At 35.2% G+C, this 72,089-nt stretch overlaps 4 protein-coding genes and 1 pseudogene across 6 annotated transcripts; 3 read left to right on the forward strand and 2 right to left on the reverse strand.

Moving 5' to 3' along the window:
* Positions 1-2,068: 2,068 nt before the first annotated feature.
* Positions 2,069-4,592, reverse strand: LOC111916979 (uncharacterized). The gene is made up of 11 exons (XM_052767842.1): positions 4,449-4,592; positions 4,092-4,359; positions 3,912-3,972; positions 3,662-3,789; positions 3,494-3,578; positions 3,264-3,399; positions 2,986-3,182; positions 2,777-2,897; positions 2,524-2,703; positions 2,370-2,438; positions 2,069-2,278 (listed from the first exon to the last, which is right to left on the reverse strand). Exons 1-11 carry the CDS (start codon positions 4,590-4,592, stop codon positions 2,069-2,071), a joined length of 1,599 nt encoding a protein of 532 aa, XP_052623802.1.
* A 1,774-nt stretch (positions 4,593-6,366) lies between these two features.
* On the forward strand, positions 6,367-7,250 carry LOC111917009 (uncharacterized). Of its 3 annotated transcripts, none has more exons than XR_008226317.1 (3): positions 6,367-6,742; positions 6,809-7,048; positions 7,138-7,250. XR_008226317.1 is itself a non-coding variant. In XM_023912658.3 (2 exons), exons 1-2 carry the CDS (start codon positions 6,497-6,499, stop codon positions 6,986-6,988), a joined length of 426 nt encoding a protein of 141 aa, XP_023768426.1. In that variant the 5' UTR covers positions 6,374-6,496; the 3' UTR covers positions 6,989-7,250. The 3 variants fall into 3 exon arrangements, 1 of the variants encoding a protein (XP_023768426.1); XR_008226318.1 differs by having other exon boundaries at positions 7,173-7,250; XM_023912658.3 differs by having other exon boundaries at positions 6,374-6,742; positions 6,809-7,250.
* A 9,537-nt stretch (positions 7,251-16,787) lies between these two features.
* LOC111916980 (lysophospholipid acyltransferase LPEAT1-like) lies at positions 16,788-22,317 on the forward strand (annotated as a pseudogene).
* A 3,296-nt stretch (positions 22,318-25,613) lies between these two features.
* LOC111916981 (uncharacterized) lies at positions 25,614-28,886 on the reverse strand. The gene is made up of 3 exons (XM_023912624.1): positions 28,544-28,886; positions 27,479-28,449; positions 25,614-25,625 (listed from the first exon to the last, which is right to left on the reverse strand). The coding sequence occupies exons 1-3, from the start codon at positions 28,884-28,886 to the stop codon at positions 25,614-25,616; spliced, it is 1,326 nt and encodes a 441-aa protein (XP_023768392.1).
* Positions 28,887-42,400: 13,514 nt separating this feature from the next.
* LOC111916982 (uncharacterized mitochondrial protein AtMg00810-like) lies at positions 42,401-42,919 on the forward strand. The gene has a single exon (XM_023912625.1). It carries the CDS (start codon positions 42,401-42,403, stop codon positions 42,917-42,919), a length of 519 nt encoding a protein of 172 aa, XP_023768393.1.
* The last annotated feature ends 29,170 nt before the right edge of the window (positions 42,920-72,089 follow it).

The raw sequence follows: 72,089 nt of genomic DNA on the forward strand, positions 1-72,089 counted from the left end.
CAGCCATATATGGACTGATCAAAAACAAAAAAATCTCCAACTCTTTTGTCATCTTATTATCCATGGTCTCTTTAAATCGTTTTCTCTTTTGATGCTATGCTTATGAACAGATGCATGGTTCAGCCTTGTATTCACCTTTAAGAAATATAATCTATCGTTTATGTCTATTTTGTCATTCCATATATAAACCGTAATGCACACACACAATAAACCACATGTGAAGCACGTTTATGAAGTTTTATTCTCCTGGAAATTGTCTATTCCGTTGTCAGGTACTAAACCGTACCTTTTGCTTTTCAACATAAAGTGATAATTTTGTCACATTACCAACTCTCTTCAACATAAATATAGATAAGAAACACCAATTATGTATGTATTCACATTTGCATCTGTTTTATCTCCTCAACATAGAGAAAACAACAAACCAAAAAGGTTTCATCCGACCCCCGCATCGCGGGGGCTCCCCATCTAGTTTATGATATTTAGAGGTTACATAGAAACCAATGAAAGTACATTGTCATTAAAGGAATGTTCCATTAATATTAAACCAAAAAACATTTTAAAGTACAATGGTATAACCATAAGATTTAAATGGTTTAAAATGAAAAAAGTAGGATTCATCAATATGATGAAAAAAAATTATCAAGTAAACAGCCGTTAAAGGGAATGTTACATTCTAAAAAATAACATAATAATGATTTTTACTGGTTAAAGGGAAACCAATGAAAGTAAAATGTTGTAGTATTGACTATTGAGTAGTTTTTTTTAGTTTAAGAGGAATACCAACAAAGTTTTCATTTTTTTTTAATACAAATTAGATAAAGCACAAATTAAGCACCCTCAATCACAATATAATTTTACCTGTAAAAGTATCAAAGTATCAAGCTCGAGATAGCTTTATTAGTTTCTCCAAAAAGGATAAAATACAGGCATGGAAAATAGCCTAAAGTCTTATATGGCAATATGTATATTAATTTAATAGTTCATTTTTTTTGGATTTAGATCGTTCCATTTGTTCCACTAAGATGCATAGGATGATAACAATGTACTTAATTGATATTGAAATGTCATGACTTTCTTTCTGGAGGTATGTTTTCAAATTATTCAACCAATTTATGTACTTATCTTTATCTTTAATGTGTTTAGAATTTAGTGTTATAAAAACAAATAAAATAATTTAAATTAGCTTATTGCATGCTTGATGAATTGAAGTTGATTTTTCTAGGATTCGTCAACACTATTAACATGTTTTATGAAAATGACTTTTGCTGTCTTTTTTGTTGACTCAAAAAAAATTTTGCATTCTTTTTACCTGTACTTATTATAGCATCCTAATTTCATTTATTATTATCACAAAATTGTAGTTTCATATATATACCAAGTTATAACAATATAATCCAAATGTAAAACAATTTTCATTTGTATAATAAGGTAAACTTTTATAAGTATAATAGGGGTAAAATGGGTAAAATAGTAATTTTATCAATAAATAACATATTAGACTTCATTTATTTTACTTTTTAAATAAAAGAACCAATATTTGCTAATTAAGAGTGTAAATAAAAAGTATTTACAAAACAAAAATTCAATATAAAAATAAAACATACTACTACACCAGTAGATACGAATAGCAATACACTTCAAAGGGGAAAATAAACAATAGCATTATGCTTAAAGGAAGAGACAACAAAGGCATTATAGTTTTTAACTAAAAGGGGTAGCCAAAAAATCATAAAAACTTTATACTAATTAACAACCTGGATGAGCTGTAACATTTGAACAATAATAACCCCATATGCAATATCGGCCAAAAATTTAAAATATTAAGAAAAAATTCAAAAAATATTTACAAGCAAATAAACTTCAAAATATATTTTATTTGAGTTATAACCAAAATCAACTAACTTGTCCACTTTAAAACAATAAAAGTATCCAAAAATATTCAAAACCAAAAATATTTCACATCCTAAATACCCTAAAATAAAAATCATACCAAGCAATCAAAATATCTTTATAACCAAAACAAATGATCAAAACATATTAAATGTGTCTTATAACCGATAGAAACTCACTTTTCCATTTTTGGAATCAAGAGTGGAGTTTCCTCTGCGGTTGACTTTCTTTTAGCCTTAGTTGAACTTAAATCATATCCAGAATCAACATCATAAATTTCTTGGAGGTTGCGCTTCAAATCACCTGATATTTTGCTTGGACTTGTTGCGGTTGACTTATCAACTGTTGAGGGTGTAAAACTTTCGTCTGTTTGTGAGATCACATCCTAATTTAAAATAATAATAATAATAATAACTGTTTAATTCCTAAAAAAAATAACTAATATAATTAAAAGTTTATAAAATAAAATGAAAAACCTTTTGAACAGGCTGTACAACATCATCGGATTCCAAAGCAACTTGATTTAAGGAGACAGATTGAATACTCTAAAAAATAAAATGGAAATATGTTAATCGTTATGTACTTTAATAGTAAAGAATTGTAAATTTTCAACAATAAAAGATTACATACCATAAGTTCTATTTTACTTTCCAATTCAGAAACAATAGACATATCTTCTGTAACTTTGAGAACTGTGTAGATGTTATTATAGTTGTTGACATTGTATTCTGTAATATCTACAACAAAACCAAACTTGCGGTTTTTCAACACGTTAAGTTGCATTGGAAATAGGGCATCACTGTCTCCGGGCTGTAAGATATATTTTAATAAATTAAAAAAATAAAGTAAATGTTTTCTGATTTTAAAGGTATGAATAATATACCGTATCATGTATCTTTTTCAACTCGTAGGCACTTATATTTAACAACCTCCTTGCTTCCCTATCAAAAAGAGTCAATCCAATGGTTCCAGTACAATCTTGTACGTTAATTGGAATTATATACCTAAAACAAAAAAATTATGTCATTGTTAGTGTTGTTTTAAGATTGACAAAATTAATAGAAATAAATATGTCTATACTTTATAACTGACTGAAATTCAGATTTTTTGCATTGTGCATTTGTACACTCGACAACCATAGTTTCTGAAATTCCCTCAGGGTTAGTATACGAATGATTGGTTTTGGGAACAGGGATAATTTTTTTTCCACATTTTTTGCATGCTTCATAATACCATGGTAGATTCTGCCTTATATTAACAATGGAAGCAACTAATAAAAACTTCATTTCCTGTATCATATCAAATGTAAAACTTATTAAAATAAATTATGCAAAAATAAAATGTAAAACATATCAAATAATGCAATATACCTTAATTGGTTTGGTGATCTCACAGACTGTTTTTAATGGAAAATTACCCTTAAAGTCATCTGTATATGAAGAAGAGTAGCTTTGAAGTGTAGTTATGCTTTTTTCAGTTATACCGAAATTGTCATGACATTTCAACCTGTAATGTTTAATTTAGATTCATGAATATTAGGTTTTGTGTTTTTTTAAGTTAAAATACATTATAAAAAAATAAAAAACAATTGGAAACTAACTTATTTTTAAACTCATTTATTTCATAAATGTTAGAATTTATGAACAATTTCGTTACTTCAAAATGACTTTTAGCTTCACCAAGACCTGTAAAAAATGTATATCCAATTAATAAAAATTATATAAAAACAGTAATTATAAACATCTATATATAAAGACTGAATACAAACCATTCCAAATGTTTAGCTTCAAAAATTGCATCACGATAACAACAAAATTAACCGTCGGGTTATTTTTTAGGTATTCTGAAATTTGATATGCTTGACTTCCAAAAATAGTAACCTTCAGATGTACATAACTAAATAAACCATAAAATAGTATATTAATATTAATTTGTGATTAATTAAAGATAATAAATAATAAATAAATAATAAAATATAATCTCACTCTAGGTTGCTAAGAGTGAGTTTTATATAATACTTGGATGGTACTGGATTTGAAGTTTCAAGAGGCCTAAATGACACGATATGTCCAATAACATCTACACAACAGATAACACAACAAAAAGTTTTGAATTAAATTCGTAATATTTAAATAATAAAATGTATAACCAAAAAAACAAATGATAAAAAATGATTTTATTAATATTTTATGACTAACCAAAGAATGTGTCTCTTGGGCATGTTTGTTCTATGATATAATTAAAGTCAACAAACATAAATCCATTGACCGGACCCGAGAAATCATCACATTTTTTTAGGATGCTTTTCCAATCCAAAGTTAAGGTCTGTTTATGACCTGTATAACTAAAACCATTAGTAACAGCAACCATATTGGGTTTTATAACTATATAACTTTCATCTTCCTTTAAAAGATGACGAAATCTGGAGAAATTCTGATTGAAGACACGAGCTTGGTATTGTGTACCCTGTTTAAAAAAAAAATTAAAAATTATTATGTTCATGAAACATGTCTAATATTGAATGATGAATAAAAAATATATCAAATACAACAAACCTCCTCGTCCATGATGATCATTTCAATCGAACAAACTTTATTATTTCTGACAAAGTTCCAAATTTTAAGCACCCGAACCTTGATATGCGATTTTTCATCTATCTGGTCAATGTTATTTAGGTAAACCTTATTTCCTATTTCCATTTTCTGCAAGAAATTTAATCATTATAGAATTGTAAGGAAAATTAGCAACCTTTTAGAATGTACAGAACATCCTAACCAATAAGTAAAACAGAAAAATTAAAAATCAACACATGACAATAACAACTGACTTAATGTACTCATAAATTTTTAAATTCAATAATTCATTTTATAATAAAATGGAATACAAACAAAAACAAATAATTCATATGAAATAATGTTTTAGATTGAATAAAAGTTTATATAATAAGATGGAACACAAATATAAAATAAACATGAAAACGACAATTATACCGAAAATGTCTCTGCAACATACTAACACTAACAGATAACATAACAATGAGTAAAACAGAAAAATTAAAAATCAACACATGACAATAACAACTGACTTAATATACTCATAAATTTTTAAATTCAATATTTTTTTGAGATTGTATTTAGATAAATACAAACAAATTTTAAAATTTCATACCATCAAAACAAAAGTTACTATGCACATCTGAAAAAGACTATTTTTAATTTTTTTTTAAAGAAAATGAACTTGTAATGTTCATTAGTTTTTCGTCTTTTAAACTGAAAAGGTAGAAGAAGTAGACGATTAAGAAGAATTACAAAAAAGAAGAAGAAGAATAGAAATCATACAATGAAAACGTGATAGATACAGATAAATAAGAACATGGAGGGAATAGAAATATTTGTAATTATGATTTTTGAATACACTAACCTGATATTTAATTCTTGAAGCGTTGCAGAATCACAAAGAATGAAGAAGAATACGTTTGCTGTGGTTTCTATGGAGCAGAATTGTTATGGAGCAGAATGGTAAAAACAAAATAACCGTATAAATGATATTTACGTTTGCTGAAAAATACTGCAGATTTTTAGGGATTTAATGATTGCAATATATTGAATTTGCAATCAAAATAAACAAACTTTCAAATTTAATCGTGATTTTCGAATCTGATTATTGATTAACATATTTTTTCAAATTATTTCCATAATCTTTATTCATTTAAAATTAATGCTTGAATATTTTGAATGCAGTTGACAGCTAAAATTTCCTGATTTAGTTTGAACTTTGATTCAATTTCTGGATTCAATGACATTTACGTAAATATAGAAGAAAAAATGAGCGGGAAAACTCGATTTTGAGGGTCCTTAGAGAGTGACACGTGGGAGAGTTCTATTTATTTATTAGAACTAATTGTGAGACCCGTATATTATACGGGTTGATTAAAACAAAATGTTAAGTACGAACGATTAAATAGAAATTTTATTTGAATTTTAAATTGAAATAAGTGAAAATTATGAGAAAAAAACATGCAAAAAATAAAGAAATAAAAATTATGTATTTATTGTGTAGTACACAGGTTAATTATAACAAAATGTTAAACATAAAGGTTTAAACCGTAAATTTATTTGAAATTTAAAATTTAAAATTTGAAATTAATGGTAGGTTTAATTTATGAAAACCAAATTAATGATATATTGAAAATGAAAATTAAAGTAATGACAAGTGGAAAATAAATATATTTAAAATTATGACAAATGACATGTGGCTAATTTTATGAGGGAATGACATGTGGCAAAGTCATTTTCATTTATTAGGGTAGATTAGGATATATATATATATATATATATATATATATATATATATATATATATATATATATATATATATATATATATATATATATATATATATATATCACGGAAATGCATTCTTCCCAACCGTACAACCAGTCAAAGTTCCAATCTTCGTGTTCCAACAACTCCTCCTTTCTCTCTCTCTTTCGCTTTCACAAGCATACAAATACACAAACTGCCGACTTGTTTTCATCAAATTCTCTTTCATTGACTCCATTTAAGTTCAACTCTGTTTCTCTCTCCCTCTCTCCGTGGAATTAATGGAGAAAACCGGAGGTGACTGGAAAGAGAAACAGGTAATACAATATCACTCTTTATCGGAACGGAAAACTCCACCGGAAGACGTCAAGCTCGCTGCAATCGCCGTTAGCCTGAATATACGTTTGAGATCAGCCGACATGGCTATCCCTATGCAAGAGCGTGCCCTTTGTCTCACCAGATCGCTCATCGATTCTTCCTCTTCGCGTCGTCCTAATCTCACTCTTCTCGCTCGTTCTCTCAAAAAGGTAATCTCTCTCTCTCTCTCTATAATTCGATGAAGTATTTCGTGAACTGAATGTGAAAAACGATAGGAGTTTGATCGGTGGTACGGACCGGCATGGCACTGTGTAGCGGGGAAGAGTTTCGGGTCGTTTGTGACGCACTCGCCGGGAGGATTTTTGTATTTCTCTGTGGATTCCTACTCTTTTCTTCTATTCAAAACAGAGGTTCATTTGATTTGCAACGATCTTCCGCCGCCTTGCCGTCGGTGAATTTCTCCGTTTTACATTCGGAACACTTGAAAATCGTATCAAGTTAACCGATAGTTTCAGGTGAACTTTTTTTGAAAATTGACAAAACATTTGCCGCTTTGAGTTCGATTACTTTATAAATCTCCTTTCCACTTCCATTATTACGCCAGATTCTGCTTGTAATTAATGATCATACACGCTACAGTTGTGATTCATGTAAATGGAAAAAAAAAACACAATTGCTATTTTCTAATGGAGATGTTAGGGTTTGAATTTGAACTTCCGTCGATGATCCTTGGTACGATGTCACCTGAGCGCTTGCGCAAAATCGTTGCCGGTGTCGGTGTAGGCCACCGGCCACCCGTAGTTTCTGTGGAAGTTGACTTTTTGTTTGTTGCTGGTCGGTGACCCTTGCTTTGATTTTCGAATATTTAATTTGGCATTTATTTTTTTGATACGTTTTAATTTAATTATTATTCATTGTTGGTGTGTTTTAAATCGATTATTATGTATAAAAATTACCTTAAAAAAACGTGGGTTTATTCGAAGCCACAACGTGTGGATTATTTTAATATAAAAATTAGACAAACTATAGAAATTTAGTTAATTAAATTTTGTACAAAATGTGATCTCTATAATTTCGATTAAATATTTTTTTATTAGATATAATTTTGCTCATAATTTTTTTGGATAGATTTTAATCAGCAGACTTGAGCATTCAATTCTCACTTTATGTATTCCTTATCAATCTAGTATAAACCTTTTTAGTAATAATCCCATTATTACTAATATAATTATTTTTGTAAGATACAAATGCAAACGAAAATTATGATCATACAGAAAACCCCAAATAAGATAAATATTTAAATTTACGTTCGTAGATATGTTAGAACGACCCTAATTTTAACAAATATTTTGTAACATTCAACTGTTTGTTTTTTTAGAAATGACGATGTTATAAATAACGAGCACCCCGTCAAAGAGAAAAAGGTGGGGAAAAAAAATTAAACAAAAAACTTACAATATATCAAAAGGACAACATGCTCAATCTTTCCAATTACAAAAACGTAAATTACCCCTTATATTAACCTAATTGAACACTGAAGTGATGATCTGATCCGTTGTTTTGGAAGGGGGGCGAACATGTTAAAAACTATCATTTCTTGCTCTCCACATGCTCCAAAAAAGACCATATATGATTGTGACAAGATTCATTCTCTTTTTAGGGCAACGACCCCAATTGGCAGCAAACTCAATGGCCTCTTTAACCGATATGAAGCTTTAAATGTGAATGTTACACCATTTAAAGATCCAAAAAATAACCTCATGGTCATAAGGACAGCCAACAAGAATATGATCGCAAGAGTCGGTGCTAGAGAGCAAATGTGACAAGAAGAAGAGGAGATAAAGACACCTCTACGGGTAAGAGCAGTGACAGACAGAATACGATCCAAACAAGCACTCAAAGTGAAATATGTATCTTTGAGGGGCAACACATTCAACCAAATAGTTGGGTTATTGACTCCGCAGATAAGCTTGGAATCAATGACATATCTGAGATTATTAACATAAAATTTTCCATCAGAATGGAAGTCCACCTACTCACAACGTTAGAGAGCTTAACATTATCAAGGATGATGCATATTTGATCCAGCTCCAAAAGTTCAATCGGTTGACAGGGATTCTTGTCCAGCTCCAAGAGAAATCCGAACACGAAGCAAGCTTTTATGGGATCAAGGATATAGAGATGGGGAAATATGGAAGCGAAGTGGTTCCCCAAACTAGTCGTCAAGCCAGAAAAAAGTTTTAGACCCACACCCAACCTTGAATTTAATAACATGCCCGAGTTTAATATCAATTTTGCCAAGGTCATGGACGGTCTTGATAATGTTGCCCCAAGTTCCAGGGATCAAGAGTTTAGCAAGCTTATCAACTGGTTTTCTCGCAAGATTGTGGATACTGCTAATCACATGGATCCAAAAATATGGTTGTTCAGATTTAAGCTGTCAAATCCACTTAAATAAGAGAGCGAGGTTTAAGCTTCTTAAGGAACCAACCCCTAAGCCACATTTTTCCTTACTCGCCATTACAGTATCCCAATTGACCCAACAAATTTTATTTTTCTCATCGGTACCACCCCATAAAAAGCACCTATAGATTTTTTCCATAACAGAAGTGGGAGCTTTGAAGAGAGAAATAATAAAGTGACATACTCCCCAAAATAGATTTAACTAGAGTGAGGTGACCCTCGAAGGAGAGGGTCTTTGATTTCCAAGTTGAAAGCCTCATACCCGACCGATTATGGGTTTTCGATTTCATTTTAGGGACATATTTGCACCAACAGGAACCCTAAGATAGGTGAATGGGAAGGAGGCAGTTGCACAACCCAAGATTGACGCGCAACTGTTAACTTTGTTGTCGGGCACCCCAATTTCGAACACACGCGACTTTTGAAAATTCACCTTTAACCCTGAAACAACTTGAAAACAACGAAGAATGTAGGATAAATTTGTAAAATTGTCATTGGACAAGTCCCTGACGAAGATAGCATCGTCGACATAAAAAAGGTAAGAAATATATGGACCATTGCTAGTTGTTTGAATGCCCCACAAGATAAAGAGGAAGGGGTACAGAGGGTCTTCTTGGTGAAATCCCCTATAGATGGAGAATTCGATAGTCGGTGATCCATTGATTAAAACTAAATCTCGCAAAGAGGTTAGACAACCTCTAACCCAAAACCGCCAACGATTCCCAAAATCGGTTTGCTCGAGGATGGAGTCAAAGAAATGTGTAACACTCCCAAAAAACACAATAAATTTAAATTTTTTAAAACCAACCAAGCATTAAAATAGTTTACAAACAACTCATTGTTTCAAAGTATTATTTCAAATAAGAGTTTTTCTCAAGACTCGGAGACATAAAACTGGAAGTTGTGTACACTCATGCCTTTGCCTTTCCTCAATCATCAGAAGTACTTGAAACCACAAACTAAAAATGTAAGCTAAAGCTTAGTGAGTTCCCCTAAAGTACCAACACACCACATAACAAGCAAGCATGCAAACACAAGCAACCGGTTTGATTGGATCGCCTTGCAGGTCTTACAGCCTATCTGGACCGCTCCACGAGCAGTCGACATGATTGGACCCCCTCACAGGGCCTACACCCTATGCGAACTGCTCTATGGGCCGCCGTCCTGAGTGGACCGCCTCATAGGGCCTACAGCCTATCCCATCGTCCCTGGTGTCTTGGCCTAGAGCACAAAGCAGAACCACCTCAACCCATACCAACATGTCGACATATGCAAAAAAGCAAACATAAACATCGAGCCAACAAATACAAATAATCATACGGTTCTAACAAATCACTACAACATAACAACATTTTATAATACCAGGATACATATCTAATAGATCACTACAACATAACAACATACAGTAAACCAGTATATCAATACAGTGAGGAAAAACTCACCTTATGCAACAAACCCAATATAGAATCACCGATGTAACTAAACTAGATTCATATTTCTCTACATACTTATAAACATATTAATAATCTTTATTTAGCTTTCCTTTCAAGCATATGCATATAATATTCCTTAGTATACATTTTATTCACTTTTATTATTACGTCGGTAACGATTACTCTTGATATCATTCAAGTTAAGGTATTATACTTCAAATGTGACCTTATACATAAAATACTATCTCGCCAAATAAATTATATGTAAATGTTATTTCTAATATTACCCAACTGGTATACTATAATTAAGATCTTAACCCATACAACATAAATAATTCATTAATTTATTGTTACTAAAATTGTTATGTAAACGATTAAAGCAAACCATCCTTACACTCATATTTACTATCCCGGAGAAACCTTGATTAATCATATGTCAAATTTATTAGCTTGCCTCAACATATTAACTTGCATTTTACTTCAAATGAACCCAAATCTTAAACCCAATACCTAAAATGACCCAGTAAGGATTAATCAGCATAAGAGGTCCAATAATAAAATCAGGTGGGTCGTGATATTGGACTGACTTCTATTTAGCTCAATTAATCCAAGTCCACAAACCACATAACTTAAAAGCCCAAACTGATTAAATGAAAGTCAAAAGGTCAAAGGGGAATCACCTCTTCCACATTGCACATCATCCACAAGGAGGATGGCATCCCTTCTTCTCCGTTAAGCTTCCTGACTCCGGTGATGCACAACTCTCTTCCCAACGATGCCCCTCTCCCTTGCAACACCTTCTTGTTGGAAACATACACGGTTGTTGGGCATTCCATTTCCACCAAGAACACGAACTCATATATGAAAATGGTGGTTGTAACTCCTTCAAAACAGCTTGACTTTAAATCCATTCAAGCATGTCGAAAATGGTGTCACCGAGTGACCGAACCTAGACCTACCCCCCAATTGGAACTTCACTGATGTGCCTCTCCTTCTCGGTCTAATATTGTTGGGTTAAGCCTCCATGGAATCACTCTATATCTCTTTTTTATCTTTCTCGACACATCTAGTCACCGGAGATGGTGGCTGAGGCTGCTCTTACTTTTTTTTTTATCTCACTCAAATCTCCCTCTCAATCTCCTTTACAGCCGAAAAGAACAAGCAGTAGAGAAAAAGCTTGAGGTTGGTTTTGGTTCTTCCATAAACGAGAGGCTTGGTTGTTTATAATATGGATTTAGTTGCAGGTTCAAACAAAGTGGGTGAAGATCGGTTTAATTGTTAGAACTTTATATATAAAGGAATTGCAAGTTGGCAATTTCCTTTGTATCCCACATTGGTGGGGGGAAGAAACTTTCGAGGGTTTATAAGCCTATTCCCTTGGTAAGCCTTCAAAGGCTTTAGTGGATCAAAGGAATGGGCCAAGCCCACGCGCGCCTAGCCTAGCCTAGCACTAGCCGACGCCGCGAGTGCGCGAAATGGCGCGATTTAGCCTAGCACATCGGTCGCTGGGAGCTGAGGAGCTTTTATTTTTGACGAGTTCAGGTCAAGCCGGTTTGACCGATCCGGTCAAATGGTTGACCTCCGTTGACTTCGTGGAGGCCAAGTCAGGGTATTCTAAAAGGATCAGGAAACGACTTGCTTGGAGAGCAAGCTGTCGCCCTAGGGTTTCTGGGGCCGGCCTATGGGGGCCCGGTTGATGCCTTCTAGGGTTATAATACCTATAAATACAACTCCCTAGGAGCCGCATTCACTCTCAAGAAAATCTAAAAGCTCTCTCCCTCTCTCTGCGTTTTTTCTTCTAGTTTCCGAGTAGTCGCTTTGTGTTAGTCGATTTTCAGTGCTGTTGGAATATCGATCAAGCTGCATTAAATCCTATGGTTTTACTCATTTGCGTACAGCTAGTAGAAGCGAAATAAAAACCTTTAAGGACAGGAGTCTGATCCGTACAGTTGCTTCAAGATCAAGATTAGCAATTAACAGATCAGTTTTACTTTTCTGTCTTGTGTTTAATTCGTCCAATAACAGGACGGTCTTCTTCTACCTTTCTTATAATCAGATCTAATCGTGAAGGATAGATCTGGTTTCTGGACGAAACTTAGTAAATATAATATTAATAAGTGGATCTATTATTCGCAACTAAGCGACATATAATTCATAATATTATTTGTCGGTTTCCTTGCGGTTGTTTTAGTTTGAATCACAACAATCTTAAAGGTTTTTATATTTTCTGATAAATCAACAGACTAATGGACACTACTGCTAGCCTCCACTTCATGAACCAAGAGTTTGCTAAACTTGACCAATTCGATGGTCAGAACTACACTCGTTGGGCTGAAAAGGTCAAGTTCATGCATCATGTCTTGAAGCTCTCCTTTGTGTTGGACCCAACTGGACCCAACTGCATTAATTGCCAACCGTAGGTTTCTTATGAACCTACGGTTTTCGTAATTATTTTTTTGTAGCTCGTATACAATGTAATATAACTATAATGTGGTAATTTTGTTACAAAAAAACATAGGTATTTCGATGAAATAATAGACCATTTTAGATCTATTATTTGAGATACAGTTGACCATTTTAAGATCTATAGTTTCGTATTGAATTATAAAAAAAATCTTTATGTACTAAAGTCGATAGATTATTTTAATTACCTACGATTTTGATGATTATTTTAGGCTAAGTCCTAATTTTTGGTTAAAAAAATAAAAGTTATTAAGGAATTTGACTATATTAAAAATTACCTCCACAAAAAAGCACATAATGTTAAAGTATTTAAAATCTACATCACACTAACTGATCCAATGTTAATTAGGTGAAAGGAATTTTTTTATTAACACTAATGTATCTCACACACCAATCTAATCTTTTCTGTTAACCTAAAATTTGAATGTAGGGGTGCAAACGAGCCGTGTCGAGCCTGTGCCTGGCCAGGCTCGGCTCGGGCTCGTTTAAGTTATATGAGGTTCGAGCTCGAGCTCGGCTCGATTCGAGTTTTCTTTTACTGAGCTCGGCTTCAGCTCGTAAAGAGTTATACAAGCTCGGCTCGGGCTGGGGCTCGGCTCGTTTTTATTGAGCGTGCCTAAATAAGCTTAAGCTCGGCTCGAGCTCGTTAAAAAACTCGTTTACTAATACCCAAAATTCATAATTCCCCTAATATGTTTTTGTTTTAATATATATAAATAATATTATATAAAGGCTCGTTTAGGCTTGCGAGCCTAATCGAGCTTTGTGAAATAGGCTTGAGCTCGAGCTCATTTAATATACGAGCTTAATATTAAGCTCGAACTCGTTTAAAATCGGTTTCGAGTCGAACTTTTAACAATCCGATCTCGAGTTGCTCGCGAGTAGCTTGGCTCGTTTACACCCCTATTTGAATGGTAGCCTATTTTGTCTTTGTGTTTCTAAGACAATCTTTTTCTAAAAAAAATAAAAAAATTATAAAATATATTTGCCGTCAAAGTTTAGATTTCCAAAAAACAAATATAAAAAACTATAAAATATATTAGTATAAATATACATGTCAAATTACATAAAAAAAAAATAAAAACACATTCACAAAAAAAAGACTCAAAATTAAATACATCAATATCACCAAAAATACTCAATACACTAATTTCTTTCTCTTTCTCTCTTAACTTGCACTATATATTTATCATACACCAAATACACACATCACAAACACTTATCTGAAATGGTAAAGATACATAATTTGAAATGAAAAGAGGAAGAGGGAGAGAGAGGTGGTGGGTCGTTAGCTAGGATGGTCATCCGATGGCGGCGAAAACTTGGTGGCTTCAGTGAGACACACCTCTAGAGGCTGCCGAGAGAGAATGAGGGAAGAGAGGTGGTGATTCGGTAGTTAGGGTGGTCCGACGGCGAGGCCTTGGTGGTTGTGGTGATCCAGCGACCTGGCAGCCATCCTAACAAGAGTGAGAGACACCTTTTTTGGATTGTAGGATGTCAAAAGAAAATTAGGGTTTTATGTATTTATATAAGGAAATGGGCTGTAATTGGTTTTGGGGCTAAATCAATAGGCTACTTAATTTTGCTGGACATATTTGATTTAAAAAGAAAAGCTATGTTGATAATGAAAAAGGTAATAAGCAAAATCAATCTACATAATAATCTCCCTATCTTTCTATTCTAATAAATAAATATGTTTTTTTTCTATTGACAAGTGTCATAATATTAGAATTTCTCATTAATATTATATGTCACCTATTATACCACTTGTCAACTTATTAATTATCCATTTCAAAATTTAAATTTCTCACTCTAATTATATTAAATTAATAATTGATTCTCCATTTTAAATTTTTTTCACTTTAATTATATTAAATTAATAATATTAGATTAAAAAATAAAATAAAACCAATGCAGATTACAATGTGATATAACTTCACGTATTTATTTAACTCAATGATTATAATTTTATATAACTAAAAAAAATATCTCTTAAGTAATAATTTATTTAAAATAATTGATTAATAATTTTAACTTTTTAATATGAAAGTTTAATTAATTTCATAGTTGTGGTTCTCACAGGTTATAAACTAGCGAGATAGATATATACGTGCTAATTATACATTATATACTTAATGGACGACACATCAATGAGAAATAAACTAGTTCAATTTTTTAAAATAATTTATACTTGAAAGAAAACCTTATTTTTTTTATTTTTATTTCATTAGCTTTCTATTTCTTAATTAAATAAAAATCTTATATATAACATGATAAATAGATCATTGTTATTAAATGATAAATGCAATACAAAGGACAACTAATTTCGTCACTATTGTTCAAAATAGTTGAAGACGCTAAGGTGGTGTTTGTTTTTTATTAAAAACCTCTTCAAACCACTTTGTGTTGTGCGACACAGCACACGCGCAACACTTTCTTTCCCATAGCTGTTTTTTTTCGCAAACTTCGAAATTAAAAACCTCTTCCCATCCTCTGCTTGGGACAACACTTGAAAAATGCTTCTACCCTCTTCTAACATAAACCTAAAAAAAGGGACCGACCTCCCATTCATTCCAGGAAATCGATCGCAAGAGAGGCTCTCGTCTCCTACCTCCCGTCGACCACACTACTGCTCTCAGCCCAGCCCCCACCGGCGCCTCTCCTTCCGGCAGTCCCTCATCGCAGGTATGTTGTTGTTCTTCTTTTTATTCGTTTTTTGCTGCTGAAGGCAGCGATTCTGCTTAGGTATTTTCAATATTTCGATTTTGTTGGTGGGTTTACTTCATCGTGCATGCTTCATATTAATTGTTTGCTTTTTGTTGTTGAATCTTTGTTCTTGCTTAATCTTGATGCTAACTTTATCAAATAGTTAATGATGTTGTTTCTATCTTGATTAATGATAAGTTTTTGCTGCAATGTCTTTGGTTTGTGCTTAAAGTGTCACATATTGTTGCTTAGTTATCATGAAATATCGTAAAATTGTTGCTGAATTATCACTAATTATTGCTTAAATGTCACAAATTGTTTCTGAATTGTCACAAATTGTTGCTATAATTTCATAAATTATTGCTGAAATGTCATGAAATACTGTCCAAATGTCATAAAATGTTGCTGAAGTGTCATAATTGTTGCTGAAATATGAATAATCTTTGTTGAAATTGGTTATTTTCATCAATACAAGTTGTACTTATGCTGAAAGTTGTTGGCATAAGGTTATGTATGCTAAAGTAAGTATTCCATATGTTTTTTTATTAGCAATAGCAGATAAACATACATGGACCAACGAGCAAACAAAATTCTTATTGAACACTTGTATTGAAGAAGTACAAACTATGGATAGAAAAAGTTTGAGTTTGCACAAACACTCATGGAACAAATTAGGAAAAACCATTAAGGAAAAGTTTGGTGTGGATTTGAGTCAAAGACAATTGAAAAACGCTTATGACAACCTTAAAACAAATACACGGGATGGTTATATTTGAAAAACAAAACTGACAACCTTTACAATCCTCAAACAAACACTTTTAGCTTAACAAATGAGGAGTGGGAGGACTTTAAAAAGGTGTATATATATATATATATATATATATATATATATATATATATATATATATATATATATATATATATATATCCTCTAATCTAATAAATAAGTAGATTTTTGCCACGTGTCATTCTCCAAGCCCCTTCTCAATCGATTTTTCCCGCTCAAAATACCAAAGTGATTTTCCTAAATTCCCTTTGCTTCAACTATAATATATTGACGTTTGAATTGATATACAAAATTATTGGAAATCACTTTCGAATTCGATAGCAAGATATCAGGAATTTCATAGCAACAAATAAGGATTCTTAATCACCAATTCTTAAAGGTAGATTTTCTCTTAAACCCTAATTCTTTTTCTCGCTGTTTTCTTTCAATCAATTCAAATTTTCAAATCAACAGCCTGAGATGGATGATTTTATCGACTTTAGGACTGGATGTTTAGGAATCATTAATGCGGCAATAACCCTAGCTTCAATGGATTATTCCGGCAAGCTCAATCATCGTAGAGATAGAATTGTCGAGCGATTTAACAACAATGGAAGAAAAAAATAGGACTGGATGTTTAGGAATCAATGGGCAAGCTTCCTCCGGTTGGCCTTATAAGGTTGGTTTTAATCACATACATATAACACTTCAATGGAAGAAAAAAAAATTAAAAGAAAAAACAGGCTCTAATTAAAAATGGTTTCGTTTCGTTCTTTATCCCAGTTTTCATTTCTTATCTATTATAAAATATCCCTTCAATGCTGATTTTTCGTTTGCAATTCTCCTTATTTTTTTTAAAAAAATTGATAAGCAAGGAAAGATTTGAGTATCTAACTTCTTTTAAGAACATTTAACCATTTTTTTTGTGAATGAAGATAAAATTCAGCCAAATCTACTTTCATAGATTAGAAAGACACTTTTGAAGTTGTTTTCTAGCTTCTTGTATTATTCTTATATAGTTTATAAATATGTTATCCATTGCCATATAATTACAATTTTTTGTTTTTTCAGTAAGTGTCTTGGTTGTGTGTCACACCCCAAAATCGGAACGGCGGAAACGTTCTGGGGTGGATGACGTCATGTCAAGTATCACAACACATGCATTATAGTAATCAAAGTACAACAAAACATTGCATTAATAGTAATAGTTTTACATGGTTTACATTTCAGTACAACAAGGTAATATAAGCAAATATAATAAGAACAACATGGTACTAAGCTATCTTCATCAACAGCTCCGGGAATGTACATGTCTAATGCTGACCTGAGAATACAAGTTATTTGAAAAGCGAGTATCAGCATTTTTACAAATGCTGGTGAGTTCATAAGTATTTAATGGCATTTTATTCGAATAACTTTGTAAAAAGTAGTAGTTTAAGAATTTACAGCGTATTAGAGTTCTTTCCAAAAAATCCTATATTTTCTTTAATGAAAGCAGCCTTCTACCAAGACTGAACGGAGTTAATGTGGTAAAAAATAGTTTTCCCTTAAACGCTATGATTATCAAAATACAAAATTTGACTATTAAAGAAAGCAGGAGAAATCAGGGAAAATAACATATGCCTCAACAGGGAACACTGCTGACTAAGGCAAAAGGAATCATAGACTCCAGGAAAGTATCAAATGAACAACACGCCTGGCTCAGTCTAACAAGGGAGACACAGACCCCAGACGATACCAAAGGAAAGGTACATCTAGTAAGGTCTAAAACAGAGAATACAGACTGCAGACAATATCAAATGAAAGATACAACTTGCAAGGTCAAAGACAGTGTGACTCTGAAAACGAGTTTCCAGCATACAGTGTAAATTGCTGGTGAAATACCGTTACCTTAAAGCCATGAATTATAAGTTAACCCGGGATACTCGTAACCATACTGACTAGAGTACCAGACGCCCTACAAGCGTCTATGACATTTGTCACCCGTTGGCTTGGTAGGTCGGGACTGTAGCTAGCAGTCTGGGTGTGGAGGTGTCAATCCCGTGTAGATCTATACATACAATGTCCGCTCTCCCTACAAGAGACTCTAGTTACCAACTAGACGACGGAGAAGGCTGTGTCCCGAAGATGTATCCCAAATAGTGGGTAGCGACTTCCAAATAGTGGGTAGTGAACTAGAGGTAGAGACTCATAACTAAACTGACTAGAGTAAACCTATACGTCTATGCTCGTATACATGATATATAACTAATGAATCAAACGACCTTCGAACGGACATCCGATCCCACCAGACCACATCTCAACGAAGAAAAGGAAATAGGGTGGACAAGCCTTCCTAAGTCCTTCAATCATTATTTATATGCATCTATACAAGCACAGACATACATCTAACTATGTGTGAGTGTTTAACAAGTAGAAGTGATTCTTGAGTGGAAGCGACCATGGTGAAGTAGGAGTGTCTAACGAGTGAAGTAAGAGCGATCACAAGTGAAGTAGGGGTGTCTATCAAGTGAAATAGGAGCGTCAAACAAGTATAAGCGTATCACGAAGTAGAAGTGACAACAAGTGAAGTAGGAGCGTATCGAGTATAAGTGAAGTAGAAGCGGTATCAAGCATAAGTGAAGTAGAAGAGCATCACTAAGTAAGAGTGTAAACAAGTATAAGCGTTTAACTAAGTAGAAGTATCCACTAAGTAAAAGTATAACAAGACGGTGGTATATAACGAGTGGGGTATCAAAACATGGAAGAAAACTTTATACTTAAGAAAATCACGACTGGGTATTCCTTTGTAAAATAAGTTTGAAAACCTTTAGAATTCCTTTGGAAAACCTTTCATAAATCAGTTTTAAATGAAACTTTGATAAAACAATATAAGTAAGAGATTCGAACAAGTGAAAACATTTTAGAAAACCATTTATAGTGTCAAACTAGGTGAGACAGTTAATAGTGTGGTAAATCCTTGTGCATGCGGGTTATCAATCACATATGATTGATATGATAACTGGCATGTTTAACTTGTATTCCCCCCCTATAAAACATGTAAAAACATTTAAAAGGTTCATTCAGGGGTATGAACTCACCTGGTGTAAGTGGATCTGACGAAGGTGCCGGTTGGGTGCTCGGTGTCAAGTAAGGACTTGGACACACTTAGAGACCTATTTAACATATGATAACATATGTTCACATACAATTAGTATATTTAATACTAATCAAATAAGTATACGCACCCTAAAGAGTGGAAAACACTTTGGTTAAGTGTTTGGGGTGTCCCGGGTAACATTTAAGGGCTAGAATGGCTTAGGAATGGAGTTTATTCTCCGAGAGTAAACTCTATACTTAGTGTTTACGGCCCTGGGACAACTCCCATGAGTTTACGGCCGTAAACTCATGGTGAGGGTGTTCTAGGATGCTAAAATGTCTCATATCAATTGTGGGATTTTCCTAGGTCCAAATATAAAAGGTGTGAATGGATTTATGGCATCATTTGGACCATTTGAGGAGTTTACGGCCCTAAGCAAGGGAGCTTACAGCCATAAGCTCCTATACACTCTTTCTTTTGGTGTTTTAAGGGCTTAAGTGGTAGAGGGTAAATTCCTAAGCATTTTTCCAAGTCAAATGGGGAGTTTAGGGCACCAAATAACCCCTTTGTAGGAGTTTACGGCCCAGGTACCCTTCCATGAGGGGTTTATGGCCGTGAACTCCTTATGGAGTTGTTTTAATTGCATTTAAGGTCCCTAGCTTGTTGTTGGTCGTTTCTAGAATTTTATCCAAGACCATAGGTGTGTTTAAGGGCATTTTTAACACACAAATATGAGTTTACTCCCCATGAAGAGGAGTTTACGGCCCAAGGATATTCTTGGGCAGTAAACTCATGTTTACTCTTCAAAATGCTAGTTTAAGGTGTTCTAAGTCCGATTCCATAAGCCTACAAGTCATATCCAAGCCTTAGGGACAATTTGGAGGGGTTTTGGGGCTTAAAAACCTCATTAAATGGTGTTCACGGTCCAAGAGTGTTCTTGGGCCGTAAACACATCCTTTTGTCCCTATTTTATGATTTAAACACGAATTTGCATGCTAAATAGGCTATACAACAAGTTAGGATAGTTTACCTACTCGTTTGGGGCTCGAAACGGACGATTTTTGGCTCAAGAAAAATTGTAGAGAGAGAGTTTAGAGAGAGACTAAAAAGGTTGAAATGGAGTTTACTCTCCCTTATATAGGGGTTGGAGTTGGAGCTTAGCGGAAATCTACTCGATACTGCCGTTATACGGGGCTTTTGGTCGCACCCGATTTAGTGGTCGTAATAATAAAATCTAACTTTTTCCAAATAAATGGAAATGGGTAATACGTGTTTTTATTTATCTTATCACGACTTAACGACATATAAATATAAATAAGTAAAACATTTATTTATTTTACGACCTCGAATTAACGGAACTTTTAAAAAATGGAATATTCCGTTAACGGTAATGGGGTAATGTGACGGAATAAACTTTGGGTTGTCACATTGTGTATACGTTTAGCAGGAGTAAAAATCATCGAATACAAAGGGCGTTTCAGGTATATTTAAATGTTTGATGTTTCTTTATCAACTGTGCTGATTGCTGTATATTTATTGGGATTTCATGATGCCATATAATATTGTAACACATCCATATATATATATATATATATATATATATATATATATATATATATATATATATATATAACAAAACCATCTTTATAATGTGCTCTCTTTTTCTACATTTTCTCTTAAATGTAATTTCTGTTTATTATTTTTTTTTAACTTTGTTACTTGCAGCTATGGTGAACGAGAGAATTCAGGAAGCCCACAAAAATAAATCTGCACCCATGATGATGCTTTTTCCAGGTTATTATTTTATATATGTCATTATTGTTTCTCATTTTCAAATTTATATCAAGTAAAAGGTGTATAATTTCTTCGGTATATCTGAAGAGTGTAGGATTTTTTGATTCGTATATTAGCTGCAAATTATTAATTTTTGATCCCACCCACTTGTATCTAATTTAGTTTATTTATCTTTGTTTTTGTTTATACAGAAGGGACAACTACAAATGGGGATTATATACTTCCATTTAAAATTGGTGCATTTTTGGCAAAAGCTCCTGTTCTTCCTATTATTTTGAAATATCCTTATGAATGATTTAGCCCTGCATGTGATTCCATATCTGGGGTGAGTGTTTAAACTTAAATGCTGATCTGTCTTCTAAAAGGGCGTTTTGGTCCGTAAAATGTTTTGGAAGGAATTGGAATTGGGTGTGTGTTTGGTTTGGGATTGAATTCAAGATTCCATTCCATGGCCTGCTTGTTTGCCAATTGGACAAAATTCAATTCCATCAGAATCCTTCCAATATACCTTTTTTATATATATTAAATTACCAAAATACCCTTGTAAGCAGAAGAAGTTTGCTTTTTCAATTCTAGGGTTAAAATGGTGTATTTGATTAGTTTTAACAATGAGAAAATGCATGGAATGTTGAAATCTATTGATGAAGGGAGTTTGGGATTGGAATGGAATTGAATTCCAATTTATTTGTTGATTCCGTTTTTCAGGTTCGGCATGTGATTTTGCTATTATGTCAATTTGTGAATAAGATCGATGTCAGTAACTCGGTTGCCAGTTTATTACCCCTCACAAGAAGAGAAGGACAATCCTAAATTATATGCCGAAAATGTTCGCAGATTAATGGCTCGTGAGGTATATGTATATTCTTTTATTTTCATTTTCATTTTCAATTTATAATGATAATAATAACAATATTTATTATTATTGTTATGGTTTGGCAGGGTAATTTAATAATGTTAGATATTGGTTTGGCAGAGAAACGAGTATACCATGCGGCTCTCAATGGTAGGCTAACTGTTTTGCTTGAGAAAGACGATTGCTTGATTGATTCAATACAGCCTTCCCTCCAAAACCCACCATAACTTAGTTCGCCTTGTTTAAGTTGTACAGTTTGAAAAAACACTACAATCACTAAGTTAAATTAAAAAACTGTTTACATTTTATTATTGAATTTCCTACCAATGACGGATTACAATTCCTTTGTAATCAAATTTTCTCATATTCAAATTTCCATTCCTCCCGGAAACATTTTGCGATTCATTCCAGCAAATGGATTTGAATATTGTTGCTTTTTTTTCTATTATTGCAAACCACTTATTATGTATTAGTTTTGCTATTTTAATTTGGCAATCCGTGTATCACACGGGTTTTAACCTAGTATATATATACACATACATACATATTAATATGTATTTTGTTTATATAGTTGCCATTTATTCTTATACTACTTTTGTTACATTGATTGGGTTTAGGGACATCCGAAAGCCGCTTCTTTGAAAACTGTCTCATTGTTGTTTCCAGAGCTTTGTGCATAACTCTTTGATGGAAATAGTGCCTCTGGTAATCTCAGCTATGCCACATCCCAAACACCATCGGGACATGGATCATAGTCTTTCCTTCTCGCACCACTACAGCTTATGGACACCCTTCTATTAACATAGACGATGATGATTTCTTTTCCAATCATACTACTCAACCACCACCTTTTGTTGCTTCACCTTCTGGTAACCCCAACAAAAGAGCTAAGCCCTCAACTCCTGGACCTCGAGCTGCTAGTGCCTCACCTAAACCACCTTCTAGTGCCTCCCCTAAAGCTTCTATTACTGCTGATGATTTAGAATTGGAGACACAGAAAGCTCTACGACATTTGACTAAAGGGCCAACAATTTCCCAATGTTTAAAGAAGCTATAGTTACTCGAGTTAAGCCCAGTAGACCCTCTACGATTTGTTGTTTATCATATTTTTGGAGGGGCCATGAATATGAGAGAGATGTGGGTAAATTTGCCTAATGATCCACATATATTAAGAGGATGGATCGAGATGACAGCTACAAGTTTAGGAGTATTGAATGAGGGAAAGATTGTCCGTTAAGTTTAAATATTTGAATTTTTTAGGTTTTAATTGCATGTGTTAGAACTATGTGGTATTAAAAAACTCTTTTCGGTTTATTAAATTACTTTATTTTAAATTTTTTAATATCTCTAGCAGCTTGCACACGTTAAAAAAACAAACATGCTTCTCATTACAGTCTGTAGTACTTTATTTTAAATTTTTTAATTTTTTTATTTCAAATTTGCAGGTAAAAAATGTCTAATATTTCAGAATTTTCTACCGATGAAGTATAATTTATAATATTATATTTATATGTATATATTTATTTGATATATTTATCGATTTTTTAACATTAATTTTTTCTCTCAATTTTTAGGTTTTTAGATCTCTTGAAGATTTGAAGAATTGGGTACAAAATGTGACGCATTCTTAATGTTTTGTTATAGTCACTAAACGATCGAAGGCAGGAACTTTTGGATTCATCTCTAAAGTATTTCTTTGTTGTGATTATGGTGGTATATACAGAAGTAAAAATGTGGAAACAAAAAAAAATTAATTGTCGATTCAAAGTGAAAAGAAAGTATTTGAAGGCACATGATGGTTGGAAGTTAAAGATTGTATGTGATGATCAGAATCACAAACCATCAATGTATATGGAGGGTCATTCATTTGTAATGTGATTGTCAGATAAAGAGACTCGTTTGGTCCAAGATTTGACAGAGCTAAATGTTAAATCGCTAGATATTTTGTCAACAATAAAGCCACAAAATGAAAATAACGTGTGTTCACTAAAAACTATATACAGTTGTCGCCATAAGTTTACGATATCTCAATGCGAAGGTAGAACCCTGATACAAAATGTTATGCACATTTTGCATACTAGATGGTATATTTATGAGTATTGTTGAGCCTCAGCGCTACCGGTTGATCTAAAACCAATTGGTTTTAGATAAGCCGGTAGTGTTGATGCTCAACAAGTGGTATCAGAGCCAGTAGCGAGGGTTCGATTCTCTCAGGAAGCAATTTCTAAGGGGGGATTGTTGGGGTTAGAAATCGCATCGACCAAGTCCTTGAACGATGGCCTGGAGTGCCGCAATCGAATGCCTGGTCCTGGAGAGCTAAATGTGCTATAGGTAAGGTTGCGCCCTATCTAATACCAATTGGTTTTAGATCAACCGGTAGCGCTGATGCTCAACAGGTATCATTTAAACAAAATCACTAATGAGTTAGAGGAGTTGTTTTTATGCACCCAATATAGTTACAGATGTGGCAAACATTTCCATATGTGGTGTTGATGGATGCTACATACAAAAAAAATAAGTATAATCTTCCATTTTTGGAGATTATTGGTGTCACCTCTACGAGAATGATGTTTTTCATAGCGGCGTTCATGCATAGTGAGAAAACAAGCAACTACAGGTGGGCATTGATTTTTCTGAATCTGACAATTAACGACTCTTTTTCTCATTGTGTCATCGTCACTAATAGAGATTTGACGTTGATGAAGGCGTGCAAAGATGTTTTTCCACAAAGTAATAACGGCTCTTTTTGTCATCGTGTCATCGTCACTGATAGAGATTTGACGTTGATGAAGGCGTGCAAAGATGTTTTTCCACAAAGTAATCATTTACTTTGTAGGTGGCATATATTTAACGATATAACAAAGCATTGTAGGCGACATATCAAATTAGAAAAGACTTGGGGTTCTCTTCATCCGATGTGGAAGAAATTAGTCGAATCTCCGACACTGAGTGCATACATGCAAGCTTATGCAGACCTTCCATCATTATTGTCCAAAGATCCAGGTAACATTAATATATATCTTGAACTCTTAATTTCTTTAATAATTATTACTCATTCAATCATACTAATTAATTTTACTTTTCTTCACATTTTAGTTGTTTTTGGGTATCTTTACAATACTTAGTTGGAGAATTATCCCGACAAATTTGTATCGTTATGGACTGACAAAAGTACCAATTTTGGAAATTCAACAACAAATAGAGTTGAGAGCCATCATGCTAAGCTGAAAAAACACTTAGACATAGTTCATCATTGTTCGACTTAAACGATGAACTGACTAGGCATAGTTCATCATTCTTCGACTTGAATGATGAACTGACTAGGCATAGTTCACCATTCTTCAACTTGAACGATGAACCTGCTAGGCATAGTTCATTCTTCATGGGCATGCACAAGGAAGCAATATGCCAATTTTTGTACCAGTTTGACTCGAATGAGGAACCAATAGGCTAATGGTCGTACCAGTTTGACTTGAATGAGGAAGCACCGATGGAACATAGTTCATTGCCAAAAGAAATTCCATCAATATTTCATCTGTATATCACACATATAAAAAATGTAATGGGTGATGGAAATTATGATTTTCGATCGGTAGTCGTTTGTCTTGGGTATGATGAAAATGAATGGATTTTCATTTGTCAAGAATTATATGACGAGTTATTGACTTCATATGAAGACTATTATGGAGTTTTCGTTGGATGCGATGGAGTACTTGATTCATTGTATTTCTTCATGACAGATAAGACAACACCACCGGAACACTATATGCTTATGCCTGAGATAGGTATCCTGAAAGCCAACAGGTTTGGTGTGATCGTCCAATTTTTTTACCATAATAGGCTTTGTAACCTTTTTCCTCTATGGAGAGGTCCAAGAGAGTTTCAAAATCATCGTGTCCATATATTTTCACTTGTATACACCAATCACTATGTGATAGTACAATTATAAGGAGAGTACTCAATGCTTCCTATTTTAGCATTATGGATCTGCCACAAAGACCCGTCCGCAACCGAATGACAAATTATGTATAAGTCGCGTCTATAATTTTATAAGTGACTCAAACCTACAGAAATATCTTTTAAGACTATAAATTATTAGTTGTTGTTTATTATTTTCTCGGATTTTTGTTATGTAATATTTAAAATAAAAAAGATGAAGATTTTTGGAATTTATTTTTCTTGTAATATTATTTATACTGTCAATGATATCAGGTTGATGAAAATTTATTTGAAATTTTATTTTTTATAATATTATTTATGTAACACCCAAAATCTGGAAGACCAAGAAAGGAAAGAAAATCTTAATTTTTAGGGGCGACTCGGCGAGTGCAAGAAAAACTCGGCGAGTCCGAGCGGATCCGGGTCGAGGAGTAAGTGACCAACTCGGCGAGTCGGCCAAGTGGACTCGGCGAGTCTGGTCTGTGCGAGGAAAACCCTAAATTCGGAACTTGGAGCCTATTTAAACGTCTCATTCTCTCCCCTAGGGTTCCTTTACTGCCTCTCTCACCTAGAATACGAACCCTAAGTCTCCATTGTTGTGCATTCAAGTTTCCAAGCCATTTTGGAGTGATTTGAAGGAAGAAGAAGAAGGGGGAATCATTGAAGCTTCAAGGATTGGCCTTGGATCTGAAGTTTGGGGAAACTTTCTGAGTTATTGAAGGTATTAAGTCGTTTCCCTCCTTTAGATCTATTTTGGTTGTGAGTTTTGGGGGCTTTTTAGCCATGATTAGCTACCCTTTTGAGTTAGAAGCCAGATCTGAAGTTGCTACTTCGGATCTAAGCATATTATGGTCTTGGGAAACATAAAGTATCTGCCCTTGAGTTGATTATGGAGCCTCTTTGCCTCAAACCCTAGTTTATGGTGTATTTTGCCTAGATCTCCTTCTCTACACGTAAAGTTTGCAACTTTACGTGAGGAATAAGCTTGGGAAGGGTAGATCTACAGTTTGGAGTCCATGCATGACTCAAAAGTCCTCTGCATGTATGGAGATCTGAATGGACACGGCGAGTCCTTTGAGTGGACTCGGCGAGTAGCATGAAGGTTTGGAGGAACTCGACGAGTGGGATGAATAGCTCGTCGAGTCAGATGAAGTTGGGCAGGAACGTGGCGAGTTGGATGAACAACTCGGCGAGTCTGTTGAAGGTTGTCTTGGACTCGGCGAGTCTGTTCTTGGACTCGGCGAGTCAGGTCGCGAAACCCCAAACCCTTCGAGTTGAGACTCGAATCAGTGAGTCGAGTGGGGACTCGATGAGTTAGACAGGTCAGGACTCGGAAATCGGTAGACTCGGCGAGTCATGGACTGACTCGGCGAGTCGAGTCGCGAATGGTAGGAATCTGAACATATGAACTCGGCGAGTCAGTAGGGTGACTCGGCGAGTAGGGTTGACCTGGAAGGTTGACTTTGAAAGTGTCCCCGAAATCAAATCCATAATGATTTCCAAATCCATTCTCCATATCGATTTCATTGCTTCCGTTTTCGTGTAAGTAAGAGAAACAACATTTAATCGCTCAAAATACAAAACATCTGTTTTTTCACGTAAGCTTTGTATACTTCCTTCGATTAAGAAGCTTCCATTATTCCGATTGATACTCGGGAATTGGAATCGCACCACAATCTCACAGTCAAAACTCGAATTTTTTCCAAATGATTGTAAACTTCTACGACCAATCATACAGAGTCTTCCGGTTTCACCATCATAAACCCCTTGCGCAGATATCTCCACTCTACCATTAGAAGATAACAACGGAATCCCGGATTCCGATGTCGAATTAACAAACATTCCGAAGGTAATTTCATAACCGATGTTCAGCGTACTAATGTAACGGATGGGTGACGAGGGTGATACCCCTGGCATTGTTCGAGGGGGATCCCCTACAAAGATCGGAATTGCAGAACCCATGGAATCCATGTTTCTGTATTTGACAGACATGTCGAAACTCATATCCCCATAATACCCTGAAGGATGCGTCCCTTCCTTTTTAAAATAATTCCTCCGAGGGCAAAACCGTCCTATTTTTCCCCACTCCGTAAACTCATACTTCGACCCATAATTCTCCAAACTATGATCAAAGCTTTGAAACTTAACCGTTTCAAAATACCCTTCTTTTTTAGTTGACCAAATTTGACCTTCGGTGGTATGCGTATTCTTGATTGACCGAATTCCCGGGAACCATACGGTCAGCCTGACCGAACAATCTCCAACATGAGCGCTTTCCAAAGGGTCAGTTTGATTCAAGATACGACAGGCTACTATGCAAAGCTCGTTTTTTGCTCCATTCCATGTTCCCTCTCCAATTAACGTTATATTTGGATTGAAAGATTGATCATAACGACTATTCCTTCTATCTTGAAATTCCACTAAAAAACGTAACTTTTTTTTCTTGTAATGAACATTGAATCGCATATAACGATAAAAAAGAAGACGAAAACGGAAAGGAAAGTGGGTACCCACTATCTTGATTCTCCAACTTGTAAGTTTTGAATTGATTTGTAAAAATCGAACATGAGTCTAAAGATTGCATACTAGCTACCGAATGTTGTTGAGAGAAATTATCATTTTGCCCATTACACTCTTCGTTAGAAACCAACGAGTAATTGTATCTGAATTGAGCCACACGAGGGAATCCGATTATCGGCTCGAAGTAATCGGAATCGTGAACCGAAGCCAAACTCTCCAAGATTCCACTTACTAAACTATTATTCAAATTTATAAATCTAGCGAAATTAAGCTTAAGAAGAGCGTTAAGTATAAGTGGATTACCCTTTTTGGAAAACCAACGAGCGGACCCCACCATACAAAGCTTGTTAGTGGAAACCGACCAGAATCCATCTAAGTGAAATTAACACTAAAGGGTGATAGAATTGTGAATTGTTGGAATGGAATCGGTATATATTTGATGAAATGAAACTTAATTCAGCTTGGATTTTGTATGTGTCCAAAGTTTTTGTTCTGAAGTTGTTTGTGGGTGTGAAAAAGATGGACCTTTTGTGAGGGGGAATCAAGGTCGAGAATGTTTTGACCACCGGTGTAATGACTGGTTACGGGTTCAAGAAACGGGTATCGGGTGAATATGTGGGTGGTCGGAATGGCTTCGGGAGCGAAGGAATTGCAGTGGTCGGAATAGGAGATTGTTTGAGTTGAGGACAAGACTAATGGAATTTTGAGTGAAGAATAAGGACTTAGTTTTGTCTTCATTACAACTTCATTATAATTTTGGTCTTTGTCATTTGGATACATGCGACCAAAACTAGAATTAATCAGATATTGAAAATACAACTTATCATAAAAAAATGTATGTTTTTAATCATGCTTACGGATGGAGAAAGTGGTCACTTGTTGCTTGAGTCAAGATCCTTCCCACCAACGCTAATTATTTCCATACCCTAAAAGAAAATGGGTTATACTGATTTTAGTTATGGTGATGTTGGTTAAGTTCTTGTTCATCCTCTATTTGAAGAGCTTGAATAGGATCATTGGATCTTGAAACATTGATTCAAGTTACTAAAATCTTTAAGTTGTTCTAAAAGAAAAACTAAAATATATAATATAAAAGTTAAAGGTCAATCCAGTGGATTGATGTAACTTACAAAATCTGTCATTTTAAGATAATCAAAATACCAAATTTATCAATTATCATGGTTGCTTCTATATCCGTAAAATCAAGATTATGGATTATGGTGAGGTCTTTAAGTAATTTCCCTCCCCACGGTTTTTTGGATGTGTCGACGAATGTTCGTGGATTCTTGTTTACTTTTGTTTTTAACTTTGTTCATGTATGATATTACCGAAATGCATATATCAATTTTTTTAGCGCCACGTTTTTAGAAATTAGAGAAAAGGACGAAAGCTTAGAGTCAAGAAAAATGTAGATTCCCTCTATATTTGTGAGTTGTATTAATGTTCTCATGTTTCATGTTAGGGGGTCATGCATGGTTGTTTAGGATTAGACTAGGAGTAGAATAGTTTGTTGTTTCAAAAAAATGCATGGTTGTTGACTATCTTTTATAATTGTATATTATTCATTAAACCAAACCATGATGAGTATGTTCATGATATTCAAATACAATTTGTACAACTTGACTCTTTTCTTTTAACTTGTTTATCTAAATACATTGTAGAAATCTAATAATATGTTAAATGTATAAAAAACAACTTTTCTTTAACTTTTAGTAATCCAAAGTTAAAACAATTTGTAAAAACAAAAAAACTCTTAAAAAACATACATACAAATATTTAAAGAAAAGTAATTTTTTATAAGTAGATTCGTGCAACACTTAGCAGTAAAATAAGATCTTAAAAAATGAAAAAATTTGAAAAAAATCTTAAAATAATATAAAACCAAAATTCCTAAAAACATATAAAAATACACTTGTGAAATAAATAGAAAATATCTAGATAAAATTTGTAAAAGAATGAAAACTTTGACAAAATTAGTAAGAAAAGGTCAAGGTTGAATTTTGTCACTTAAGTTTATGGTTTGTGTTTATTTGTTCACTTAATTAAGCTTCAATATAAAAGGTGACCCGAATTTTTATTTGTTCCCAAAATGGCACTATGATCAAGTATATCTCGTAACCTGCTGACTTGTCCAACACAGTCCTAAGTGGCAACATATATGGTCGAATTTGATCAACTTTCTGGTTTGTGCTCATTCGGTCACAAAAATATGTTTAAGTTTTAAAAGGTAATATAACTTCAAAATTGTTCCATAAAAAGTTACTATGATCGCGTATAACCTATAATATGTTGACTTGACCTACACAATACCATGATAGTATACATGGATTAATTAGTCCTATTTGGCAGTCCAACGTAGGGTTGCAAACGAACCGAACGAACACGCACAAAGTCTTGTTCATGTTCGTTCATTTAAGTTAGCCGAACAAACGAACGAACACGAACGAATAAACGAAAGGATTTTGTTGTTCATGTGCGTTCGTTTAACAAATTACATTGCTCATGTTCATTCATTTATGTTTGTGATCAGGCTAAATGAACACAAACGATAGGAGATAAACAAACACAATTAGACATATATAAACATACACGAACATATAATATAGTAATTTAATCAAACACGATTGAACATATATGAACATAGATAAACTTAAACGAACGAATATACATGAATGACATAAATGAAAGAACGATACCATTGTTCATATTCGTTCCTTTAACTAAACGAATGAGTTTTGGTGTGTTCATGTTCGTTTATTTATTAAATAAACGAACATAAAATGAACCTCCCACCAATCGTTTCACGAACGGTTCCCTAAATGTTCGGTTCGTTTATAGCCTAATCCCATGTGGCAGTTGACCTAGAACCATAATTGAAATCTCATTATGAAAGACTATTCTCTTCTGTCTTTCAAAAACTTCAAAGGGAAAAATCCACGTTCGTGAATGGAAATAACTTCAAGGAATGGTTATTCATGTGAAACCCTATGTACACAACTATAATTAACATGTGCTTATTTATTAGATTTGTATTTCTCAGAGTCGGAACTATCATTAACATGTTCTTATTTTTTCTCATCAAATTTTGAATGTCCGTATTCCATTTTGAAAATTTATAACACTTTTGAAGTTTTGAGTGTCCGTAACCGGAAGAACTTTAAACAAAGACTAGACTAGTTAAGTGAAAAAACTTTAACATTTTACATTGATTTGTTCGTAATCCCAGACATATTAACGAATTATAGTGTGCTTGCATAGGCCAAGTCAGCAACAGGTATGGGTTAAACCTGGTTATAATGATTTTTTCGGGAACAAATAAAAAGTTATGTGACCAAATCCAATTTTAATCTTAACACAAATATGCTTATAAAAAATATTAAAAAGGAAAGCTTTAGGCAAAAGATATTGCCATATCGTTCGGCTAATTGTTACAGCTACAATAGGGCGGAGATGGCGGTTGATGAGAGTTCAGATGGAAGAACTGTACGATTGGATCATCATTTTGGACTAAGGATGAACTTTTTAATCGAAAAACCGAATCATAACTGATTAATGGTATTCAGTATGTTTCCCGGTTATCACAATTCATCATTTTCGGTTTCGGTTCTTTTGGTTCCGGTCGGTTTGGCCGGTTCCGATTCCTAACACCTTCTTAGATAACACATTCCCTAGTATAACCATACAGGTTTCAGAACTGTTTGAACCGGTTAGTGGTATTTGGCCCGCTTCTCAGTTTCCCGTTTACTCCTTAATTGGTTTTTGCTTCTTTTGGTTCGAAAAAGTTTACATCCCTATTATAGACGACATATTCAAATGTAAGGAATGGAGGAGGCGAAGCTTTGAAGCTTTAAACGATTTTTGTAGGATAGGGTTTTAGAACTGGTGTAACACTCGAGTTTGGTATGTTTCATATTTAACCCTTCTCGTTAAAAAGCCTTGCATTTTGATCTTTAAGCTAGTGCGCGGGGCGTACTAGGTGGTACGCTCATCGTACTAGCCCGATGTTGGTCGCAGAGCTCATCCACGTACGTTGGGCGTACGTGGAGTACGCTTAGCATACGTGAGCAAGTATGAAATCCTAATATTAGGGCTTACACTCGATATAAGCCACATGATAGTCTAATTTGGTCATTTTTAGACCAGCCACCACATCTTAAAACCCTAAATTCGTCCTTTAGCCTTTGTATGGTGCTTTTGAGCTCTTGTGAAGCTTTTGTGGTGTATTTTGTGCATCTTGAAGCGTAAGGAGAAGATTGAAGACTCATCCTTTGGAGAGGAGCTTAGAGATGCAACTTTTTTTACCTCCATTTCGTGGCTTGTGACTTATAAAGCTTATAGCTTGTCAACTCATTTTATAGATCTACTCCTTGGCTTGTTTTTTACTATTTGGTCCCTTTTTGGTTGGTTCTTGTGAGCTAAGGTCGTTTATGGAGCTTATCCTTGTAAATCTAGACATATTAAGGGTTCCTTTAGCATAAAGATGCAAACTTTATGGTGGCTTTGGTCTCGTGCATGTGTTAAGTCACTTATTAAGCTATTTTGGGCTCTAAAACCCTCATTAAGCCATGCATGTACATAAAGTTGACAACTTTACATGATAAACCATCTTAAGGAAGTCAGATCTGAGTTTTTGATTGAAGTCTTAACCGGTTAGGAGCTTAATGATGGAAGCTAGCCAAACTGGGGGTACGTTGGGTGTACAAGCTGGTATGGTGTGTGTACAAGCCCCAGAATTGTGGGCCTTTCTGTATTGGGCCCATGTTAGACCTTAGAAGTCTTAGGCTTTGTTGGTCAATTAGAATTCTATTTTAGGTTGATGCCATTTCATTGGACTCTCTTGGTTGAAGGCCCATGAACCAATTTGGAAAATTGGGCTTTGAGTGATTATTTTGGAACTTAGGCCATTTTGGACAGCTGGTTTGGGCCGTGGCCTTGGGGCCAAGTTAGGTAAAGGGTAAAAAGGTCTTTTACCCTAAATTTGGGCTCTTAGTGTAAGTTGGGATCCAATTATTAATTGGATGTTATTTTGTGATTGGTAGCGTGGGGATTTTTAGCAGGCCAACATCCAGATATTTATCTGTGAGATTCAACAGTTCGAGGTGAGATTCCTCACTGTGTTTACTGGGTCGAAGGAACCAATGCCAGCCCATGGTTTGATATGTTAGTATGCTAGTTGTCTGCATGACTTTAGCATGTGTTATGTGTATATGTTTACCGGGCAGGGCCCGATGATTATTCTGTATGCTATTATCTTTTTTATTATTGCATGTGTTTGTATGATTATGTGTTTATATATTTATATGTATATCGGGCGGAGCCCGATGATTGACAAATCTGTATACCGAGCAGGGCTCGATGCCGGGCGGGGCCTGATGTCGGACGGGGTCCGATGACGGGCAAAGCCCATTATATGTTGATATGTATGGTATGTGGTAGTTTGGGGAACTCCCTAAGCTTCGTGCTTACAGTTTTCAGTTTATGTTTCAGGTGCTTCTAGTGCAAAAGGAAAGAACTCGGGGTGATTGTAGTGCACACGTGATATTGTTCGCATTTTCTTGATTACTCTAATGTTTTATGATGTACTGTTACATTTGTTCTACTTGGGATTTTGATGATAACTTTGGAATACTGTTTTATTAATGTTAAAAAAATGAAACTTTTTAGCCTTATTTTTGGGACGTTTCAATTGGGCTTCTTACTTCGAATTTTTCATAGGCCCATTGAGCTCTTGAGCAAATAACTTATAACTCAGCCCGACGAAATTCTTTCCCATTTCAGTTTGGTTTTGGCCATTTTCTCCTTTGATTCCCCATGATTCTTCTACTTTGTAATATATCACTTACATCTATTCCACCTTCAACTTTGTAAAATATCTATCACTCCCCCCCCCCCCCCCTTTTTGTCTGTAAAATTATGTTTTTCATCGCATTAATTTTTAAAATATTTCTTTTGCCCCCTCAACCATCAACTTTGTAAAATTATCATTTTTACCTCTTTGGTTTTTAGACATTCGTGTTTATCCTTTGTCCCTGTAGTGTGTGTGTATATATATATATATATATATATATATATATATATATATATATATATATATATAATATGATTTTCCCTTATCTACTTCGTAAAATATGTTTTCCACCCTTTATTTTCTTAAATGTTAGTACAAGTATATGTCAATGCGTAAATTGTAATTTTAATCCCTTAACTTTTTATAATCTACCACTTGCAACCCTTATGTTTTGTAAAGTGATATTTTTCAACCATTTACTTGTGAAACTATCACTTTCACCCCCTCCACCTTCAACTTTGTAAAACATCACTTTTACCCTTTCGTTTTCTAGACTTTCACTTTCACCCCTTCTACCTTCAACTTTGTAAAATATTAATTTACACTTTCGTTTTCTAGAATTTCATGTTTATCCCCCGTCCTAATGGTATATATAATATGATTTTGTCACACTCCAAAATATGAGCGGCGGAAACGTTCTGGGTCGGAGGACGTCATGTACTGTATCACAACAATGCATAATAGTAAACAAGCAACAACATCATCCATTGCATTAATAATATAATTTTAATACAAGTGTGTTCTGTGTATAGTTATATAAGACACCAAAAACGAATAATCAAAATAAAGACGAGTCTTGAAAGCTCCGTCTTCTCAAAACATGGTGTAACGCCCGCAGATCTGGGCTACTCAATTTAGAGACAATAAACATCAAAAATGAGTTTTTGATGGAAGATTATTTAGAAGGATTAATCTTAACCAAGTTGTAGTATATGTTACAAGGGTTCAGTACATATAAATAACGCCGAAATCCGAGTTATAACGAAGAAGTTATGACGCGTCGAAGTTTTTCGGCAAAACCGGCACGGCACCGGGAGACGTAAATAGTGAATTTACGATAGAGGAATTTTTAGCCTTAGTAATCTAAAAAAAATCATAGAATATGATAAACTGAGAGCGTCCATAAAAAGAACGCCCAAATCTGACTTCGTATGAGGAAGTTATGAATTTTCTAACATTTGGCACAGTAGTGTACGACCCGAAACTCGAATTTTAGTTCGAGCGGTTTTTGGCCTACGCGACATAAATGAGAGTTGAAGATCTCATTAATAGGAACTCAACGGTAAAAAGACAGACGAAAATGGAGTCCGTATGTAGCAGTTATGAATTTGACGCAGACATTTAACAATATAATCTCCTCCTACTGTTAAATTTAAGATCGGTCGAGAATTAGCCGACGGAGTCTAAATGAAAGTTTTCACCTACGCACGGATATAAACAATGTCGATAGTAGAGCTCGTATGTCAAAGATATGGACGAAACTTGGTCCCTACTCTTTGAGCGCGATAAATTTGATACAGTTTTTGTAAATTTGAGATATAATGAGAATTAGCCGATGACATCTAAATGAAAGTTGTAGTACTCGTAAATACCAACGCGTGGATATAAAGAACGTCAAAAATGGAGTTCGTATGAACGAGTTACAAATTTTAATAGCATATTTATGTATTAAAATAAAGTATAAATCATATATACGTACACACATATATATACAAATGTATATATCATTAGAAAGGTATCGACGACGTGGTTATTATAAGACTAGTGTTGAGTACTTTCGACATTAGTTTAGTACAAATATCATTAAATCTATTTAAAATAGTATTATGAAGGGGTTTTTAGTCTTTTATATAACTATAAGGTCATTAAGTAATTATGGAGGGTAGTTTTTGTAAATTCAATTACTATAAATAAGAAGGTTGGGCTCTCATATTTCTTGCACCATTCTCTTGATTCAAGGGTCTTTCTCTTCTTATCCCCCGAGCATGTCGGTCCCTCGTGATTCGACTTCTCTTTCTATAGTTTTAGTATAGTAAGGTGAGCGCTGAAGCGCTGCACAAATCTTTCTTAGAAAGATTCAGCGAAGAAGTTCTGCCCCTGCAGAGCCCGACTCCTAGCTAAAACCCCCTTGTAAGTAAGTTGTGCTTACCCTATTTTAATATAGCTTGTATTTAAAATTAGTATTGTTATTATGAACGTATAATAAATATTTGAGCTATTATTATATAAGTGTCTTTATAGTATCTTCTTAACTACTCGTGGCACGGGGAATCTGGTTTAAAAGGCCGCATAGGGTTGTTGGATTTCAGAAGTGCTATATGCCAAAATGGTACTGCCCTCCAGTGTTTTATGTTTGGCCCCTGTCTGTACATAGTGGTTGGAAAGTATTGTTTAAACACTTATATAATAATAATAAGACTAATAATTAGTCACGGTAAATATTAGACTAAAATCTAGTGGTAATAATACTAGGTTTCGTCGAAGGAAATTATTTTAAAGTAAACGAAGCGCGGTCCGAGTACCGAGTCACCACCTTATCAAGTGAATGCATAGTCCCTTTCATCTTACACATAGATATGAAGTATTTTATTTAAATTACGTGCTATGTGTGCATATTATCTGAATACTTGTTGTCTATGTTGGATGAATGATTTGATACATGTTTGAAATGATTTAAACTGTATAAGTATTTTATATCTACAAAAATGTTGGGGTAAAACATGGGTAGATATACTAAGATGATGAGTGATAAAATGATGAGAGGTCTCAATGTTGTTTTTGTTGATTTAGTCATCTAGTGGGGTATAGATGACGACCACGGACAATACTAGACAGTCCAGTGGAACGCTAGCAGACTCATAACATGTAGTTGTTTTTTGAACTAGGTGCTCATTAGGTATTTTTGAACTGAGTGTGTTCACTAGGAATTTTTGAACTGAGTGTGTTCACTATGTATTTTTGAATTGAGTGTGTTCACTATGTATTTTGAACTGAGTGTGTTCACTAGGTATTTTTGAACTAAGTGTGTTCACTAGTTATCTTTGAACTAAGTGTTTACCAGATGTTTTGGACTACATATTCACTAGTTGTAATCTATAAACCTTTGTAATGATGGAATTCATACATATTCCTTAGGATAATCCTTAGGAATAAATGAACGAGGAATAGCTGATTCTTAGGGTAGATCCTTAAGAGTAAAGAAGATAATGGGGATGGGTAATTGGGTTGATTGTTTGATGTTTAAACATAATAATTATATTATTGTGGGTTGAAAACCCTATGTACTCACCAGGTTTCCCAACCTGACCCACTCAATTTATTTATATCACAGGTGTTGATATGAAGTCACATTACACTGAGAGATTAAGGAGATATAAATCAGTAGTGATAATGAATGTAAGTTTTGTTTATGCTTATGTTTCTGTATTGACGATGACATCCCAAATGTTTTAAAATGAATAAAAATAATTTTCTTCGGAAATTATTTGATAACGTATTTATCATGTTTTACTGGAAACAAATTTCGCAACATTTTTATTAAAATAGGTACTTTGATTTTTATAAAGCATAAACAAAAATCGGTCTTTTCTGGCCATGAAAATGGGGATGTCACACATGGTCATCGGTACCTGTCTACTGGTGACCTGAGAATTCAAGTTATTTTGAAAGAGTAGATCAGCATTAAAGCTGGTGAGTTCATAAGTATTTTAGTGTCATTGTTTGTATAAAAGTGTTTGATGTAAATGTGTGTAAGTGTTTGTAATAAATGTTTGTATCTCCTAGAAAATCCTATATTTTCTAATAAAAGGAGCCTTCTACCAAGGCCCGAATGTTCTGTGTGTTGTTTGTTTGTAAAAGTGCTTATCTTTACCAACAATGACTATCATTACCAAAATATTGTTCACATTTCCGTTTATGTGAGAAGATCACAATGTGAATGCAATGGGAAAATAACGATGTATTGTAGTATTATATATAAGTAACTACCAATGTACTAACTACCTTAAACCAGTTTGTTAATTAAGGTAAAATGTGATATGATTGTAACCATACTTGATCGACTAGTAAACCACCGCACTCGAAGACGTCGAAATGGTATGACAGTCGTCACCCGTAGACCTGCAGGTCCCACTGTAGCTAGCAGCAAGGTGTAGGACGATCAGTCCTATATAGATCTATACACAAATTCACGCTCTCCATCTAGGAGACTCTGGTTACAAAATGTGACAGAGCAGTAGACTGCTATGCCATGAAGTAGTGGCTCACATTAATGTTATAGTATTCTTGTATTTGTATAGTATGTTCTAGTGTTTTGTATGTTCTCTCTGTTCTAGTGTATAGTATGTTCTCTTTGTATAGTGTAGTGTATGTTCTCTTAGTTTCTCATCATAGTATGTTTGTATTGACTCATGAATGAACTGACTCTTGTATGTTTCATTGTACTAGAAGTAGTGAGTAGTAAATCCCTAAACTATACCTATTATAGTTTACTAATAATGTGGGTTGAATGTCTAAGTATGTTTGTACACCTTTGCTACCCAAAGGTGCTAGACTGAAGTAAGAACTTTTATATCTATACATATATACATAATATATAACTAAGATTCAAACGACACTCGGACAAATAACTAGATACCCTAAGTCCACAACCAAACAAGGAACAGAAAATAAAGTGAGTTATCAGTCCTAAGTCCTTTCAACCTTACTTATATAATTATATCTATATAGACATTATTTTGACAATATATAAGTTTAAAAGAGTTTAATAAAAGTTTAACATATTAAAGAGTTGTAACCATTTGAATGGCAACGGATGACTTGATGTCAATTTATTAAATGTTTTGAAGAGTTTGATTGATAAAACAGTTTGAAGTATAAGAAAATCCACTTGTTTGATAGTTATTAATCACATGTGATTGATATAATAACTATGATGTTTCTACTTGTATCCCCCCATAAAAGCATTTTAAATCATTTAAAATATAAGTTAAGGGGGGTATGAACTCACCTGTAGCGAGTGATGCGAATGTAAAATCAGTATAGGATGCTAAGTGTCCAGTGAAGACTTGAGCACAGACGGATCCTATTAAGCATATAATTAGTTTGAAGTGTTAAGGACTAGGAAACACTTATGTTGAAGTGTTACAATCACATATGATTGCACATAAAGGGTATATGACCACACATTGGTGTGTACGACCAGAATGGTATGTTTCATGTGTATGTACGCCCAGAGTGTACGACCCAATTGGGTGTGCGGTCGCACACTCATGGTGAAACATGCCAATAGGTGTTTTAAAGTCCTATTAAGCATCTAGGAAGTGTTTTTTGACCAATGCTTAACCTTAATGGAAGTTTATTACCATTTTGGACCTCAAAAAGGGTGTGTACAGCCACACAAGGAGTGTACGGCCGTACACCCTTGATGATCTTGTAAAAATTGTCTATTTCATGGTTAACATCAAGAGTTTCTAGTACGTAACAAGCTATGGAAAGAGTACTCATGTGTTAGAAGCTTGAAAGGGTGTTTAAGGTCCAAAAACTTAGTGTGTGTATTCTTGGTGTTTTTGAAGATCTAACCCAAAAAGATGAATTTCATGGATGAAATCAAAGGGTGATGCTAGTTAAAGTCGTGTATCAACTAATCAAAGGAAGCAAACACTTACTTATTTGAAGATCAAAGTGTAAATATTGGAGATAGTTGAGAGAGAAATCTAATTTCTAGGCTTGTAAGAGTGTAAAGTGATGAAAAATGGAAGGATACATCATATATACACATGAGTGTACGGCTAGGTTGGGTGTACGGCCGTACACCCATGTGTGCGGTCGCCCACACCTCATGAAGGGGTGTTTGGCTCAATTGAGAGGGGTTGAACTCAAATACACTCATCCCTAAACCCATACCTTGATTATACTAGGCTTAGAACACTCAAACAGACCCTAAATAGTGGTAACAGATAGCAGAAACAAATCTGACTTTGATTGAGTTGAATGGTTGTACAAGATAGAAATTTCGGGTTGTCACATATTTTTACTCCTCTACTTTGTAAAATGCATTTTCCACCCCTTTTATTTTCTGAAATTTTATTTTGACCCCCTCTACTATATTTTGTGAGACATGGGGATGCAATCCTAAAGATTCATTTTGGAGATAAAAAAATATTTTTAAAATGCAACACAATTAAAAATTTTCAAAAAAAAATTAAAATACTATTTTCGTTATTTATGTTTTATAAAAAAAATTACTATTTTTTTTAAAATATATGTAAAATATTCTAATAGAATATTCTAGTATAAAAATTACAACAAAACTGTTAGAATAATCACATTTTCTATTAGAGTAGTAGACTATAAATATTCAAACAATTTTAATAGAATATTAGGATATTTACAAATCATAAAAATTGTAGAATATTAGAATATTTTAACATATCTAACAATTCTAGTAGAACACTAGAACATTCTAAAAATTTAACAATTCTAGTAGAATACTAGAATTTTTCCGATTGGGGAGGTGAATATCACAAAATCCATCAATATTTTCAAAGATTAGGTATCTCCCATCGTGTGTCCTGCCCACACACGTCTCAACAAAACGGTACAGCCGAGAGAAAACATTGACATGTCATTGAAACAAGTTTAGCTCTCCTAGCTCACTCTTCTCTTCCTTTGCATTTTTGGGATGAAGCATTCTTGACTGCCTGTTATTTGATAAATTGACTACCTAGTCGTGTCACAAACAATCTTGCACCCATTACCCAATTGCTTAAAATCACTCCTGACTACTCGTTCCTTCGGAACTTTGGGTGTACATGTTGGCCGAGTTTACGTAAATATAACACACACAAACTTGAATTTAGATCAAAACTTTGTGTGTTTCTTGGTTACAGCTCAATGCACAAAGGTTACAAATGTTTAGATAGAAACACAGGTCGCATCTACATCTCTCGTGATGTTGTCTTCGATGTATCACGTTTTCCATTTGCTAATTCATCTCATACATATGTTCATCTTCCAAACTCAAGTGTTGTGTCATTTCCTCAATCTGAACCGGTTGTTTTAAATGATCATATGACTAACCATGATTTATCTATTCTATCTACTAATAATTAGAATGCAGCTACAGCTCCATTACCGTCAATCCAGGGCTTCCAAACCAATGAAAACACCGTTCAACTCAACCAAATGTGACACAAGATGCCTCGACACCACCAGAAACACCAGAAACCTTACCTACAACCGCTACAGCTCCGGTTCCCTCTGAACCGGTTTCTCCTGTGCAGTCATCCCCAGCAGCTCCGGTTACTGTTTCGAACCCAACAACTGCTCCCTCAGGTGTTGTCACTCGTGGTCAACTGGGTAAAGTGTTTCCTAAAAAGTATAATGACGGAACCATTCTTTATAATCCTAACAGGAGAGCATTTTTCACTACTCCCACTTCTCATAAGCGAGCTCTGTCTGATTCATCTTGGTACAAAGCAATGAAAACAGAATATGATGCTTTGCATGCAAACAAAACATAGGTTCTTGTTCCCAGACCTTCTGGTGTCAATATAGTTGGATGTAAATGGATTTTTAAAGTTAAACAAAATCCAGACGGTTCCATTGACAAGCACAAAGCACGTTTGGTTGCTCGTGGCTTCACTCAGCGATATGGTATTGACTATCTAGAAACGTTTAGTCCCGTTGTCAAACCCGCAACGGTAAGACTGATTCTCTCTTTGGCTGTTTCTCGCAAGTGGCATCTGCGCCAAGTCAACATCAACAATGCGTTTCTTCATGGTCTTCTACATGAAGACGTATACATGAGTCAACCCCCTGGATTTTAAGATTCCAACAGACCTCATTATGTGTGTAAGCTTCAAAAGGCGATCTACGGTCTTAAACAATCACCTCGTGCCTGCTTCTCCCGTCTCAGTGAAAAACTGCATCACCTTGGTTTTCAATCCTCCAAGGCTGATACTTCCCTTTTTCTCTTCAATCATGATGGAGTTGTTATTTACATGTTGGTCTATGTCGACGATATAATCATTGCCGGTTCATCAAAACAAGTGGTCGATAAGCTTGTCTACGTGTTGTCTTCCTCATTTCCACTTAAAGATTTCGGTCGTTTAAATTATTTTCTAGGGTTTAAAGTTGTTCACAATTCAGGGGGAATCACATTGCTTCAACATAAGTATGCCACTGACTTACTATATGGTGCCCACATGGAGAATTGTAGAACGGTTTCAACCCCTATGTCTGTCATAGAAAAACTAGCTAGTAACTATGGAAGACCACTTGCTGAAGAAGATGTGTTCAAATACAGAAGCATGTTTGGGGGTTTACAGTATCTCACGCTAACACGACCTGATATCTCCTTTGCAGTAAACAAGGTATGCCAATACCTTTCGAAACCTACCGATCTGCACTGGGAAGCCGTCAAAAGAATTTTGAGATATGTTAAAGGAATTGTATCTACCGAATTAAGAATTAGACAATCAAAATCCATGTTATTAAGTGTGTTCACGGATGCAGACTAGGCAGGATGCTTAGATAATCGCAGGTCTACCGGAGGGTATGCTATATTTTTAAGTCCAAATTTGATCTCATGGAGTTCTCGTAAGCAGCCAACTGTATCACAGTCAAGCACATAGGCTGAATGCAAAGCTTTGGAAAACGGAACAACCGAAGCAACTTGGATACAATCATTACTTATGTAACATCCCGAAATTCAGGTAAAGTTATTTAACCCTTCTCTTTTGTCTAGTTGTCAAGATTAATCCTTGAGTGGAATTTGTGGCAAATGAGTACGCTGGGCGTACTAGAGAGTACGCTGCGCATACTCATGTGCTTAATTTGGACGCGGACTCGCCTAGGTACGCTGGGCGTAGCGGGCCCAGATGCAAACCCTAATATTTGGCTTGTGCCCTATATAAGGAATGCTAAGGCTTATTCCTCAGCCACCATATCAGAGAGTGAAACCCTAAGAGAGCCTTCCCTTTGTCCTTAAGCTTGTGTGTGAGTGTTTTGAGCTAAAAGTGCCTTGGTGTGTTAGTGAAGAAGGAGGAGAGGACCTTGTGGAGGCTAGGGCTTGAAGTGTAAGTTTGGATCTGAGGTCTTCAGAAGAAGGAGCTTCATCTAGAGGTATACAGCTCAAAACTTTCCTCTTTCTTTGGTATGATGTTGCATGGACCATTTCTAGGGTTAAAAGTCCCAAAGGTGGAGACTTTATGAGTAAAAAGGACTCCATGGACCTAGATATGTCCCATTTCAGTGATATTTGTGTTATAGATCCATAAAAATCCCAACTTGGTCGTTGTTATGGGGTCATGCTTGAGTTATGAGCTTTTCTAGGGTTGGAAACGGATTGTTATGGGTGTTAGTGACTTTTCCAGCCAAGCAATGGCTTAAAGTCACCAACTTTATGGACTAAGAGGCTTAGAAATGGTCAGATCTAGAAGTTGGACATGTGTATTAACTGTTTAAGACCCCAGGAGCTAAGGAGTCTGAAACTGGGAGTTACGCGGGGCGTAATCCCAGTACGTGCGGCGTAGGGGGTCGTGTTGCCCGTTTCTGTGAGATCACCGGGTACGCCCATCGTACAGGTTTGGTACATGCAACGTAAGCGGAGGGTTGACTTTTGTTGACTTTTAGGGTTTGGTCAACTTTAGAGTCCTTGAGCCATGAGAGGGGTAAAATGGTCTTTTACCCTTCTGAGAGTGCTAAGAGAGGGAGTAATCTAGCCTTGAGAGTTATATTGATTAAGAATGTTTACTCCATGTGATTAGGCGGAGGCTAAACTAGATTTTTACTGAGTTCGAGATTACCGAGTTACCTGAGGTGAGTCTTATCACTATACTTTACCAGAGAATGGTAATTAGAGTTAAGTAACAGAGTATATTGTATGTTTTTGTATGGTGTGATTTCTATGTGATTTGTGCTATGTATGATTCAGAGTTTACAGAGTTAGGACCAGAGGGTCCACAGAGATATGGGACTGGAGGGTCCCACTGAGACACTCTGACCAGAGGGTCATACAGAGTAATAGCCTCGAGTGGCTAATGTGTGTTGTATGTAGTATTTTGGGGAACTCACTAAACATTTATGCTTACAGTGTTGTGTTATGTGTTTCAGGTACCAGTGAGGATCGCGGGAAGGCGCCGGCATGATCAGTACACACATGAGGAGTTTTTACACATTATGATCTTAGGTTGTGTTTCTATGAAATGAGTTGTGATACAATTGATTTTTTATAATATTATGAATGAAAGTGTGTTTTTAAATTGTGAAAAATTATTTGAAAATTTTGGGTGTTACAACTTAAAGAATTGGGAGTTCATCAGCCAAGAGCTCCAGTGTTATGGTGTGATAATTTAGGTGCAACATATTTGACAGTCAATCATGTATTTCATGCACGAACTAAGCACATAGAGGTTGATTTTCATTTTGTCCGAGAGAAGGTAGCTATGGGTGCACTGGATGTCAGGTTCATTTCTTCCGGAGATCAAGTAGCTGATGGGTTTACTAAGCCAGCCACTCGAAACATGTTGGAAAGATTAAAATATAATCTAAACGTTGAAACGGTTACGATTGAGGGGGAATGTAAACAAAAGAAGATTTGATAGGAAGATAATATTCAAATATTTAAATGTTGTATAGATAAAATTTATCTCTTGGAGTTATCTTTGTATGTAACCTGCGTGTGTGAGTATATATATATATATATATATATATATATATATATATATATATATATATATATATATATATATATATATATATATAGGGTTAGGTTATATTGTTTTTGATAAGTATTGTGTGCCCATGTAAATGATTGTAGGCCAATCATTTGTGGTAATTTAAGAAAGTGATTTTCTCTTTAAATTAAATATAAAAAATCAAATAAATGGGGTTTAATCTATTGACCGGTCAAAAAATGGTAGAATGGTATTTTGCCCCGTCATTTAATTAGGAAACGGTGGATAATATGGAATGATCAACCGATAATCCCAAATATCTCGCTTACTCTCATAATCAAGAACCAAAACCCTTAGGAGGTTGAAAAACATTCCGATTTATTGTAATCATTCTTGAAAAATCGGAAGATCGTTTGTAGGTTTTCCCTATAAATATCGACATTTAACCCTAGAAGAAGAAATCGACATTTGGGGGTTATGTTAACGGTATTCTGCAACAATGAGGAGTACACGATCTAGTTCATTTAAGTCAAAGTTCAAGAACATAGTAGAAACGACGTTGAATCTTGAAGACGACAATGATGATTCCGTTGCTGAACTTGAAGGTAATAATTTTTTTTGTGTTATTTAATGTTTATTTAGTTCGAAAAATGTAGTAGAATTTAGGAAGTGTTTTTGAAAATCTTTTATATGCATGTATGATTTGTTTTCTGGAAGAAAAAATGTGTCATTTTTTCGTATTTTATTAAGAGTAGTTACTGTGTTTGGTATTCGACAAGAATGTTCTGTTTATATGATCGTGGCCATGGTTGTTATTCTGCTAGAATTAGTACATGGGGGAATATGAAGGGCGTTGGGAGTGTGGTCTTACAGGTAAAATGCCTGCTGATGTGAGTGCTACAATTAAGCTAAGGATGAAATACATGGCAAGATTGTTGACATCTGATTTCAATAAGTTCAAGAGTATGATAGTTAAAGATTTTGAAGCGTTTTTGTAAGCTTGATATTTTGGAACAAGATATGCTTCTAAGAGAGTCAGCTGAAAACAGGAAGAAAAAAAGAAAAACAAAGGGTCGTAGGTAAGAATTTGGCGTGGTGTTTAATAAGTTGACAGATAAACTTTGATATGTCATGAGCTGAACTTGTTTTTTTGAATGTTGAAACATGAATCTGCCTTATGTTAGATGTTTGAAATAGTAGATTGTCTATCAGACGTTATGAAGTAATGTTATCAGTAGTATTCGATATATGTTATAATGGAATGTTAATTTTCGTATAATGGGTGTCTTGATGCGTTGTTTAAAATCTGGGATGTTGATGTTGCGCATTGTGAAAATCAAAGGTTCTTGTTAGTAATGTAGTTTTCATATAATGCAAGTTAACATTACTAATGCATGTGTTGATGTTTTTTTTGTTTCTAATAATGTTGTTAATATAATTCAATGTTGTGGTTAATAATGTTTTGTGACTATTGTGACTAGAATATTTTTTTTTACAAATTATATGATGATGATGCAAGGTAGTATTTGTTATGATTCTGTTAGAATACATTATGTAGATATTATGAAATAGAATATAAATATAATGAATTCTTGTCTGCAAATTGCATGTATCGTTTGTATATTACAGTAAATAATAAAACATTTTTGTTAACATTAAAATCAATCTTAAAATGATTGAAAGAAGTTGTATATGTTGCTGTAAGTTATACAATCGATGGAAATTTTGTATTATAATTTTTGAAAATAATGAATTTATATAGTCGATGGAATGAATTTTTGTATTACGTTTTATGAGTATTTTTAAGTAATAAGATAATATAAATATTGTTATGTTGATTGACAATGTCATCGTCAATAGTAATAAAAGTGAATACTTTATTGAACGACATAAAAGATAACAATAAGTGTGAATCGACAGAATTAAATCAAATGTCATTCTAATAAACTCAAAAAAAAAAAACAAGGAACTTATTTCTTGGTGTTCTTTAGAGGATAATTTCTTTTGTCATGATGAACCATCTGTTCACATGTAGCACATTTTCTCTTAGGTTTCGAGATTTCCTTCTCTATCATCTCTTTTGTAGATTTTAATCTTTTCCCACGACTACCACAGCCTTTATTACGAATATCTGTAGGATTCTGAATGTCATTAACATCAAATTCTACATCAGGACAAACCACACCTAAAAGCTGCTTGAAATGATCTGCTCTGGTCGGTAGATCATGATTTGGACAGTCGTCTACGAATTTTTTTTCAAGTTATTCTGTTCGTCGAGGTATAACTTTAACTTTGCTGCATCGTGGCTCAAAAAAGACACACACAACGGTCAACAGTTGAAAAAATATCAATAGCAGTCATGTCGGAAGTAGAATCGGCGAAAGAATTAGTGAAGCGTCTTTTCAGTAATTCTGTTGGAATGACATCCCTACGCCAACGTTTCAAAATGTACTTTTCAGGAATTTGTTCGATGCCATAAAACTTAAACACACAGAATATGTGTCTGCATAAGATACCTAAATGTTCAAAATGCATACAAGTACATTTGAACGAACCATCTTTGGTTGAGTGTGTGACCTGGAAAATATAAGATGATTAGTGAGAATAATTAAGTTGTAAATTTTTAGTGTTTAAATGTAAATGATAAAATGACAATTAATGTGAAAAAAAACATATCGTGTATTCAGTATCCCTTATAAGACAATCGTAATTGTATTTCTCATCTTTGTCATCAACATCGACATCATTTGTTTGCCTGATAGTTATGTTCTTTCTTTTCTCCATAACAATAATCGTGTCAACACCGTTGGAAGATATCACATTCTTTTGGAAACAATTATCTTCAGATCTTGATATCTCCTTCTGAACCTGATAAAAAATCTTTCGTGTATATACATTTGAAGCATGAGGTTCATACGGAGTACGGGTAATGAATTTAGGAAAAGCGGTGGCAGTATTAAAATCATTGAGAATTTTGTTATGTCGTTGTCATTCCATAACTGATTCAAATGTCATCATAAACATGACAAGATAAGAACCGGTTAGTGTCGTGGTTTGAAATGACCAATTCTGACTTTCAGACAGCGATGTAGTCCGCATAAGACCAGACATTGGAATGTGCTTGAAAAATGCGAGGATCCAAGATTTTCGCAATCCATACATTGTATTCATCCAAGTGTTATCAGTAATTTTAAACTCCTCCAACATCTGACGCCACACATTCTCGAATTCATGTGGTTCTAGCTTAGAATTCCAAATTATAGAGTGAAAACGCTTTCGAAATTTTTGATTGGTTGTTGCATCTTCAATTGATAAAATTTGTATAAATTCATTCTGTAAGAATATGATATCATGAAGGGAGAATGTGGAAAAATAAGTTTAGAGTCAGAACGAAAGTAAGAGTTAAACCAATTGATTCTGTCAGAATATGATATAATTGTATAATCATAACAAAAAGTAACATTTAAAGACAATGGTTTTGTCAGAATGAATTGATTCTGTTAGAATATGAGATAATGAATGCAGAATTTTAAAAGAAATTGTAGAATGATAAGAAAAATTAAGAGTTAATGCAATTGATTCTATTTAAAATAAAACATTCTGGCAGAATATGAAAAAACAATTGTAGAATCATACCAAAAAAATAAGAATAATATTCTTTTTATGCATACCTTATTTGGCAACTTCTTCGTTATATGCCACATACATAACCTATGATGTGCCAATGGGAAAACCTTATCTATAGCTTTTTTCAAAGCTGGATTTTGATCAGATAAAACCAATGGAGGTTGTTTTCTAAAAGCTTTCAAAAAAGCTCTAAGCAACCATTCATAAGAAACTCCATCTTCTTTACTTAAAAGACCAGCACCAAATGTTACACATTTTTTGTGATTGTCAATGCTAGTAAACGGTACAAAAACCATATCATACCTATTTAAAAAATAAAATATTAGTTTACATAAATGGAAATAATGAAATTCTTATTGAAAAGTATTAAAGGTTATAAATACTTATTCATGCTGAATGTGGCATCGAGTGATATAACGTCTCCGAATGAATTGTAATTATACTTTGCTGTTTCGTCAGCCCAGAATAAAGAATTCAATCTCTTGTTCGACACTTTATACTCAAAAGTAAATGATGGGACATTTTTCTTCCTATCATTCATCTTGTCAACAAGGAATTTCGCGTCCCTCCCACCTATGTAGCAATTAAGATTCCTCCTAGCATTCTTGAAATCAGTAACCAATCCACCTCGGACCAACCTGAAGAGCACTATACAGTCTATGTGCTTTTACAGGACCAATGTTCTGTTTTGACAAATTATGAATGAAAAATTCCTAGGAATAATCAAGTTTTCTTTTTGAACGAGATAAGTGCATATTGCCTTTGCTAAACAACTCATGATTATGTCGCTCTACAAAATCACTCACGACATATGTAAGAGTACCGGGAATTATTTCTAAAACAACTTTCGCTTTACAATTCCTCCTAAATAGATCTTTCCTTCTTTGAGTCTTCTTATGCTGAATATCTAGAGTATCTAGTTTACTAGTATTCGGATTACCTTCCCGATTGCACACAAGATGTCTATTTGTAATAATCCCATTTTTCATTTTTTGGACTCTTCCAAGCCTGACATCAAAACCAGATTCTAATGCATATTTTCTATACATTGTTTCTGCTTCACCATATGAATTAAATTTTGATGAAACTTTTGGTTTGATGTCGTCTAAAACAATCGGAGTCCAATAGAAGGTGCCACCAGGAGAAACATAATCATGAGTAACATGTGGTTGTCCTGCTTAAACATAGCAAATACAAAATTATTATGAAAGAATTATATAACTTTTATTTTGACACAATTTTATTTTTTATGTAAAAAAAAAAATCTGAATTGAAATTGGTACCTTCAATGAAATCAATATTAAACTCTGTATCTTCATGAGTAACATGTGGTTGTCCTGTTTAAAATAGAGAATACATAATCATTCTGAAAGAATTATATAAATATTATTCTGAAAGCATTAACTTTTTTCTGTAGCAACTTCAGTATCATGAATTGGATTTATTACCTTCACTTTAATCAATATTAACCTCTATGTCTTTATCAACTAAGTGATTTTCGTCTTCATCATTATTTGCGTCCTCTGTATGTTCAGCAATGAAAGTATTAACAATATAGAATCTGAAAATAGAATGAAAAATTAAACAAAAAATCAAAAAACTAACCTAAATTAGGATTACTGCTTTCTCCTGTTTGAAATCTGTCATTATATAGTGTATCATTATCAGGAAAATCGAAATCTTCAATTCCATTGCCATCATCACTAGCCAAATAATGTTCCTCATAAATATGATTATTGACATCTGGTTCTTGATCGCCCATTGCTAAGAAATTCCGAGAGTGTTTGTCTATGCTTTGTTAGTTGAAAAATCAAAATATTTAAAAATGTCATACAAACTAGATAGGGATGAAAACGGATTTCATGCAAATTAAAAGCCTTGATATTAGGGATCATTGATAAAAATAAATGATTCCGACTTGATTTTTTTTAAAAACATGATAAAGGGAAAAACATGAAAACGGTACTATATTCACATTCCAAATATAAAAAATTCCAACATTACATTATATTAACTACTTAACAATAAAATTATGTATTTTTTTAAAGAAAAGTTGCAGAATATTTTATTGACGAAAGTATTCTATTAGAATGATATATAAATATGCATTACAAAACTCTGCATGTTATCGGAATGAAATAATTCTATCAGAATACTATCGCAAGAATGACTTATAAAACATATCAATTTTTGTTAACTCGAATCAATGCAAGCATTAACAACTTTTGTTCACTCGACTCTGCTATGATATTTTATTGGAAAGATAACCTGTATGATCATATAACACATAAATATATCATAGAACACGAACATCTTATTAATTTTAACCATAATACTTAAAGAAAAACACATATAATTCATCAAACGACAACTTTATTACACTGAACTGAAACTTGATAATACCATATAATTCATCAAAAATTACTTTTATTTTACTGAAATCAAACTAAATAATATCTAAAAACGTCCAATTTGATGAATTTCTTGTAGTTTTATGATTTCTTCAATCCAGAAGGACAATTCCTGCTATCATGACCAACTCCAAAGCATGTTTTACATCTTCTTATTTTCTTCACAACTTTATTCACCGGATTGTTGGAATCATTGACATTACCCAAATCCTTCCCGGGATTTTGATCATCGTTTACCTGGAAGATTATCAGATTTAATACATCTGTATATATAAAAACAATAGAAGGGTGTGTGGCGGACGTTTGAAACAAAATCAGTATTATCGTTGACAGAAGCTTGTAAATATGTAGCAATACCTGGTTTTGATTTCCAGAATGAACATCCATCGAATGAGTAACACAAATTGATCGGCAGAGTATGTATTCGAGAATTGTGATCTGTGTTTGTGGATTGGACGTTAAAATCAATTATATAGAGAAAATTACATTAAAGATAAGATCCAGATTAAATAAGGAATTAAAATGAAAGATTACATAATTACCCTTATGGATTAAAAAAATTAATTAATAATTTGCTAAATTGTGATTGGTGCATTTAGGCACACAATACTTATTGAAAACATTTGAACCTAAAGATCTCAAATTGATCCATAATCTTGGTTTTACAGATATACTTATGTAGCCTGCGTGTGTGAGTATATATATATATATATATATATATATATATATATATATATATATATATATATATATATATATATATATATATATATATGGGAAAAGTGAATATGTGGCTGTCATGTATGTAATATTAGGTATAGAACCATCTATATTGACTTCATTTTGATTAAAAAAATAGATTTTCTTTCACACTTAGCTTCTTCTTATTGCTTTTGAACTCATATGATTGTTTATATTGTAATTAATCTCCAACATCTATGTATTTCGAATACGTTTTTTTATTAAACCTCTAGTAGAAACTTAATAACTTCCTTCGACACCTAGCTTGTGTATACTTGCATTGTTTGTTTGTTTGTTTTTTGATGGATTATGCGAAGCGATTTATCGAGTTTCTAATGAACAATTGCAATCTTTCATTACAGTTTTCTGTAATAAATTTCAATATACTGAACTACATGTAGTTGATAAAATATTCTTATATACGGTTTGTGGTGCAAAAATTAAACTTATAAAACTCCATGAAAAATATATACCAAGCCAATTATAAGGTCTAATAGAGGATATAAGAAATATGATAGAGATATTTGATTGAATTTTGTTAAAATTATGTAGTTTTTGATGGTTCTATACCTAATATTAGGTACATAACAGTCACGTATTCTCTAAGCCCTATATATATATTATACATGTTGAATTAACAAACGTATTTGCCACACACAAGACCCGTAGGTATATATATATATATATATATATATATATATATATATATATATATATATATATATATATATATATATATACGGGTCTTGTGTGTGGCAAATACGTTTGTTAATTCAACATGTATAAAATATTTATAACACGTTAGTCATTAACAAAAGAGTAAAAGACCCATAGTTTAAAATTATTTATTATAACTGTCATTTAACTTGCCTGTATTGGAGTTTATGATGCAAGTTACAAAAATTATTATTTAAAGATAATTTAATCAAACTACCAATTTTATCCCGATTGATTTTATATCTGTAAAACCAAGATTATGGATCAATTTGAGATCTTTAAGTAATTTCCCTCCCCATGATTTCTTGGATGTGTCGCTGGATTTTTGCGGAATTCTTGTTTACTGTTGTTTGTTGCTTTGTTCGTGTACGATATTACTGAAATGCATATAGCATCTTTTTTTTTTTTTTTTTTTTTTTTTTTTTTTTTTTTAACGTCGTGTTTTTAGAAATTAAAGAAAAGGACGAAGGTTTAGAGTCAAGATAAATTTAGATTCCCTCTATATCTATGAGGTGTATTAATGTTTTGTGATTTATGTTTCATTTTATAGGATCATGAATGACCATTGACTTTCTTGCGTAATTGTAAATTATTCATTCAACCTTACCATGATAATATGTTCTTTGATATTCAAATAAATTTTGTACAACTTGACTTTATTCTTGTAACTTGTTTATTAAATATACATCGTAGACATCTAATAATAAGTTGAATGTATTAAAAAACAAACATTTCTTTAACGTTTAGTAACCCAAAGTATATGTCAAGTGAATCATTGAAGTTTGTGATTTATATAAACTAAACTGGATAATCTTTTTATGGTTGTGTTTGAATGGAACAAAAATGTTAATGTCATAAAATAAAATGCCAATCAATGATATTTTGTTTGTTTTTTGGGTCACCTAAATTTTAATTGCGGTCATTAGGTAATGAGTTCTCCTTACAACATTAAAATGGATTTCCACCACTTAATTTTTTCATATTAATTGTCAAAGTTGACCTATCTCTATTCTAATAAAAGAACAGTTTTAATATCATTTTAACATGTGTTATCATACTAGGCTTCCTAATTAATACACATTTTATTCTTTTTTTTGTTATGTGTCATCATATTAAACCTCTTAATTAATGCATGCTACTTGTCAACCTATTAATTCTTTATTTCAAATTTTAAAATTTTCACTTTAATTACAATAAATTAATAACAATGCAATAAAAATTAAAATAAAATTAATACAAATTATAAGGTGATATAATTTCACATATTTATTTAAATTAACGATTATAATTGATTAATAATTTTGTGTTCTAACTATTAAAATTTAACTAATTTTGTAGTCGTGGTTTCACGGGTTATAAACTAGTGTGAATAATATAAATGACCAAATTATGACATATTGGATGTCATAGTAGACACGTTGAAGGATTAACTATTCAATTTCAATTTACCTTATTAAAATCCGCCAAAACGATATAATAAGAACTCAACAAGTTGTTTATTGGTCTACTACTCTACTAATTATACACAACAATCAAATACTTTTTAACTAAATAATTTGTTTCATTTCAATCTACAATGATAATTTTTAGAGTAAATTATATTGAGAAATTTTATCAAATAACCAAAAGGAAGGGGGTGTTTGAACATTTTGACCATGAAAATTTGAGTTTTGTAGAATTACCAAGGGATTCTCAGAGGGGGCTTTGCAAAAGTCTTTTACCTTCTGAGAAATGTGAATAGTAACGAGGAATTGAGGTGATAGGGGAAAAAACAAAAAAAAAGGTTTGTTGCATAGTTCCTTAGAAGGGGCTCTGAGGAAAGGTGGCTAAGACTCTGATGATCTGTTCTTCATCAGCACACCTCTGAGGAACTGTTCTTCGGCTAATGAAATCCCGATTTTTGTCATGGTTAGCCAAAGAACAGTTCCTTAGAGGTGTGTTGGTGAAGAACAAATCCGCATAGCCTCAACAACCTTTCCTCAGAGCCCCTTTGAGGAACTATGCAACAAATCGTTTTTTTTCGTGCCACCTCAATTCTTCGTTACTATTCAAATTCCTCATAAGCTAAAAGGCTTTCGTAGAGCCCCCTCGATCCATTGGTCATTCTAAAAAACTAAAATTTTCATGGTCAAAATGTTCAAACACTCCATTCCTTTTGGTCATTTGATGAAATTTCTCAATTATATTTTCCCCTGAATTTAGCTGATTTCTTTGGTTTTGATTTTTAAGAGATTTGGGTTGCAATTTTAGTCCTTATTTCACTATTTTCTTTTTAAACATTTTTGGTCTTTGGTCCTCAAATTTAACGACTAGTCTTTTAAATATCAAAATAATGTCTATTTTACCGCTGTCCTCTTTATTCCTTCATCTACTTCGTGTCCAAATAAGAAAATCCCTAACATCAATGCACAATCCAAAAATTAATCCAAATTAATACTTAAAAATTCAAAAATGTAAATAAAAAAAATTTAAAAACAAAAATACAATCAATTAATGTTACTTTCCTAACACACATATATGTTTATTTTCAAAATCATGGATTCAATTTTAAGGTAGAGAAACACACCTTGGTAGAGTTATTACATGGTTCCTAAGACAAAGTAAATTGGTCCATTATGATCCTATATAAAATTCCAAATTGGTATTGTTCGTAGTTTGGTCTCCAAGGTCAAAATATTGTTATCTGTGGTTCTTGATAAGTCAGGTTTATTTCATTTTATAGCAACTCCAACCATACTTTTACTTTTACATTTTATTTTTAAAATGTAAATTAAAGTTTAGAATGGTTTATCTCCGACCCTACTGTAAAATCTATTTTACACTACAAAAAGAGAGTATGTGGGAAATGATATCATTTAAACTCCAAATTGAAAGTGTCGTTATTCATTTATATGTTTATAGAATGTAAAATATAATTAAGTTGTAGCTTTTACTCTAATCTATAAATAAAATATAATGAGATCGACAAAAATATAGTGGGAATGGAGATGCTTTGAAAAAGAAAGTGAAGGGAGGAAGAATGGATAAAATTGTTATTAATTATGATATATTGAACATTTTAATAGTTAAAATGAAGGGGCAAACAAGTTCTTCTAAGGAACAAAACCAAAAATATGATTTAAACACAAATACTAAAATATAATTTAATCTAAATATTATACTCGTTATGATATTTTTATTTCATTGTGGATAAGTTCAATGATTGTGGATGCTCTAAATATCAACTAAACATAATAACCAAAAAGTTTGAGGATAAGATCAATGATTATGGATTCCTTAAATATATGTTAATGTTTTTAGTTTATTGATTTATGATGATATCATACAAGAATGTATTGGAAATTTATGCATACCACTCCTCTTGTGTATCCTCTAATATCTATATAAATTCAATGTTATTGGTCTATCAATAATATCACGTCGACTTTTGTAATTATCTTTGTTGGCAAATTTAGGGTTTGTGGTGGAGATCTGGATACCAACTTGGATCGTGATATCACTTTCCGAACTGATATTTCTACCCTATGCCTGAGTTACAAGAAATTCAGCCTAGCATAATCCAAGCGGACACTTACGCTTCTAGGCACATAAAACGTAAACCAATATTCTAAAGGGTTCTGTGAATGTGTGATGAAAAACGAGAGCTAAAGAACATAACCACCTTCTGGAAAGGAAGATTTGTTAATATATTAAACACGATTAGGGTTTCATTAGGGTCGGGCTGTCATTAGTTGCTTTGGAAGCAAGTAATATTAATCCGGATTAAGGTTACCAAAACTAACGAGTTTCGTTAGTTTTACCATAATCACCCTCAAGAAATTGAGTTTTCCATAATATTAATCCGGGCTCTACACCTTAGACCCCACTAGGGGCACTGCCCCTAGACCCCGCCAAAGGGACCCCCGACTAGTCGTCGAACCGGCTTCTGACTTGATCTTATACATGTGTGCACTCCGCACAGCCCCGTACATGGATTAGAGTACAAATCATGAAGCCCCTTAGCTCACATGTTAGTTCCAGTTACTTAAAATGACATTGTGACACTAAAATCACCAACAATCTTTACATCAATAAATTATCAACAAGGTCGTATTGTAGATTGTATTAACAATTTAATTATATATAATTTAAACATTAGTAATTCATCATAAGATTTGCTTAAATTTTTAATTTATAATATATAATATATAACCGGAAACAATAAGCTTAATAAGCTTAATGTAACTGTCCAATTATCATATGTGTTGGAATCCTAAGCTTGAGGATCAAGCAATCTAGTTTTAGGAAACTATTTTACAAGTCGGTTCTTAGTTTCCTAATTACAATATAATACAAGTCGGTCATTAGATCTATATATACATATCTTAATCGAGTTTTAGGATTAAGAATTCATAATTGTAACACAAAGGTTTTGAGTGATTTTTCCTTTTAATGAAAGAGTTTGTTTGATTAATTGTGTCTCAATTTTATCTTGAATTGGTATTAGAGCCAAGGAATCGAAGGCTGTGAGATCGATTTTGTTACCTGTTGACAAGCTAGGTCAACATGTCGGATGTTGAAGATGGTGCATAGCCTCCTCTGGTGAGAATCAAGGAGGTCGGAGCGACTTTTGTTGTTTGTCTGATGCTCACACCCACCAATTACACTGTTTGGTCCTTGCGTGTGATGGTGATGCTTAGAATTCACAAGGCTTGGACTGTGATTGATCCAGGAATAGACAAGAACGAGGAGAATATTACCTTGTTATGGGGTAGCTTTATCAGTAGTTTCCAGAAAGCTTGATAATGTAGATTGGCGATGCCGAGTCTTCGAATGCTCTATGGGAATCGATCAAGGATCGCTATGTAGGGGCTAATAGGGTGAAAAGAGGTAATATTACAAACCCTAAGCATCGATTTCGACAGGCTGAAGCCTTATGGGTGAAAGTTTTAAAGTTTTTTTTTTATGGTTAAGGGGGAGGTTTTTCTGGGGGCTCGAGAATACAAAGTAGTGGTGGTGTTTGGCAAAAAATTGTTGGGTCTATTAATCATCTTCATGAGAGTGGTTTACTGCCTTCAAATGCCATGGCTAGAGTGACCGGTAATGGAGTTACTATTTGGTTTTGGCACGATGTCGGTGCTTGGATGTTCCTATTATGGTGCAATTCGGAAGATTGTTTGCACTAGCTTCAAGTCAAAATTCTTTAGTTAGAGACTATTGGTCGCCGATGGGTTGGGTTTTTGCTTGGCATCGTGATATTAGAGGAGGGGTTGAATAGGATCAGCTTGCGAGTTTCATGTCTTTGTTGGATGGCTTTCAGCTTGGCACGGATTCGGACGAATGGGTTTGGAATCTTGATAATTCGTGGTGCTTTTTGGTTAAATCGACTAGGAATTGGATCAATGATTTGAGACTTTCGTCGGGTTCCTTGCCCACTCGATGGAATCGCTCAGTTCCTATTAAAATAAATGTTTTTATTTGGCGTTTATTGAAGGATAGGCTCCTGTTAGGTCGAAATTGGTGGAGAAAGGGGTGGATCTTGACTCGGTTTTGTGTCCACTGTGTAACGATGCTACTGAAGACGTGTTGCACTTGTTTATTCAGTGCACAATTGCAAGTCAAATTTTGAGGCAGGTTAGTTGTTGGCTTGATTTGGATATCCCTATTTTTGTCACTATGAGAGACATGATAGATTGGATTGATACGAGGCCTAATGTTATACAACAATGGTTGATTGTTGACTCGGTATTTTCTGTGGTCATTTTGGTGCTTTGGACATTCCGTAATAATATTTTGTTTAGTAGTAATAAGCCTAGAAAAGATAGGATTTTTGATTCCATTGTTGATAATTATTGTTAAAAGATCATCAATTCCTAATGAAATGGATGTGGCGGTAGCTTGTCGGAAACCCAAAGTCTTTAGCAACTTGTAACAACGTAAATTTTTCAAACCAAATTTTCATTTCTTTAAAACATAATTTCATTCAAGACAAATCAAAATCCAATGTAACATAGTCGTAATACAAAAACATGTCCACCCCAAGATCAATCATATCTAAATCCATCTGAGTGTGGGTGTACGAGTCATGCCGATGCCTTCCCATAGTCCTCACTAGTACTTGAAACACATTACACATAAACACTGTAAGCAAGAAGCTTAGTGAGTTCCCCAATATACCACTTACACACATACGCCTTTCCAGACCATACTCCACACAACCTTCTGGTCCATGTGTCTCAGGGGACTTCTGTCCCAACCCGGTAAACCTTCCGGTTCTACCCGTGTCGACCTTCCGGTCCATAACTCCCCGACCTTCCGGTCCACATCATAATGCCTTCCGGCCCATAACATAATGCCTTCCGGCCCATATCGAACATAGCATACAAATCACATGCATAGCGCATACAAAATAGGAAACTCATACAATGCATATATCTCATAACATACTAGACCTTCCGGTCACGCATAAGTACCCTTCCAGGTATAGTATAGTGAGAAGACTCACCTCGGGTATCTCGGATGATCTCGCACACGAATCTACTGGTCTAGCCCCCGCCTAATCACATACAAAATATCCTCAATAAGTAATAGCTCTCAAAGGCTAGATTAAACCCCCTTCTATGAACCTTTAGAAGGGTAAAAGATCATTTTACCCCTCCTTGACTCAAAAGTCCAGCTGTTGACCGAAATCCTAAAAGTCAACGAAAGTCAACGATCTCCGCTGACCCTACTCGCCGAGTGGACTAAGGTGACTCGTGAGTACACGCATGTCCTCGTCGCCCCTGGTTCTCCCTTGACTCACTGAGTCAACCCTAAACTCCACGGGTCGACACAGATCACGAGTCGCGGGGTAACCCGACTGTACTCGCCGAGTCCTCCCATAACTCTAAGGCTATGATTAATTGGATTTTGTGGCTTCAAAATCCTACTCAGTCTTAATGATATGTACCCCTAACATCTTGCTAGTTTTGTCTTAATATATTTGTTTCCTACCGTTTAAAAAAAAATGTGCTTCCAAGCAAAACTTTTTGTTTAAATATAACAAAAACAGTGAAATTTTTGTAATAGAAAAAACACATTTTATTAGAACAAAATAAACACAATTTATCAGAAAACAAATGTAACGTTTTCAAAGTCAGCATTTGACATCCCTGCGATTACTAGAGGTTAAAAATCCTGCATTCCGTACATTGTTTTGGTTACAAGAATTTTTCCGTTTGGTCCCTCCTCCATAATCTGTCCCCATGATCTATCAATTACACGACCATCACTATCGAATTCATAGTTATATCCAGGATCATACTTACCTTATTCCAGGTCGTACATCTCAATATCATCGTAATCCTCATCCTCATCCTCGGTGACACTATCTTCATCGAAGTTTTCATTGCGTCTTTCACAAGCAGCCTCCTTCAACATCGAGTATCCGACGACATCATTACTAAATCCACGGGAAAAATACACTGTTTGTGGAACAAGATATTTCTAGTTGTAAATACTCCACGGCATTTCCGTTTGGCCAATTGTTGCGGCTACAGTCGGGCGGAGATGGCGGCTGATGTGATTTCGGATGGAAGAACCGTTGGATCGGATCATCAATCTGGATGACATATTCAATTGTAAGAGAATGGCGGAGGCGGAGGCGACGGCGAAACGTTTAAGGTTCAAGGTTTTTGAAGGAGGAGGGTTTTAGATTTAGGCAATGTTTTTTATGGGCCGATCGAGATCCAGAGCAAGTAATTCAGCCCAACGATAACGATCTCATAACCGATGAACAAATCCTTCCCCAATTCGTTTTTTTCCATCGATTCTCCATGATTCTTCTACTTTCTTGACCAGATTCTTTAGCAGAATTGTTTACTAGTTTGTTTTAGGACAATCGGTAATCCTTTAGCTACAAGCACTACAAGAATACCAAGCTATCCCGATGACAGCTATCCCGACGACAAAAGTCGTCGTTACAGGGCACCCTATGCCGACGACAAGTTGTCGTCATATCCTTTGAAACTTTTGACCAATTTCCTTTGACCACTATATCTGTGCCGACGACGCGTCGCCATAGGTTTGGTGGGAACGACGAAAATGTTGGCGGTAATCTGAAAATCTGTGCCGACGACTTGTCGTCGGTATAGGTATAAAAAAACCTATTTTCCATTTATTTTTATTCCATGTGCCAGAAAAACTGAACGACGTAGTTTTAGGAAAGGGTATCCCGACGACTTGTAGTCGACACAGGTTTTTTAATTTATATATATATATATATATTTTTATTTCAGGAATAAATGATACGTCGTCGTTTATGGAGACCCTATACCAGCGACATGTCGTCGGCATAGGGGTATACCCTAACACAGATACGCAGACTTCTTTCATTTGCACACAGCGACTCTTTCTTCAACCTTTCCTCCCAGGCGACGAAATCAACTACCCATCGAAGATATCCGACGATTAACCCATTTCAAGGTTGTTTCTACCCCTAATTTGTTATTTATTGTTGTTTGGTATTGATTTTTACCCCTAATTTGGGGTTTTTTGGTGTGTAGGAACCGGCGGTGAAGCTCCACCGCCGACTGCTTCAACCTTCCACCGAAAGTTTATTGTCGACGACATCCTCTCTGCCACCATTGGAGTTGCTCACTGGTATGTATTGAAACCTTGTGTATTTTTTTTTCTAATTTGATGTTGCCGCCTGTGGCCACCACCAGCCACCACCGGAGGATTACTGCTTCTTTGACTAGCCAGAAAAGTTGAACATCACACAAGAACAAAACTGAGGTTAGTTTTTTTTTTCTTCTAATTTTTATTGAAATTGAATTTGAATTGTGTTGAAATTGAAATTGAATTGTGTTGGAATTTTTATTGAAATTGAATTGTGTTGAAATTGAAATTGATCCTCCTTTGATTATATAATTGTATTGTTTGTTTTGTATATATATGTGATTGTGTTGTTGTTTGTTTAGGTTTATACTTTAAACAAACTAATTGTATGAAAATGATATTGTTTAGGTTGGTATATGAAATTGATATTGTTTATGTTGGTATATGAAATTGTATGAAATTGATATTGTTTAGGTTGGTATATGAAATTGTATGAAATTGATGTTGTTTAGGTTGGTATATGAAATTGAAATTGTTTAGGTTGGTATGAAATTTTATGTGATCTTTGTTTAGGTTGGTATGAAATTTTGTATGATTGTGATCTTTGTTTAGGTTGGTATAAAATTTTATGTATAAAATGTAAAATATGTATGGTTGTGTTTAATTTGTTTAGTTATTAATAGCAACATACTTTTTTTTTTTTATCTTTTTAATAAAAGTATTTTATTTTCATTTCTATTTGAAAGTTATAACCTAAAACAAAATAATAAAATTACGTTATTATTAAAAGTAATATTAAAAGTATTTTTTTATCTTGTTTATGGTACTATTAAAAGTAATATTAAAAGATGGGTCACTTGACCAACTTTTTTTCATCTATTATTATAGCAGGTCTTAAATAATTAGAAATTGTTACATCTCTTAAAAATTTGGAATTTGGAATGAACCATCTTAATGTTTTAAGCAAACTAATAACCTTTAATGTCAACATACAAGATAAAAAAAAATAATAATAATATTAAACTAATAAAAATATGTTTATTAAGTCAAAAATATTTAAACTATAAAAGTTATTAATACCAACATACTTTTTTTATCTTGTTAATTAAAGTATTTTATTTTCATTTCTATTTGAAAGTTATAACATAAAACAAAATAAAATGTATATATACTACAAAAATATTTAATTAAAGTATTTTACTATCATTTCTATTTGATAGTAAAAAGTTTATTAAGTAAAAAATATTTAAACTACAAAAGTTATTAATAACAACATACTTTTTTTATTTTTTTATTAAAGTATTTTATTTTCATTTCTATTTGAAAGTTATAACATAAAACAAAATAATAAAATCACGTTGTTATTAAAAGTATGGTGCAATAAAATCACGTTGTTATTAAAAGTATTTGTTAAAAATGCAGGAATGGTAATGTACTAAATGTGTAAAATAGAAAGAAAAAAAAAAACCAAACAGTACCTATCCCGATGACATGTCGTCGCTATATGTAACACCAAAAATTTCAAAACAATTTTTCATTTAAAAATAATCGTTTAATTATTAGAAACACTTTGCTTAAAATCTCATTCATAATCGAATTACAAAACATAACTCCATTTTCACTTGCATAATAAACCAGGATCCTCAAAACATGACTCTTTCTTTGGTGTGTACAATCGAGCTGGTGCCGTCCCGTGATCCTGAGAGAAACCTGGAAACACATAACACAAAACACTGTAAGCACAAAGCTTAGTGAGTTCTCCAAAATACCACACATAACACATATTAGCCACTCGAGGCTATAACTCTGTGGGTCCGTGGACCCTACTTTGTGAACCTTCCGGTTCTAACTCTGGGAACCTTCCGGTTCTAACTATGTAAACATGCACATCATAAATCACATAGAAATAATGCAGTACAACACATAACATACACAACATACACATACTCTGCCACATAACTCTGGTTACCTACTCAAGGTAAAGTATAGTGAGAAGACTCACCTGGCAATTAGAAAACAATTATCGGCACATGCAAACCTCGGACTCGCCACCGCCTAACACATAAGGCAAATATCTCTAATTAATACTCGAAGTCCCAACTCTAATTAACCAACGATTACTCTTTCCCTCTCTAATAAGGTAATGGGTAAAAGGCCATTTTACCCCTCCCTGACCTCTATCACCTCTGTTGACCAAAACCCCCAAAGTCAACATAAGATAACTCAAGTCAACGGTCAACACTGACCAGACTCGGCGAGTACACAAGAGTGACTCGGCGAGTCCATGCGGGTTCTCTAAATCCTTTCTAAACCTCTTAGACACGACGAGTTCCCCCTCCACTCGTCGAGTTACTCGGCAACGAAACGCGGGGCAACCCCGACTCGACTGGTCGAGTCTGCCTATGGACTCGGCGAGTTGCTCCCATGACAACTCTCATCTGACCTTCTGAGGTCAGATCTGCTTCACCAAACCATAGATCTAACTCCCTCAACGCCAATAACCACGAAAAGGTCGAACCTTGGGCACTCATGCAAGGTTCTACAAGCTCATTTGGGTGAAACCCTTCATTACATAACAACCCTAGCTCAAAACTCCAAATAGAATGCATAAAGCAGGATGGAAGGGACTCTCTGGACCTCTTTGGGTCCAGATCTATGGCTTCACACTCAATGGGACACTATACTCCACAATTCAAGCCATAAAAGAAGCTAGAAAACCCTAAAATCACCAATCTTACCCAAAACAGAAAAGGGAGAACGATTTGATACCTCTATGGTGAAGATGTAAGCTCAGAAGCTCTGAATCGACACCCCCTTGACATCCCTTTGCTGGAAATGACTACTCCATTGCACAACCACCTCAAGAATGCTCCAAAATGGCTCTTCTTTACTCTCTCAGCTCTCTGGTTCGATAGGAGTCTCTCAAGGGTGTAGGTGGCCGCCACTGAAGGCCATAAGGGCCTTTAAATAGGTCCCAAACCCGGACAAATAGGGTTTTCCTTGACAGCGCCGACTCGGCGAGTCCAAATACCCGACTCGTCGAGTCCCTTCATTAAACTGGTCCCCAAAACGCGGTCCTACTCGACGAGTTGAGGCGTCAACTCGCCGAGTCTCCTTATTCCTTAATATAAAATACTCAAATTCCCATACCTGGATATCCGGATGTTACAATTCTCCCCCACTAGAATCAGACTTCGCCCTCGAAGTCTCACTCTGGAAACAACTCCGGATGTTGCTCACGCATGTCGCGCTCTGGTTCCCGAGTAAGTTCTGACCCCTTCCGGTGTTTCCACTGGACCTGCATCAGAGACACCTCTTTTTTCCTCAGAACCTTGATCTTTCGATCCCGAATAGCCACCGGTCTCTCAACGCAGTTCAGGCCCACATCCACCTGAATATCCTCTAATGGCACTACTGCCGACTCCTCGGCTATACACTTTCGCAGCTGCGACACATGGAAAGTGTCATGGATCTGACCTAGCTCTGCAGGTAGTTCCAACCGGTAGGCTACCCTACCTACCCTCGCGATCACCCGAAAAGGACCGATATATCGGGGCCCCATCTTGCCCCTCTTCCTGAATCGGATCACTCCTTTCTAAGGAGAGACCTTTAGGAGTACAAAGTCATCGACCAAAAATTCGATCTAGGACCGGCGCCTGTCCGCATAACTCTTCTGGCGACTCTGAGCGGTCAACAACCTCTGCCTGACCTGCTGTATCTGCTCTGACGTCTGAAGCACGATCTTTGTACTTCCCATCACACGTTGCTCTACCTTTCCCCAGCAAATGGGGTCCAATACCCCCTTCCCTACAACAACTCAAAAGGGTGGCATACTGATGCACTAATGATGGCTGTTGTTGTAGGAAAACTCTGCCAAAGGCAAATACGGGTCACAATTTCCCCCGAAATCTAATACACCTGCCCGAAACATATCCTCGAGCGTCTGAATCGCTCGCTCGTGCTGAAGTGTCCACAGACATCACCATGGTAAACTCTAGCTCATTTCTTATATTCATCTTCGATGCCGGGCACCAGGTCAACTTTTGGCCCCACAGCTGAACCCCCAAAGGTCACACATAACATGATCCAAAATATCTCACTAACTTCCTTGCCGTGACCACCATCACGGCCCAGTGACACGCAAGTCACGAAATTCCCTTTTCCTCATAAAAATACAATCCAATCGAAGATCGACTCAGCTCTAACCTCTGGCGTCTGCTGTGCATATTCTCCCGCGCGCCTCGCTGATCCTCCCGACAGAGACGAAGACCCCAGTCTCGCCCCCAGTTTAACCACTAGGCTCCATAAACTCAACACTAGGGCTACTCAAGCCTAAAACTCTTCTGCATCATGCACTTATCGGAGAACACTCCACCATCACACTCTCATGCCGTCTAGTGGGTACTATGGCTTCCCGCAACATTACGACAACCTCTGACTAGTGAGTACTACGGCTCCCCGTAGTATCACAACGCCAACTAACTAGTGAGTACTACGGCTCCACGTAGTACCACGACTCCCTCCCTCTGACTTGTGAGTACTACGGCTCCCCGTAGCATCACAACACCCTCTGACTGGCGAATACTACGGCTCCCCGTAGCATCACGACTCTCTCCCTCTCTCTCTGACTTGTGAGTACTACGGCTCCCCGTAGCATCATCCTATACTCTCATTCTCATTTCAACGCCACACTATGATCACTAACTCATGCTCCGAAGACTATCATAGATAGTTACACACACCTACCTCGATATGCATAATAGACTCTGGCGGCAACCGCCATAACACAGAACCTACCTCTACGGAGATCCACCTCCGTAAATAATCCCTCTTGATGACAATACACGGATGGCTCCCACTGGAATCGTGGATACATGATACATCACTAGTCATCTTAAACCCAAGACTCTAAATAACTCCGGAATCGGGACGCTATACGCGGAAACCACGGAACACCCTAACAGAGCATCACAATGTCCTGCCTCTACTACTGATTCCCTTACTCCCAGCACCATACACATACAACAATACATTTCCTCTGAATCCCATAATAATTTCCTATTTCACTCAATGCGCAACTTCAGTGCATCCAAACACTCAATTGGAATACAAGGAAGGCGCTAACTCTTCAGAACACACTGATGATCCTCTGAAACCCTTTCCACTACTGCTCAAAATCCAAGCAAGAATACACATCCCAGCCCGGGAGTTGGCTACTCGACAATCTTCTACCCATATTTCAACCCAGAAGTTCTCAACTGCCCATACCATCATTACGAGTCTTCCACTTGAAACGACTTTGACCACCACCAGATTCCTGACCATTGACCACCCGCCGTGGAGATACCCATCCTTCTCTCAGACATATACCACATGTATTATCTCGCCCTGCACCTTTCCTTGATCACCAATGACCCTGATCTCATGAATTCAAGCCGCAGGTTTCTGTATCCAACCCCTAACCGCTCTTGCACAAATCTTTGGTTCTCTCAATAAACCACCCGGTTCTCCCCCACTTAGGGTTCGAACCATCACTATCTGACACATCAACAACCTCAAAAACTATTTTCACCAGCAATAATGCACCTGCCCCTGGAAAGTGCTACGCAACGCCCGATAATCCCCTTTAAGGAAATCAATCGATCTCATAACTCTGAACCTCAGATGAAACCCTCAAGAACTTCTCGTCACGACTGCCTCTAGTCGTTTCCAGTTTCGTACCAATCCAATACCAAACAACTCATCTGTCCAAACACATCACTGACTCATAGACTGGACCACGAAATCATCATAGTCCCCCACCTCGACTCGTCAACTGGCGTTCCAACACATGGATCATCTCTAGAACAGGGACCCACTCCCATTTTCAATACCCAATATAGATAGAAAAACCACTACACGGATTAACTCTACTGGACTCTCCACTGGTACCTCCACAATACGCCCTACTATACTCATATAAGTGTAATGTGTTCCTCGGCTATCTCAGTCTCAACTTACTATCTGCTCCTGGTAAATCACTGCCTCGCAGCACACATGCTACCTGATACTCTGATGGAAAATCATCATCAATGACAACCTGCAGGGTTTACCCCGAACCCAAAACTTAAACATCATGCCTCTCATGTTCTGCACACGAACATAAATAACACCACCCAGGTCATAGAAGGTGACATCTCCTCTATCAACTGATTGCTCAACTCAGACCGAAATTCTCCCCTCCCTCCGACTCCTTACCATAATACTCTGAAAGGCTCTCGACCTCCCTCTCAAGGGACGCCTCTTCGAACTCAATCCTGGCCCACTGGCCTAAAACCCATAGCATCCAATCTCTACCTCGTCAATCATGACCAGATAACCGGGGAACTACAAGCATCATTCACTACGAACCATGGTACTCATCCCATGACATCTCTTCTCAATATGCTCTGGTGTATGGTACTCGAACCATAACATCACTCCTCAATCTGCTCTGATGTATGGTACTCGAACCATAACATCACTCCTCCATCTGCCCCGATGTATGGTACTCGAACCATGACATCACTCCTCAATCCGCTCCGATGTATGGTACTCGAACTATAACATCGCTCCTCAATCCGCTCCGATGTATGGTACTCGAACCATAACATCACTCCTCAATCCGCTCCGATGTATGGTACTCGAACCATAACATCACTCCTCAATCCGCTCCGATGTATGGTACTCGAACCATAACATCACTCCTCAATCCGCTCCGATGTATGGTACTCGAACCATAACATCACTCCTCAATCTGCTCCGATGTATGGTACTCGAACCATAACATCACTCCTCAATCCGCTCCGATGTATGGTACTCGAACCATAACATCACTCCTCAATCTGCTCATTAGAACCTTCAGAATACTCCCTGTATCAAGTATGGGTCCTCTGCTTTCAGTAGTACGGGCCCATACTACCTGCCACATCTACCCATACTTTCCACACGGACTATCCCGAAGCTCCTAAGTAGCTTCTCAATCTTTTCGTTCACCAATTCCATCGCGCGCTCTCTCCCCAGCGAAATTCTCTACCCTGCCAGTGCACTCATCTGGCTAAGGTTACTCCCTAGGCTCTTCCTAGATTCCAACACTTCTCTGCCATCAGCTGCTGAAGAGCTCCTAATGATGCCAGCCATCTACCTCCTGAATATTGTCATATTCGCTTGGTAGCTGACTCCCATCATCGAGAGTTCCACAAAGCACGAAGCAAGCAGCATTCGAGCATCGAAGAATACATAGGACTCACTCTGGGTGATAACTCCGCTTGCTCTGCTATTCCTCGAAAGTACCACCGAACTCTGCAACTCTTCCCCTCGCGGGTTCTAACTATTCTTTCGCTAAGTACCACGGTACTTATCTAGGTATCTCCCTTAGATTACTCCTCTACTCCGACCCCCTAAAGGATTCCAACTAAATATTCTCACTCATCACATACTCAAAAGCACATCACATATAACAACAATCCCTAGGCTAAGGCATCACAAATCAGGCCACTCTAGTCCTAAGATATGAAATACCTAGCCCGTCTCTAGCATGCAATAATATCTCATAAAGTGCATCATAAATATCACATGACACAAAAGTAAGGGTATTTTGGGAAATCACCGTTCGGGCTCTGGCTGATTGTACACACTGCTCTTTCTCGCTTTCTCTTTGAACTCTTATTCGCTTTAGAAAATTATTTATTTGAAAACTTTTCTTACCTCCTCAGTTTGAGTCCAGATTTACCCGAAGGTGCATCTGAATCCCTCAAACCAAGGCTCTGATACCAACTTGTAACACCAAAAATTTCAAAACAATTTTTCATTTAAAAATAATCGTTTAATTCTTAGAAACACTTTGCTTAAAATCTCATTCATAATCGAATTACAAAACATAACTCCATTTTCACTTGCATAATAAACCAGGATCCTCAAAACATGACTCTTTCTCTGGTGTGTACAATCGAGCCGGTGCCGTCCCGTGATCCTGAGAGAAACCTGGAAACACATAACACAAAACACTGTAAGCACAAAGCTTAGTGAGTTCCCCAAAATACCACACATAACACATATTAGCCACTCGAGGCTATAACTCTGTGGGTCCGTGGACCCTACTCTGTGAACCTTCCGGTTCTACTCTGTGAACCTTCCGGTTCTAACTCTGGGAACCTTCCGGTTCTAAATCTGTAAACATGCACAACATAAATCACATAGAAATAATGCAGTACAACACATAACATACACAACATACACATACTCTGCCACATAACTCTGGTTACCTACTCAAGGTAAAGTATAGTGAGAAGACTCACCTGGCAATCAGAAAGCAATTATCGGAACATGCGAACCTCGGACTCGTCACCGCCTAACATATAAGGCAAATATCTCTAATTAATACTCGAAGTCCCAACTCTAATTAACCAACGATTACTCTTTCCCTCTCTAATCAGGTAATGGGTAAAAGGCCATTTTACCCCTCCCTGACCTCTATCACCTCTGTTGACCAAAACCCCCAAAGTCAACATAAGATAACTCAAGTCAACGGTCAACACTGACCAGACTCGGCGAGTACACAAGAGTGACTCGGCGAGTCCATGCGGGTTCTCTAAATCCTTTCTAAACCTCTTAGACACGATGAGTTCCCCCTCCACTCGTCGAGTTACTCGGCAACGAAACGCGGGGCAACCCCGACTCGACTGGTCGAGTCAGCCTATGGACTCGGCGAGTTGCTCCCATGACAACTCTCATCTGACCTTCTGAGGTCAGATCTGCTTCACCAAACCATAGATCTAACTCCCTCAACGCCAATAACCACGAAAAGGTCGAACCTTGGGCACTCATGCAAGGTTCTACAAGCTCATTTGGGTGAAACCCTTCATTACATAACAACCCTAGCTCAAAACTCCAAATAGAATGCATAAAGCAGGATGGAAGGGACTCTCTGGACCTCTTTGGGTCCAGATTTATGGCTTCACACTCAATGGGACACTATACTCCATAATTTAAGCCATAAAAAAAGCTAGAAAACCCTAAAATCACCAATCTTACCCAAAACAGAAAAGGGAGAACGATTTGATACCTCTATGGTGAAGATGTAAGCTCAGAAGCTCTGAATCGACACCCCCCTTGACATCCCTTTGCTGGAAATGACTACTCCATTGCAGAACCACCTCAAGAATGCTCCAAAATGGCTCTTCTTTACTCTCTCAGCTCTTTGGTTCGATAGGAGTCTCTCAAGGATGTAGGTGGCCGCCACTGAAGGCCATAAGGGCCTTTAAATAGGTCCCAAACCCGGACAATTAGGGTTTTCCTTGACAGCGCCGATTCGGCGAGTCCAAATACCCGACTCGTCGAGTCCCTTCATTAAACTGGTCCCCAAAACGCGGTCCTACTCGACGAGTTGAGGCGTCAACTCGCCGAGTCTCCTTATTCCTTAATATAAAATACTCAAATTCCCATACCTGGATATCCGGATGTTACACTATAGGTATGTCATTGGCTCCTGTTAAAACCCTATAGCGACGACATGTCATCGTAATAGATTAAACCTGTGGCGACGATGAGTCGTCGCTAAAGGTTTGCCGACGACAAGCTGTCGCTATAGGTAATTAATAAAACTTTATTTTTTAACCCCGAAAATATGATTGACAAACTTTGTCCCGACGACCAGTCGTCGGAATAAGTGACACTATCGCGACGACATCTATACCGACGACTCTATTGACCTATGCCGACACGACTACGCCGACGACTCTATACCGACGAAAAGTCGTCGGTATACCGTATACCGACGACAAGTCGTCGGGATAGGGTCCGAAATTGTCGTCACCATAGGGTTTTATTGTTGTAGTTAAGGGTAAATTTGATTCTTTTGTAAATGGTTTGATAGTTTGAGATTTATAATTGACTGTAAGCAGACAATGCAATAACATAAAAATCAAATAATGAACATTGAATTGCATACAACGATAGAAAAGAAGGAAATGATTAATGAAGACGATGACCTACTACTTTTAAACTTCAGCTTGTAAGTCTTGAATTGATTAGTGAAAATTGAACATAAGTCTAAAGATTGCGTGGTAGCTACCAAATGTTTTGTGAATGAAATTACCATTTTGCCCGTTACACTCTTCGTTAGAACCCACCGAGTAATTGTATTTGAATGGAGCCACACCGAGTAAAGTAACATCTCTCGTTTGTATTGAACTATCTATAGAAATGCTCTTAACATGCATGAAACATAAATATTTTGAGAGCAAGAAAAAGGTGTCAATTTCTAACAATATACAAGAAATGAGTGAATTAAAGGGAACTCAGTTTCCTTTGTTGGGATGAAGATGATCGATTTGAAAAAAAAAATGTCGAAATCATTTTTCTTATAATTAATATAGTGACTTTGGTGCTATGTTAGCTTGCCAAGTTGCCATGCGTACACCCAATGCCAACTTTGTGGGAAATTGTAAAAGTTGCTGGTAAAATGGTCTAACATTAGAATTGTTTGGATAAAATAATGTTTGATTTGGATTTTTTTATATACTATAATAGAATATTTATAACATTAGAATTGTAAGATGAATATATACAACATGTATAAAATATTTATAACACGTTAGTCATTAACAAAGGAGTACAAGACCCATAGTTTAAAATTATTTATTATAACTGTCATTTAACTTGCCTGTATTGGAGTTGATGATGCAACTTACAATAATTATTATTTTAAGATAATGTAATCAAAATACCAATTCTATCCGGATTGATTTTATTGTAAACTAACAAATGAAATACATATAACGGTTAGGGTTTCATATTATTATCAAAGAAAAGTACAAATACAATGAAAAGGAAAGACATAATACATAGACAAGCTAATTAGGGTTTCCTAGCGAAAAGGTCCAATCATAAAACCCAATACAAAATAAAGCCCAAAATATTAT

Source organism: Lactuca sativa, chromosome 9 (assembly GCF_002870075.4).
Source record: "Lactuca sativa cultivar Salinas chromosome 9, Lsat_Salinas_v11, whole genome shotgun sequence".
Classification (NCBI taxonomy): domain Eukaryota; kingdom Viridiplantae; phylum Streptophyta; class Magnoliopsida; order Asterales; family Asteraceae; genus Lactuca; species Lactuca sativa.

Bases quoted from the DNA above. Each gene is read 5' to 3' on its own strand.
- LOC111916979 (XM_052767842.1), bottom strand. From the start codon at position 4,592: ATGGAAATAGGAAATAAGGTTTACCTAAATAACATTGACCAGATAGAT. The intron at 2,898-2,985 runs GTCAGTTATAAA...TTTTTGTTTTAG, and splicing joins TGCAAAAAATCTGAATTTCA to GTATATAATTCCAATTAACG. The intron at 2,439-2,523 runs GTATGTAATCTT...TTTATTTTTTAG, and splicing joins AAAGTAAAATAGAACTTATG to AGTATTCAATCTGTCTCCTT.
- LOC111917009 (XM_023912658.3), top strand. From the start codon at position 6,497: ATGGAGAAAACCGGAGGTGACTGGAAAGAGAAACAGGTAATACAATAT. The intron at 6,743-6,808 runs GTAATCTCTCTC...GAAAAACGATAG, and splicing joins TCGCTCGTTCTCTCAAAAAG to GAGTTTGATCGGTGGTACGG.
- LOC111916981 (XM_023912624.1), bottom strand. From the start codon at position 28,886: ATGGTGGGGTCCGCTCGTTGGTTTTCCAAAAAGGGTAATCCACTTATA. The intron at 28,450-28,543 runs GTGGGTACCCAC...TACGTTTTTTAG, and splicing joins CAAGTTGGAGAATCAAGATA to TGGAATTTCAAGATAGAAGG.
- LOC111916982 (XM_023912625.1), top strand. From the start codon at position 42,401: ATGTTGGTCTATGTCGACGATATAATCATTGCCGGTTCATCAAAACAA.